This window comes from Plectropomus leopardus, chromosome 2 (genome assembly GCF_008729295.1).
Source record: "Plectropomus leopardus isolate mb chromosome 2, YSFRI_Pleo_2.0, whole genome shotgun sequence".
Taxonomy (NCBI): domain Eukaryota; kingdom Metazoa; phylum Chordata; class Actinopteri; order Perciformes; family Serranidae; genus Plectropomus; species Plectropomus leopardus.
In genome coordinates this window covers 11,391,926-11,464,014 of record NC_056464.1, presented here as the reverse complement: position 1 = coordinate 11,464,014, position 72,089 = coordinate 11,391,926, and the positions used below count along the sequence as shown (strand labels likewise).

The 72,089-nt window shown below is 39.4% G+C and overlaps 1 protein-coding gene across 1 annotated transcript; it reads right to left on the bottom strand.

Annotated features, from left to right (window-relative positions):
* Window positions 1–26,793: 26,793 nt before the first annotated feature.
* mdfi (MyoD family inhibitor) lies at window positions 26,794–59,007 on the bottom strand. Its single transcript, XM_042494595.1, has 5 exons — window positions 58,974–59,007; window positions 57,328–57,517; window positions 43,449–43,586; window positions 31,093–31,464; window positions 26,794–28,572 (listed from the first exon to the last, which is right to left on the bottom strand). The coding sequence occupies exons 2-5, from the start codon at window positions 57,464–57,466 to the stop codon at window positions 28,319–28,321; spliced, it is 903 nt and encodes a 300-aa protein (XP_042350529.1). The 5' UTR covers window positions 57,467–57,517; window positions 58,974–59,007; the 3' UTR covers window positions 26,794–28,318.
* Window positions 59,008–72,089: the final 13,082 nt, after the last annotated feature.

Here is a 72,089-nt window from a genome sequence, read left to right as displayed (position 1 = left end):
AAATCTGACATTTCAGACAAATTGTAAGTTTAGTTGGTACATGAGAAGGAGAAACAGCTGCAGCTGCAGCATCGTAAAGGCTGCAAGGAGATGTTGTAAAGCAACAACAGGGGGCAGTGTTGGGTCATACTAAACACCCAGCTCTCTGTCCACCACTCTCTCTCTCTCTCTCTCTCTCTCTCTCTCTCTCTTTCTCTCTCTGTCTCTCTTTCTCTCTCTGGCCAAAGTCCAGTCTAACCACCTCTCAGGATTAATTACACTTTTTCAATTAATGTTCTAATGAGAGCTGCTGGTGCAGAAGTCTGATAAGGCAGTTAGGGAGTGAATGAGACACACACACACACACACACACACACACACACACACACACAGACAAGACAGACAGAGATGTACCAACTGCAATGATTGATGGGACATAACAGAAGCTGATGGAGTTGATACAGTGTGGACAGTAGCAGGGATCAGCTTGACCCAAACTGCAGATGGACACACATGCATCAAACATGCAAAGCTCACAAATGGGATAGTATACAAAAACACACAAGCAGGGTATTGTGATGAGGATTACTGTCTTTGGTGACACAAACCCACACATGTGCAAACTGGGTTTCCATGGTAATGAGCTCAACTGGTGCAGAAGGGCACCTCACACACACACGAACTTTGCCGGCATGCACCAGGGGACCTGTCAAGTTTAAATTAGTGCCGTTGATGTGTCACAAGATGCCCCCGAAGGTCATTAATTGGTCAGTGATTGGAGGTTGGCATGTCATTTATATGAAGATAATTTGCATAAGGCAAAGTATCTTCCCCTCAAAAGCATTTTAAAGATTCTATATGTTGAAGCCCACACTTCTTCTTCTTCTTCTTCCTCTTCTCCTCCCTGTGAGACTGTCTGCGTCGAGCTTTGTATGAAGATGTGCATTCCTTTTCTTTATCTGCAGTCGATGTCATAAATATAATAAATTCAGTCGTTTTTATCTGAATGTATTGCTTCAAGGCCTCATACCAGCAATCCAATATAATGACTCATTGTTGAAAGTATTTTCATCCAAATGAAAACATCTACAACATTTTGAATATGCATGACTATCCTGTCAAATACAATACACTCATATTATCATTTTAAAATAAGTTGCGGGAAGAATAAGTACATGTTGAATGGATGGCAATAAAAATCAATGGAGATGTGATGAATCTTAAACGGGGGCCCCAATGTTTAAGAACTAGGACCAGACTGAAGGTCAAGGGGGGGGGGGGATCCCAGACTTTTTCGATGACATCCTTTTGAAAATGTGAAGGCTTGAATATTCTTAGAGGACAAAGGAGAAGATATGGCATGTGTGTGTGTAAGTGTGTGTGTTTGAGAGAGAGAAAGAGCGCAGAAATATAGTTTTTTAATTTAAAAAAACGCCGAATGTGATTCTTACCCTCACTAATCAGAGCAAACCATTACATTACATTTTACACTTTTAAAGATAATAAGAATTAATAGTGTCTTGTCTGTATATGCATTAGTCCATATGTGCATTAGTTAGGAGTTTGTTAAATTAGAACACCATTTTCTCTCATGTACTTACACAGTCTCCACCAAAGGAGAGTATGAAAGTACGAGTGTGAGAGATTGCTTTTACTCTGCGCTGCTGCTGCTCTCTCTCTCCAACACACACACACACACACACACTCACACTTATTCACTCACTTTCTTTCTCCCTCTGTTTCATTCTCTTTCTCTCTTCCACTCTCTCTCTCCGTCTCATTGCCCCATAACCACAGAGAGATGAGTTCAAGCCACCATTAAAGCGTTAAAAATTTAAATATAAAAAAAAAAATCTTAACTTAACGCTCTTTTTAATTAAAAAGGATCCTAATAATCCACATCATATTATACGTCGCAGATTCATCGGTCAATTTAATAACAGTGAGGCTTTTGGATCTTAATATCTCTGCTACCAGGTTTCCTTCATAACTGAGAGCCTGTGTTAATTACAGCAGAGCCTAATGGTGGGGAATATTCAGGGCCTCTCCATGTTTTGATAAATGGCTTTCCACTAAGATTTATTCCTAATTATCTCATTTGTCTTTCTCCATTACTTTTTATAGCTTAAATTTATGAAGTCATTAAGACGTTAGTGGGCCTGATAATGATTAGGAGAAGGAATTGTATGAAAGTGAATTATATGAAAATGATTATGGCTAAAGGAGTGTTTAAAATGAGGGCTGCGGAAGCCTGGACTTGTGTGTGTGTGTGTGTGTTTGAGGGTATGTGTGCATGAGGGCTTTGTTTGAAGGTGGTGCCCCCCACCCCCCACCCCACCCTGCCAACACCACCCTCCCTCCTGTCCTGCCCAGCTGATGCTACCACCTTACACCAGTGGAAATAAGCATGATGAAACATCTTTGTCACTCTCTTCATCCCTCTGTGTCTCTCCTCCCTGCTGGCCCCCATCAGCTCATATCTCTGCTCCATCTATCTGTCTGCTCTGACTCTGTTAACGCAGGGGCAATGTTCTCTCCGAGTAATGAGAGATGATCTTTCTCTCTCTGTCTCTGGCTCTCTAACACACTCCCACACCTACACACACACACACACACACACACACACACACACACACACAGATGAAGAAGTTTTTCTTCCACTGCATTTGGCTTTTGTTTAATTTCATTTGCCTTGGAAGATAATGAAACATATAAATACAGAGGCCCACGTGTGCATTTGCAGTTTTGAAGTTATGACCATTTTATGGTGCAAGAGCTCCCTGGCACTGTCACCGCAGTCTAATCTGTTTGATGAAAGCTTTTTTAGCCTCAGCAGTCCTCTCTGCCACCAAATTGCATGGTCTAAAATTGCTAAATGAATTTGTATCTATAACAGATGCCAAAATACACCTTAAATACACCTTTTTTTTTGGCAGATGTGCTGAGTTTCCCCTCTTGTCATCTCTCCTTGTCTCTCAGCAGTCTGCTCCCCACCCTCCTGCATCTTTTCTCCCCTCTTCTCCCCACCCTGGCAGGCTGTGTGCCAGAGATCATAAGAGGCAGTGCAAGCCCCTGCTTAATGAATTAATTATTTGATTATTTAATCACCCAGATGAAGAGCGTCTTTAACACTGGTGTTAATTAACCAACATCTGGGCCAGTCAGCGGGCCAGGCAGCCACACAGAAACACGGAGAAGAATAGCAACACACACTCTGACTCTTCAACGCTTTTTGGTGTCACGCTCTTCGTCTTTTTACCAATTACTCCTTTGTCAAAATAACCACTGTTAAAATAACTAAAAAAAAAAAGAAGATGAAAATTCACATTGCATTTGCCCCTTTGATTTAATTCTGTCATCAAACATGCTTAGCTTCCAAAATTAAAGTTCATTTCTTCCTCCCTGATATTCTCTCACCTTTACTTAACTCACCTAATGCAATGCTGCCTCTCGCCATTGGGAGGAGCAATGTCTTTTCTTTTGACCTCATAGGACACACTCTTTGACTCTGCTCTGAAACAGAGTTGCCACACAGCTGTCCACAGTATGATCCCTGATAATGCATGCAAGTGGTGTGCACTGTTTGTGACAACAACAACAATACAATTCTGCAGCTGATTAGAATGTACAAGTCATGTTTTGTATTCTGTATGGATTTCCATAATTGGAATTCATATGTAAAGCAAACCTGAAGATCACGCATGTCTGTCTTTCTCTTTCTTCTTTTCAATCTTCTGTGTGTGTTCAGGAAGACTGAGGCAAAAGAAGAAAAGGGCGGCGATGAATGAAGTGAAGGAGGGATACGATATTTGTGACTCTCTAGCCTGATTAAGACCACTCCAGTCTGGGTGGTGCTACTTCACACCAGCGGCAGTGGCCTTCAGTGCAAGAGGGGAGGACTGGAGAGGTGTGTGTGTGTGTGTGTGTGTGTGTGTGTGTGTGTGTGTGTGTGTGTGTGTGTGTGTGAAAGAGAGGGAGATTGTGTGTGTGCATGGAGAAGTGGAGGAGGGTAGAAGAAGGGATTCCCTTTAATTGCAATCATTCTGGCAGCACTGCAGGGATCTACATGCCATGCATACAATTAGAGGAGGAGAGGAAGAGGAAGAGGAAGAGGAGAGGAGAGGAGAGGAAAGGATGCTACTGGTCCTACTTTCCTCATATATACAGACAGAGTTGAAGATGTACATCTGAATGATGCTTATTGCAGTTCCTTCATGTGCAGTATTAGCTGGGACGCGTTATTTGATCTTGATTACATATGTGTACACTGTTGTATCAGTGCTGTGTTCACAGCAGCATCTCGATTTGTGTGTGTGTTTGTATACATGCTTTCCGTGTGCTGCTAGGTTAATTGAGACACACAGCTCATCTCTGCCCTGATGAGGGTCAGAGCACAGAGGCAGATCTGCATCACATTAATCTAACCCCAATTTATGCTGCCACACACTGTCAGTCCCAACCCTGCCCCCCAATCACACACACACGCACACACACACACACACACACACACACACACACTTGTATGCACTCACACACACCCATTAATTTAGCCCCAATTTGTGTTGTCTTCAGCTTCTGTGATGCATGGCACACACACTCTTTATTCAAAATGCATACAGCAACAACTCACACACCAAAAACAGACTCATAAAGACAGCTCATGCAGTGCTGATGTCATTTACTTTTGATTTCCTCTTCTGCGTGATCTCCTGGGTAAAGTGTACAATCAAATCAACTACAGGAGGCAGAAATCTCCAAAATCCTGATATCTGATATCTTCTCCCATGTAATTTCCTAGGTGAGTTGCAAAATCAAATCAACTATAGAAGGCAAAAATCTCCAAATATCTACCTTTCTGGTACACACTTTTCCTAGACACACACACACGCACACAATATCTCACATCTTTGTGGCCTCTATTATTCCTGCATAAGTTCCTCGCAGAATGCCGGCCTGACAGAAGCTAAACCCTGCAGCACCCAGAGAAGGAAAGGCAAATTAACCAGCTTCACTCTAACACTGAGGGACCATTAAAGTCGAAACGCCTGATCTCCCTGGCCGGTTTTTCCTCTCCATCCTCTCCCTCGTTCCTCTCTCGTTTCCTCACTCTCCAGCTGGAAAGGTTAACCGTGAGAGGCTCTCAGAGACACTCCAGCAGACACACAAGTGATCTTTCCTTTAATTGGCTTCTCCACTCCCCTTCTCCTCCTCTCTTTTCCCTAGCAGGTCAGCATCGTCAACTGTAGGGCCCAACAGAGGCAACACACACACTCCGACACTGAAGCAGTCAGGCTGAACTGAGGACTTGATGCATTGGGCAAGGACTGTGTGTGTGTGTGTGTGTATGTGTGTGTGTGTTTGTGTGCATGTCTGTGTCTGTGCACCTTTAAATATCTCCATCCGACCAGTCAATCTGTCGTTAGTAGTACAGGAGTAGCAGTGCTGTGTAATTGAGCTATCTGGCTCCACAACCTCCATGATGTCCTCATCCATGAAGCAGCTGACACCAAAGCTCGGCCCCTCACTGTCACACAGACAGGGCACACAGGAAATTCATAAGGAGAACACTGACAGGTGAAGAGCCATTATCAGCCAGCCATCATCAGCCTGTTTTTTTTTTTAAACAGCGGTGAAACCTAAAAAGCCTTGCTTTCTCCTTAAAGAGTATTTTACAAAATGAAAATGTTGCTTTTGGAGTTGAAAATCAAGGTATGCAATTGTCATATAGACATTAGGCTCTGTCAGAATGATAAAAGAGATGCACGTATTCTGGCTGAATAAATGCTTTTGTTTTAGAACTGGATTTGAGGCCAAGCCAAACTCTTGCCACTGAAAATCCAATCCTATAACTTCTCATCACATCTGGAAAAAATACTTAATTGTGTTCCTCTAAACTCTATCTGGCAGCTAGCAGATCTAGATAGGAGAAAGAGAATCACAGTGTGAAATGAGCTGCACGCTACGCTGACTTACCCGGGGTTGCCTAGAATCAGAGCAAGATGACTAGACAAGGCTGTTCACAGGTTTGCACCCTGGACTCGTCTACCCAGACCATTCTGCTTCATCTCGCTCTACCTTGCTGCAGCTATTATCCACAGCAACCAGTGTGTGAGAGGACATCATTACCAGCTGTCTGCAGGGCTGCCTCCTGCCCCTATCTCTGCAGACACCATCCTATCTAACGGTCCCTTCCGAGGAGAACCAAAACAGGGCCGGCAACTGAGAACAATTTCATTCCCACCTGCCACAGAAACAGATAGGACACAGAGATAGCTGCAGCCTGCTGGTGGCTTTCTAGCCTCCGTTAAGGTGATAATGGAGTGAGGCTCATGACTCATCAAGTCAGAAGTTCAGATGCTCAGTTCCCATCTCAGCTGCAAGACTTACTGAGATCCGTTTCATCTCAGCAGTGTGGTTTAAATAGGGCAGATCAGACAGTCTGAAGCCACTGGATGTTAGAGTGCATTTATGAGGATGGACATTTTCATCTAATTTCCTAAAAAACTTACTGACCGTTTCACACCTGGCATTAAAATGTGTGTTGGGTGATCAAATTGAAATCTCACAGTGCTTGACCAGATTAGAGTACTGCAAAAAGCACCCGAAACACAATGAGGGCAGTTTGTGATCCAATCAGCCAAACCACCAACACAACTGTACATGCAATTGTGTTTTCAGTCCACTAACAACAACTGTGTGGGCAGAAATACGTAATTCCACGTAGCTCATATAAACTAGCAAAGGTAGTAGCCATAGATAGTTAGTTAGCGAAACATATAGCAAGAAAGCAGAAAAAATGCTTAGGAATCTTGAAGACACTCATGGATGGAGTCAAGATGAGACCAAGCTTTCAGTGTGGTCCAACGAAAGTATACAAGCACAACTATGCAATTCCTACAGCAATCAAGCCACTTAAGAAGCAATGGCTAAGTAAATAGTTGAGAACCAAGGTGAATAATATTTGGTTGTTTGAGCTGGGGTGAGCGATCGCATCTCAGAATCAATCAGAATCAGAAATACTTTATTGATCCCCGAGGGGAAATTGCCTTTAGTTACAGATGCTCCCATTCTAAAGTCTTAAAAGAAGTAGGAAAGTGTAGAATATATCAATAAAATTTAAAAATAAGTACTAGTATAAAATAAATATATCTAAACACTAAAGTATGATATAAATGTACATTTTTTTCTTGTTACTACCGTGTAATAAATATAACAACAGATTAACATTTGAATATAGCATAATACACATGGATGTAGTTATTGCACTGGATTATTGCACATCAAAGTAGTTATTGCATATTATTAAGAGTCCACAGTAGACTAAATGAGTCAGAGTGTCTGACATTCAGACACTGGAGACACTGTGGTGGACACTGGAGATGCACATTAATACCAAGTGTAAATGTAATCAGGTTAAATCATATCTAGATATGAGATGCATTTTAATGCAAGGTGTAAAGGGGGACACCTTTTCACTTACTCCTTGCAATGGCTACCCATGCAGGTAGTTTTCTCCTTACAAATACTATTGAAAACATGTTGGCATGCTTACATTTGCCAATGAGTAAAAAGCATGTGAGGCTCTTTAGTTTTGTGTTATATTCAAGAAAAAAATCACCTTATGATGGTGCTAGATTAAAAGTTAAGGGATCACCAAAATGAATGCAGTTCATCCTGAGGGGAACATGGATGTGTAAACCAAATTTCACAGCAATCCATCCTAGAATTGTTAAGATGTTTTACTTAAAAGAACAATTGTGAATCTTGTGGTTGCTTGGAGGATCAAGTCAGAGGGATCTCCAATGTCATTGGGATAAGTCATCTAGGATGCATGAATGTATGTGCAGAATGTTATGCCCAGTGGTGTAGTGGAGAAAAAATGGGGTCTGCCCACCTCTTTCTCTGGCCAATTTCAGTAGTAAAAAAACAGTAGAATATATAGGTGAGTATACCCAATTCATCTTTGTTAACCTAACCATCTACTGAGTAGTAGCCTAAATCCACCTCTTCAATTATTTGTTGTGTCGGTCTTTTACCTTGAACTATTTCACAGGGTAAGTGGAAAGTTTGACTGGCTCGCCATGCTAAAGGAAACTTCAGAGTTTTCACCAAAGTCATTAGGGTTCATCCTAGTCATTAGGGTTCATCCGTACCGTGATAGCCTGTACCAAATGTCATGCCAATCCACCCAGTGGTTGTTGGGATATTTCAGTTTGGATGAAACTGGTGGAACTACAGGAAAACTAATCCCTAGAGCCATATCAGCCAGCTTCACTAGACACCACTAAACTGTTTTTTTGTGCTTGAGGTGAACTGATCCTTTAAGAGCCAGGGTTCTGTAAACATCAGTGACCTGTAAGTTATGAAGGCCGTTATATAAACTACATGTAGGAAACTGCAGCAGTAAAACGTTAACAGTAAACGATTTCAAGTTTATTTTTCTCATACGAATGAAAATGCATATGAGAGGTTTGTGATCTCGCCTTGGAAAACAGTGATTGTCACTGTGGTGCTTTTGATGGAGCGCTGTGATGTGCTGCAGTCTGACTGTGTTTGAAAGCCATCTTTTCTCCGGGGTGGACATGTGACAGCAGGTGGGCAACAACACAAGAGCAACAGGCTGCTAAAAGGAAATGGGCTTTGAGGTTGTCATGGTAATGACAGCGTTGTGACCCAAACAGTCTCTGGGCTATTACTCCAACCTATGCTGCTGCCCGTCCCCTGACCCCCCTCCTCCTCCTCCCTTCACACTCATCGTGGTGTGGGTGCTCGCATTGAGGTCAACTGGACCAGATCTTTTTTTGAATTTCTGCCATCGCACCCACCCACCACGCTGTAAGTGTGCCCTTTTTTCTTTTGATTCACACACACGCAGACACACACAGACAATAGTTCATTGCGCTCTGTCTGACACAGGACAGGAAATAAGTGTTTATGTGGACGAGGCGCCCCTTCCTGTGCGTTCCCGGAGGGCCACCACCCCCCTAATCCAGGCTCAATGCGCGCTTCTGGATTTCACCATACCTCAAAAACACTAACTCTGGATATAATTCTCTCTGAAAGCTTTCTTTCTCTTCACTTCATGCTTCTCTCACACTTGATTTTTCTCATTCTCTCTTTTAATCCTCCCTGTGTCACTCCCACCCTCCTCCTCTCTGCTTTTACTGGCTGCGGAAAACAATGGAGTTTTGTTGGTGGGTTTTACCTTTATTGGCACCTTCGCATCCATTTTTTCTCCAGATGACCCAATAAATGTGTTCACATTAGGCTTTTCAACTGGCAGCACAGGCCTCCATTTCTGCAGTAGGTCATTGGTAAAGTAGACAGAACTGTGTGTATCGAAGCCAAACAGAGACGCAGCAGAAATTGGAGAGGCTGTTTAGACCTGTGAGATGTTGACTTGTTACCGTTGCAGTTTGTGTGTGTGTGTGTGTGTGTGTGTGTGTGTGTGTGTGTGTGTGTGTATGTGTGAGGACAAGGCTCTGGTCTGTGCTCCCTGTTTGCTTAAGGTGGCATGAGTCAGCTTGACTCAAAAACAGGAGCCTGTTTTCGTGTGGCCTGCCAACTGCCTGTCTGACATTTAGCTAGCTTTCTCTCTCACACATTCACACACACACACAAACACACAGTTTCTCACACAGACACACTCACTTAGCCACAAGTCAACATTGCTCTGTGGAGCAAAACTGCCCCTTGGCTCTCTGTCGACCAAACGCTCATTTTCTGAGCTCATGTTTCCACCAAAAGTAATAACAAGTAAATAAATTCTGTTTAGATTCACATTTTTCGGATGGAATCAGGATTTTCAAGCATTAAAGTAGAGAGTATGGTCAGATTGAGACTTACCAAAGGTGTGAGGTGTAATCTAGGTGGCTGGATGCTGGGAATGGGTAAACAGTTGTGATGGTAAAACTTGTTGAAGGCACATTTGGTGGCTTAGGCAGGGTGGGAGAGAGCTGAAAGTTTAGCTGATGTGGGGGTCTGGGCTCAGGGAGGATATGTATGTGTTGGGGGGGAGAGTCTTCCCATCTGCTCCTCCCCAGTGCCCCTCCGAGCCACGTTGCTGCGGTTTGAGCAGCCAGAGGGGTTTGGCTGAAGGCCAGAAGTTGCATAAGCGTGCCCTTAAAGCAGTGGGGTGCCATGCCTTCTCCCCTCTCTGTCTCTTTCTTCTCTTTAGTTTTTATCACCTTGGCTTTTAATCTCTTCCTGTTGGTACATTTCTGGCTCTAGCCATTCCCTTTCATCTTTTCACTCTGTCCATGATAATCCAATTCATCCCTGTCAGATGGAGTGTCCATGCATCTCCATCAATTATTGTTCTAAGGGTTGACTGTTGGATTAAAGGTAATTTTAACCCATAATCACGGATTTTTGTCTTAAACATCATCCCTTCAACATGGCAGTTAGAGGAAAATAAATGAGAATTCTGAGGAAATAAAAGTTCTAAGTTCTCCAATTTTTTAACATAACATGTTAAATTCTACCGTAAAATCTGCAAAATAATGATGATAATAGTAATAATAATAATAATAATAATAATAATAATAATAATAATAATAATAAATTGATACAGATAAACCCAGTTGGCACCAGATGTAAATATGTCGAATATGATGTTGATTGAAATGAAAATTAACCCAATTATGTTTCGAATGTGTGGACATTACACTAGGATGTTTTGAAGTCACTGGATTTTGTTCACCATACCTTATGACTAAATTTTAATTTTGGTCACCTGACATCACAAGCTAAATTCAACCAAATATTAATGTCTAATGATGTTGGTGGCCAGCTGGGAACATGTTTTACTTATGAGCACATGTAGCAATTAAAGGGTAAGGTTTTTCTTTATTTTTCTCAGTGTTAACAAATCTTATCAATGAACCAAAACCAATAATAAACTGAGCCTAAGCATTATCTGTGTAGCCAAAGTCACAAACTTCCATTATTGCCTAAAATCTATTAAAACACACCAATAAGCAACATCACTGCACTGTGTGACATTTTCTTTGATTACAAAGAATATGGCCAAAGGTTTATTCTTAGTTGATTTTAACACACACCATCCTACTGCTGTAAATAATTGCAATTGCTAGTTTAAGTCTCTGACAAATGTGCTGTTCATTCCTGTTTGAATACAATTTGCTAAAATATCAGCTCTATTAATATGAAGTAGGTCTTGATTACTGGTATTAGTGGATCATTATTTATCTTCTGAAGATACAGTTGCTTTTTAGAGTTAAAAAAAAGAGACAAGATGACAAACTTTCACTTGACTCTCAAATCACCACCACCATACTCTCTGAATATGTTAACCCTGAAATGAGGGAAACTCTGTGTTATCCGTTCCAGAGAGAGAGTTAAGTCAAACTCAAACAAACTTTTCTAGAAGAAACACTGAGTTTCTACCTGCCTCCTTCCACCTGAAGCAAGCTGTAAGACACGGATTGTCCGTATTTTTGCAATCCGATCGATATCGTCGGGAGAGGATTGTTGTTTTATAATGTTTTTTTATAATAAGTATTTTATTGAATTTTCATATGCACAACTCCAAAATTTTAGTCTACAAATCCATGACTCCAGTGTGGATAAAATAAATAAAAATTAAACAGTAAAATATAAAATGAATAAATTAAAAACAATAAAATAAAAAAAACCTCCAATAATAAACTAAATTTAAAAAGCATCTAAAAAGCTAAAATACCACCATACAAGAAAAGACAGTAAACAAAATCAATAATCAAATATCAGTTAGCTAAATAAAAGTACCATCCCCACATTTGTATGCACCATAATCTAATACACAATCTTCATTGTAATTCTCAGTCCAATCAATAAAGTCAATATTGTGTTGATGGAGTGTGCTTTTTATCAGTATCAAATGTTAATTTTCTCAGCCGGATATTAGGCTAGAGGACATATATGCATTAAAACAGCATTCTGTTGGGGGTTTAAATGACTATATATTGAAATGGCCACTGAATGAATATTTACTGTGTTTAACATCAAATATGAATAAAACCAAAGTAGTTGGTCTACTGTTTTTATATTTCATTATCAGTGGTATCCAAGTGCATTTCCCCCCTGTGGGATTGCACCTTAATGAAAATCAGAATTTATTCAATCCACCACCTTTTCACTTTTCACCTGTATGCTGCGATTTTAATAAAGTGCGGTTAATGTTAAGTCAACAGACACGTGCATTCAAACTTGAGCACTGACACAAATGACAGGGGGAGCGATTTTCTCCCATGATGCTTTTCTCTCCTTAGCTGCTGCAGCGGTGTTACTTCTCTTTCTAAATATGGGCTCAAATTTGCCATATCTGTCTCTGTTTCTCAGCGGTTACCATGGTGAATCGAGGTATCGGAGCTCTATTGATGATGGCTTTTTATTGAGGTCATGCACGCGCTGAACTCGGGGTGACCATATTCAGAGTTGATTGAACTAATTCAGATCAGCTGTTCTGGAACCGAAAACTCAGAGTTTCCCATCTCGGAGTAAATCATCACAGAGTTCAGGGTTAGACCAGGGATGTATTATAGTGAAATCAGATTAGACTCAGTTTGTTGAAACTCCTCTCTGGAATACCCCCCAGGTGCATCCTGGGTCCACCTGGCATGCAAATTACTCGACGCTCGCGCATGAATGTGCTTGAGGTGGCTTCTACGTTCACGTCGGAGCTCTTATCTTCAGTGCGGTGTGTGAGGCCTCCCTGCTGCCTGTGACTGTTTATTCCTGCTGTCACAGTAGTCTTCCTCCTGCAGGTGTGAAATAACTTCAAGGAGCACCGAGTGGACTGATTTTATCTGAGAATGAACGAGCAGAAGTTGAACCTGGAGCTGAGTTTGGAGGACTTCATGGTGCTCAAGACTACCCAAACGACATTCAGACAGGTGAGTACAATGCCAGAGTCACTGTATAACCGTCGCGTTGCTTACAAACGTGTGTGGGCTCTAGGGCTGCAACTAACAGTTATTTTCATTGTCAATTAATCTTTAGATCGATTATATTCTTGATTAGTTGTGTAATATATAAAATGTCTGAAAATGCTGATTAGTGTTTCCTAAACAACAAGATAACCTTAAAATATCTTATTTTGGCCCAATATAATCAGTTTACTGTCATAAAGGAGTCAAGAAAACATAAAATATTAACATTTAAGAAGCTGGGATCAGAGAATTTTTACTTTTTTTCTTTAAAAAAATACTTATGAATTAATTTTAAAATTAGTTGACACAAATCGTTGCAGCTTCAGACTCTGCAGCCACTGTTAAATTTATGTTTTTTTTTTTTTTTTAATGTCTGAGTTGTCTGCTATGGCGATGTTTTATTTTACCACTGATTCTATAAGCAGTGACAGGGTATTTAGTTTGATCAGCGTAATAATACTAGTTACACGTACCATGATGTCTTTGTATTTATTATTGGACATTATTGTGTAACCCTCAGGGCCGGCTTTAATATTACTCACTCTCATATTGCTCTGTGCACAAAATACACTTTTCAAAGTCAAGCTTAAAAAATACTATACCTTAAACACTATTTAGTACTTTTATTAAGTTCATTTTTCAAATAACATCAGTCCTAATCATAAATATTAAATGTTCAATAATTTTCAGAATTTTAACCCTTTAAATGCCAGGTTTTTGTCATAAAGCCACTATGGTTTTAGATTAAAAAACAACACAATAATGAATTATTCTCAATAATACTACATGCAAAGATTTTTTTTTCTTTTTATTATTATCACAGCCTGGGATATGTCAATGGCTAGCAGCAACACTGATTGTGACAGTGCACCTAGTGGAAATAGCATGTGTTTTCTAATGCCAAATACAGTAAAAAAAATTATGTTATCAGGTGGAAAATAGTAAAAATGACAAATTCCAAGGCAAAAACCCAGAATGACACCTAGAAGTAACACAGTGCATGTTTTTAGGCTCTGATGGCTGTAGGATCAAAAATTGCAGTTTGAATGGGTTTCAGTGGCACATCTTCTGCACTTAACAGTATGAATATAGCAATTTTGTTTACACTGTATTTTAGACTTACTGTCGAAGCTGAACTGGAAATTCAAAGATTAAACAACAGTACTCAATCTTGCTAAAGTTTATGCCATATGCATGATCACAGCCAATATTATTAAAACATTATGAGTGAAAAGCGCATAAAATGTGCCAAACAGTCCGTAAGGGTTAATGTCTCTGTTTTTCCCTCTTTTGATTCTACTAAGGCTGTAAGTAAGACTGCAGATTCATCATTGATAATCAGTTTTATTGGCTGCTAATTGCCATCTGTAATGGAATTTGTTGTTGTTTTGGACATAAGGGCTCTCTGGATGATGTTGCTCTTTTAGTGTTCACATTGACATTTAATGCAATTTATTTTGTCGCCAAAAGATGTCCCCTCAATGATGTTTACTCTCTATAGAGTACAATTTAATGGACATACTTTTACAGTTGGGCCTAACTAAATACAGTTTTACACAAATACTTTTATTTGAAACTTGAGTAAAATATCATAGTAACAGCACCTTTTGTGACTTTTTAACTTTGATATGTTCTTAACCAACAAAGGTATTTGAACTATAGGCCTATATATATATATATCCTTGGCTCAATGCCACTGTGCCTTAAGTAAGTGCAGTGGCTTCCTGTTTTCCTGTAGTTAACAGTACTTTTATGTGAGTATGATATTCTAGTGCTCTGACTTTGTCTTCTTTAGGTTCTTCTCAGGTTACTATAGCATCTGACTCTGCCATACTTTCTTCCCTCAAGGACAGTAAGCCTATCATAGTTCTCAATGACTTCCTCTTGCCTCAGTATGTCACTCTGCCATTTGGCAGTGGACTATTACAAAGATTCTCAGCTGAATGTGAAAACAAGCTGAACAAATTAGCACTGATTAATTATCCATTATTAAAATAAATTATAATGTCAGTTTCATGAGTTTTACTGTTTTTACAAGGCCTTGGCTGAGTCATCGGGCCAAAAATACAAGACATAAAGCAGCAGCCAAACCGGAGGATTACTCCTGGCTAGCGTAGGGCCAACATTTAAGGCAGTGCTTTATTGTCGCAGTGCCAGCACTGGGTATCTGGCGTGTCCCACCCACACAGATGAAAGCCAACTCTTAAGTGGCAGTGTCTGCTCTGCATGCACCTCCCCTGTCTGACACAGGAGCTCTGCGCTAAGAGAGGGAGCGAGAGGATATCCAACATTGTGATGGGGCTGATTGGTGTATGTGTGCGTGTTTGCTAACATGGCATACATTCAGTTAGGAGTTATATCCCCCCATTTTTCACTGTCTTCCTTTTTTTATTGTTTGCCTTTTTCTCCCCTTATGTTGAATTCACAAGCAGCTGGGATGGATAAAGCATTTTAATGATCCCTAACTGATTTCTGCATTTGCTTAAAACTCGCCTTCAAGTTGAGGTGAGGGTAAAGTGTGGTTGAATTTCGCACGAGTGTTAGGGGCTGATGGAGTGGGAATACACCAAATCCTCCAATTCACGTATGTACATTGTGCACTCTGGAGTCTCTTTTTTTGTGTCATGGCCTGATAGCAGTGATAATGTTTGTAAACCAGTAGATATAGAGGTTTTACTTGCTACGCTCAAAAATCTCTCCTTTTGTTTGAGGGTATATATATTCTAATAGCACTCCTTATGAATGGTCCAGCTCCAATAATATAAAATCAATACCTGGTGGCAGACGTTTTAATCATGGCAGGCCGCCACAAATTAATCATTGGTTGGAAACCCTGTAGTTAACAATAGGCAACTCAAAAATCTCATTGTGTAGCCAAAATATTTTGTGAAAACATCAACAGTCAACCTTACAATTTCATCGCAATATCAGTATTGAGGCATTTGGTTAAAAATATTGTGACATTTAATTTTCTCCATTTCACCCAGCCTTAGTTTGAGACTCTTATACGGGCACAAATAAACCTCAGGTCTCAACTTCTGCAGGGAAACGACCCAAACTGACCCCAGATCAGTACCTCAGATTAACCAGGTGATGTCTGCTGCACTAAATGTATGCACAGCCATTAAATCAGATGACTTTGCTCTGTCATCAAGTGAGATCTTTCAGGCGATTCATCAGTGATTCATTATCTAACGGATGCTCTCATAGCAGAGGGATCTAGCTCAGTAGATTAATCTATCTGTCATCGTTGTATAAGGAAGATATATGGTCATTGTTCAACAGAGCTGGGATGAAGTGAGGGAGCGGGTTTGTATCAGGACTGGACGTACACATTGGTAATGAGAACATCACTCCAAGATCATATTAGGAGTCAGTGGCTACTGTGTTTCTGTCCTATATGGAGACATTTAGCACAAATCCTTTCTTTGCAAAGCAGCTCTCCTAGAGCTTAGCTCCAGCTGCTGTAGAGAGCTTTTCCTCGTCTCGTCTCTCTCACACATACTGACTTCAAATCGCATATCAGATGGTCTGGGATACATTTTAAGGCTCACACATGCAAATGGTCATCTATCCTCCGCCCAGGCTGTGTTCCGCCCACTCTCAGTGCTCGGGCCTACTGCTCGGCTGCTCCTGCTGCTTCCGTGAGACCGAAGCAGAAACAAATGTCTCGCTCCTGCCAACTCTTGTGTGTATGTGTGTTTGTATGAGCGTGCATGCATGTGAGTGTCTATTCCATGGAAGCCCACTGGGCTGTGGTTCCCTCAGTAGTCCTGCAGCGGCAGTAACTTGATACAGTACACACACATTTTTGCTGCTGATCCAATCTTGTCTGCTTGCCATGATTTTGGTTCAGTTCAACTTGTTGTAAAACACTGCTGTGCACTGTTAAAGAGGAGAACATGTAATCAGCATCTAATGAACACAGTGTGCCATGTTATGAACGATGGTTATATGCCCTTTAATGAACTTGATTTGTTACTGTGGATTTTAATTTGGCATTTTAATGGCTCCAAATCATATATCAATGCAGCATTTTTTTTTTTTTATCAGTCTTTCAGAAAAGTAGAGCTGCAAATATTATCTGAACATTAACTTATCTCTCCAGCTCTATTCCCAGAGTTCCAGTATATAGTACATGGTGTTGCCAAAGTAACTTTTGTAATAACGCCTTTCTTTCTTTCTGTGTCTCTGCCCCCCACCCTCTTCATCGCCTCTCATGTAGGAAGAAAAGATGTTTCTTTGTAAAGACTCACTGGCACTAGTTCCACTGACTCACACAGCTGCCCCAATAGAGCTCTCCTCCCTCTGATTTACAGCCAGCAGTGGTATTATAGGTTTCTAGTTGTTTTCCAGAGTTATTTACTGGCACTTTCAATCCATCCGTCTGTGTTTCTGTAATTTGCGCAGAGATGTTTATACTGTTTTAACTCAAGAGAAACACGATGTGACAGGATGTGATTTATGCAATTTTGAAAGTGATGGTGATAACTTATTTCAGCAGATGATGTTTAAAACAAGGAATAGCATCAGAATCCCATACAAAAACAGTTAAGTTGTTTTCACTGCAGTGTTGTTTGACTTTGATTTAAAAAAACATTCTTTAAGTTGATATCCAATACCTAGTAGGAGTTCTAGTTTACTTTTGTGTCTTTTAATGGCCAATTAAAGTATGACCCAATTTCTAACCAAAGTCTTATTGAAATAGCTGAGGTAAAGTCTCTGCACAATAACATGTAAGCCTAAATGCTGGTGGTGAATGCGAAGGTGTTGAGGTGTCAGTAATACACATGATCCCAGAATAAAGGGTGGAATGTGTTGATTTTCTAAATTGAAGCAGTATAAGTGACTCTAGATGTGTGTTTTGAAAGATAATGTGTTTATGTACGGTGCAGACCTGCAAAAACTATAGCTTTGCAACCTAGTGGCCAGAAGAAAATGTTGGCATTGTACGTTAATGCAAATCACAAATGTACTCCATTTATACATTTTATACATATCACATCAATGATTAAAAAAAGAAAACTATTTCTGATGATATGTGGGCTGACTTTGTCATAAGGAGGTGGAGTGGATGGTAAATGGCATGACACCCTGGCAAGCAATGTGGCTACGAAGCTGCAGACCACTGAAAAAAACTGAACATTTGATTTTTAGCAAGGCATTGGTGGCATTTTTAGCGAGACATCAGCAGCATTTCCAACGTTTATTGTGCCACCAAAACTGGGTGTTTTCTAGTAAAATGCGTGCACAGCTGCATATCCAGTGAGACAATGGCAGCATTTCCAGCAATGATTTTGACACCAAAAGCAGATCTTCTGTAGGAAGATTTTTTTTTTGTAAGACATTATCAGCATTTCATGACATCAACAGCATTCCCAGCAATGATTGTGCCACCAGATTTTATGGAGACATCAGCAATATCTCCAGCAAGAAATTGTGTGATTTCCAGCTGTGATTGTGCTACAAAAAGCAGAGGTTTGTTAATGAGACATTGGCAGCACTGCATGCAGCGATTCTGCCACCAAAGTAGCTGTTTTTTTTAATGAGACATCAGCTACATTTTCAGTGAGACATTGCCAGCTTTTCTAGTGGTAATTCTGCCACTCTCTAATGGACAAACTATTTTATTACATCACAGTTTCTAAATGACCTCAGATTTTACTTTTCTTTACCAGTATTCCCTGATTTTGTAAGTGTTTTTCCATTTCCAGCAGCAACTAAGCCACTTAAACTGTCTTTATTTTAGTGAGATATCAACAGCATTTCCAGCGATACACCGTTGACATTTCAAGCTTTATTTGTGCCACCACATTCAAGTATTTTAAGCGTAAACATGCACTTTTCCTATCCATAACCACGTGCCTGAACATTACCACATATTAACCATAGCACTGTTGCTTCATATAGTTGAAGCATATGACGTAGAGTTTCAACATATCAGCTACAAAATAGTTTACAAATAGCCGTGGTTTGCTTAAACACATAATGCCAACATTTATCCTGGGGGATAAGGTTGAACTTTGAACCTTTATATTTCAATCATAATTTCACCAACATTCAAAGAATTCTTTGTGCGTCACTGTGTGCAGGAGCATGAGCTACAGAAACAGATAATGGTCTCCTTGAGAGAAAAGATTTTGTGTGACTTAGGTTAGATTGAAAACAAAGCCCATTTTATGCTTCATTGCTTCTTATGAAAAGTTACAAACTGTACTCTTCAGAAAAATGTCCTCCCTCTCTGCAGATTTCTTCTGGTTGAGTGATTATAAAAGACTTAAACTGTATTTTACAAAGAGAACTTTCTGTGACAGAATTCATTTGTAGAGCTTAAGAGGTGACAAAGTGTTGAAATTGTGTAAAATAGAATAATTTCTTTTTGGTTTAGTGTTTCACCTTACCCCTTTGGTATGTGCCACTTTATGTGCATGACATAAAACACAAAATCAGTGTTTAAACTTTGAGACAAATATTTTATTTTCCCGAGTTTAATGTGTGCTTGAGCACTAATGGGTTTATCTGAAAGCCATTGTTTGAGAGCCGCTGGGTGAAAGAAAAAGGTAGAATTATATTCGAGTTTGCAGAATGTTGTCCTCTTTTCTCTGTTTCTGGTGATGTCACACTCTCACACGCCATCAGCTACTGAACAGTGCATTTGTACAATAATTGTCATTCAGAGTCATCCTGGATTACATTGGCCAAGCTTTGACATGAAAGGCACAGATTTGAATGGATCACAAAGGATGCAAAATAGTTGAAACTGTAATAGAGGTCCCTTGAGAACACTTAAACAATAACCTCTATAGATGTAGCCACACATGAAGGTTACATGGTTGTCGCCTCATACCAGAGTCACATCAGAAAAGTATCAGGCATATTGTATGAGTTCTGTGTGTGTTGTGGCTTTCCTTTTGACCCAAAATTAATAATAAATCGAGTGTTTCCTTCTCTAGGTGTCTTTGTGACTTCAGTGGAGGAGGGTAGAGCTGTGTTTGGTAGGAGCCAAGGGCGAGCGGCTTGTCATGTCAGGAGTATTAATTTATGATTTCCATCCCAGCTTCTGACCTCTTCACCTCCATTAGAATGCAGCCTTTGTAATTTCATGGTTAATATTCAATAGCCACTTGTCCCCTGCGCCCGCTTTGTGCATGTGAAATTTCTAGAGGGGGTGTGTATCATTTTTTTGATTTGTTGGGTTTGTGTGTTTGCGCATGTTTGCGTGCGTACATGGAAAAGGAAATTAGGGTCGACTACAGTGTGGCTTCCTGCAAAACAGTTGCAGATGTCCAGAGATGTCCTCTGTGTCTCTATTCCCTCTGAGGGGCTTGAATTGCCTCTCTGTCTAACCTGAGTCATTTGAATCGCCTCCCTCATGCACACACTTCTGTTTCTCTTTCATGCACACACATCTACAAGAATGCAGGCACACACACAATCGTACAGTAGCTGACCTCTTTTGCAGGCCTTTGCCTCAGAGCCAAATTCTGATCCTGGTATCAGTGAACTCTACACACAGTCTACAAGAGACAGAGGCCGGCAAACATTTCACACCCTGTGGAGAGCACACACGTGTACACACAAGTACCCAGGCACACAAACACACAGGAACAGAATTGTTTTCAAGAGACCTATTAACTGTTGGCCACTTGCAATAAGGAGAGGGAATAAAAAGGGAGGAAAGATGAAGGCAAAGGAAGAAAATCTCAAACAGTAAAAGTCCCCTGCATTTCTCCACACATTGATGTATTGGCCTGAGCACACATTCCTACTGAACAACTTTGGCAAGCCTTTAAAAAAACACATTAAAAGGCTCTGTTCTGCATGAGCCCAGTTGTTGCTCTGTTTTCTCCCTTTTTCCCCCTGTTTTCTCTCCACTCGCGTTCAGCTCAGAGACAGCTAATCTGCATGGGTTATGGGAAAATCTCCAGATGCTAAAAGATGATTGGGACAAAATATTAATGGAGAAATAATAAAACCCAGCAGGGAAAAGATGAGCAACAATGCTGTTAAAAATGGCAGAAAATTACCCTAATATAGATCCACTGCCTCCACCATATGGTTACTTCATTAAAACACTGCATGTGTTGGAGAAACACTCTAATGGCAGCTTTAGCAACATTTTATCCTAATTCTATGTTATTTAGTTTGCTTAATATCAGTGGTTTCGTGCCTAATTTATCTGACATCTACCCACAGCCCTAAAAGATGAGAACAAATATTTCATTGACAGACACCACCTCAATTCCAAATATAATTTTTCAATAGGATTATAGATGCTATTTAGCATCATTGGACAATTTATATTGGCATTCACAATCACAAAAGCTCATAACTAAGTAGTGGTAGGGGTGTGTACCTTTCATAACTTTCATCACAATACTTGCTGATATCACAAAGTCAATATGATTTTTATTTGATTTCAGAAGATAAATGTTTGGTTGTTTGAAGCAGACGTGACATCAGAATTTTAAGATAAAGGTGTATCCATAAGATGACGATATGTATCAATTATAGCTGTAAAAATAACGGGTTAATTTCGATTAATTAATCACAAAAAAAATGTGTTGAAAATATTAATGCTGAATAATCCTGTTCCCGGATCACTGGAGTTCAGGCAGCAATCACAGTTACCTCAGTCTTAACTGCATTCCCTAAAAATTATTCACTGATTCAGTGATTCACTCATCTGCCAAAATTCAGCTGAATTGAAATTTTTACTTATACAGCAAAAATTGATGTACACAATTAATATAGATAAATTAATCACAGAGCAGTGTAACTAATTAGATTATATTAATGTATTCATTTTTTAATCACTTGACAGCCTTAGTATCAATGTTTACACTTTGCATCGATGACTTTTAAAATACATGTAAAAAGATGTTAGTCTGACGGAAATTTTAAAATTTCTTAAGTTTCTTAAGTGCAAGACAGTAGTCATGTAGGGGGGTAAAGAAAGGATAAGTACAGAGAAGCCATGGCAAATATGTTTGAATGTGCAGCCAGAAAACATGGACAGTATCTGACTTGAGAAGAAAGTGATTATTACCAAGCACAGTCATTGACTATATAAAACTCATGGATGTAGCCACAGTGATGTCACTCACTGGTTTGTGGAGTCTTGTTTTGAAGCCTCGAGTATGGCATTTTGGCTGTTGTCATTTTTTTGGGGGGAGTCAGAAGTGAAGGGTGGATCTGACTTAGACTGTGATGCCTTGCAAGACAACCTGTCACCCAAAGCAGCCATGACCTTTAAAATACATACCTTTAAGTCTTAATAAAATGTAAACACTTAAGTTATATGAAATTCTACCCCTGTACAGTTGTCCAGAATGTTGAAATTAGCTATACCAGGCAGTAAACATGTTATTTCTGCTGTAAAGCTGGGCATTTCAACATAGTGGGTCTATGGTCATTGACTTGTCTCTAAAGCCAGCCTCAGGTGGCCATTAGAGGAACTGCAGGTTTTGGCACTTTCACATTGGTTTAGTTGACTTGGTTGTAGTGGATACATTTCTTACCTTCTTAATAGTTATGTAAGTGTGCCAAGCGGTGCAGGTAAGAAGGTCAAATGTTTAAATGTAGTTTTGACTGCATCTTGAATTTCGGTAATTCAACACTGTACAGGTGATGAATAAGCAATTTTTTGTTATTATTAGATTCATTTCATGGCATTGCTACATAGATGTTTCTAATAGGCTGGACTACAGTACAACAGGACTATTTATGTAACCATAATGTAATAAGACCTTAATGTAATAAGCTCGTAGTCTATGGAAAAATAAAGAAAGAATGACACATGTAGCCTGGAGTTCACATTGTTTATTCAGTATTAAACTAAGATATTTTAATGTGACTTCCAGGACAGCAATTCAAATTGACATAAAATGGGGGTAGTGTAAACAAAATGACATTATAGTGGACTACAGTCTAGTAACAATTCAGCTGGGCTAGGATAACTTTCAGAGTACTAGCAGAGGTGGCCAGCCCTTTAAATCAAAATCCAAATTACATCTCATAATAAGATAATAAGTCCATGAAAGTCAACAGTTAAAAATTTCTGTAGTCATGGTAATTCTAAGAGAAATACTGATAATACTGAGTATGGACAACATTGAAAGTAAACATGTTTTTTTTTTCAGTAATAGCTTGACTGAGAACAAATATTTCCAGTCTAGTACAGACACAACATCAAATCAATATCTCCAAACCATCTCTACAATTCAGATCTAGATCTAAATGTAAGACTGGTGTTCATCTGGGGACTTTCTATATCCAGACACTGTTCTCCATCTCCAGACCAAGCAAGCAGTGTTTTCTCTATCTCCAGACCGCCTCCATCCTCCGCAAATTGTAAAGCACTTCTCAGTATAGACATAAAGTTGTATTTAATGATCAAGTCATAAAATATTATTCCAACATCATGAAATAAAACTTAAATGATGTGTTCACTGTTTTTCAACCCAGACCTTATTAAAAGTGTTGTTTCACGTGATTTATGTTGCATAGCACATCCATAGCTGTGGTACTGACAGACTTACCGCACTGCTGCACCTTTCTTGCTGCACTTTACAGTCCATCAGGACCTCTTCAAAAACTCAGGTGAAGCTACTTTTGGAGACCTCACAGGAGGCTCAGACATTTTTAGATCATCTACTGCCAAAAAGAGAGTTGAAACAATATATAATATAATAATGTCTGTCACGGGTAGTTTTTTTCTGTTGACTTTATTCCTCCAGCTACATCTGTGCTGGAAACAGGAATTTGAAAATCAATTCAACATAATAGAAAGCAACATTTGAGACTACAGATAAGCCAGTCTGTGAGCTTCCCATTTATGAAAACTGGATTTATTTTGGTTATAAAGGCCTACAAATATTGCCCCTTTGGACTGAGTTCGTCCAGCAAGACGCTGCAGCAGATTGGTATGAGTCTTGAAACATGAGCTTGAGTGAGTGAGGTTGTGGTTATGCACAGTCATAAATGATAGGAAACAACATATTGTTTGGGTTGTGTAAAAAAACAGTGAACTATTGTTTTAGCTGTAAAATGAGAAAGATACACATGTTGATATTTATTCATATTCCTGCTCTTCTAAAAAGAACAGTTCAACCAATAAATTAGAAATGCATATCTTTCCTCTTACCTGTAGGGTGTTTTATTTAACTAGATGTAAGTTGCAAAATGTTGGAGACATCAGCTGTAGAGATGTTTGCCTTATCTAGAATATAATGGAACTGAATGGCACTTGGCTTGTGGTATACAGCGCAACAAACAAAGAAATACATTTATCAAAATTCAACAGCAATGTCTCTTCCCAGAAATCATGACCTACTCAAGATAATTCACAGACCTTGTTGTGAGCAGTTTTATGTTGGAATATGGTTTTCCGTTTTTACCGAACTACAAGTGCCACCTGTATCACCACACAGGAGGATCTATCTATAACCAGCTTATAGCATCACTGTTTGCCTGGTGTCCATAAGTATCTTCATGTGCAGTGATACGGTTGGTGGATGTAGTTCAGTAGAAAGAAAATAGTTACTACATGAAACTGCTCACAACAATCTGTGCATTATCTAAAGCAGCCAGGTCATGATTTCTGTAAAGAGATATTCCAATTGTTCTTTTTTTTTTTCTCCAAATGTATATTTTGGCACTTAAGTAGAGTGCCATCTAGTTCCATCAGAGAAGGCAGACATCTCTGCAGTGGATTTCTCCAAAACTCAGTAACTCATACCAAAAGATTGATAAATAGCACTACAGGTAAGAGAAAAAAAATGCATTTTAAAATTTTGGGGTGAACTGTCCTTTTAAAAAAAAAAAAGTAGTTTGATGAAAGTATACTATTGATTGCAACACTGGAGGCCAGTTATGCTAACATTAGCTTGTTAAGCTAACTAACATTTGTAAGCTCATTTTTTAATTTGTCATGAGAAAGGTTGGGTACCAATATCCAGTGCCAATATGACTCCGTTTCCTATACAACCAGTACCTCCTGGACTGAATCACAATGCAGATTTTGGTGCATCATTCCGGTGCCAGATTTTGTGTACAGTGAGTGTATGGTTGCAAGAGAGAGAGGGAGAGCACGCTCGTGTGTGACATGGTGCGTGACAGTGAGGCTGTGGTCACCAGAGCAGAGATTGTGTAGTTAAACGTGCCAGTACATTGTGTGAACAGTTTAGGCTTTTAGTCAGTGAATAAATGTTGCAGCTCCTCAAGACCCATGTTAGCCCTGAGGTTAGCGAGTGAAGTTAGCCTCCCATTGGAATCTGATTCCCTTGGGGTGGACTATTAAGATGGACTAGCTATTCTATTGAATTGCCAATTGAGCCCCTCCTACACAAGTAACAGAAAACTGTCTGGCTGCTCCCATTAGTTTCAGAGACATTTACCCCAACTCAACATTTATTTTGCTGTTATTACTACAGTAACTGTTATTAGGTTTGAAATTACTTCATGTTGGTTAGGTTTTATTTGTTATGTGAATTTGTTAGGTCTGCACCTTGAAAGTCAGAGATTTGGATCATCATTTGGAGACCCTCAGTTTACTGAAAATGCTTCAAGTCAGGCAAATGTTTTTTCTTCTGTGCAGTGTACTTCTGGGGAAATTTGGTCCCCAGATTTTACTATGGAGTGAGTGCTCTTGACTTTCAAGCTACTTTTTGGTACAGGGAGCTGTGGACATGCAGAAAGCTGCACGGAGGAGGATAGAGAGGAGACTTTCTGCTTAGAAGCGGGGAATATATAGCTCATGACAACGTAATACGACACAGTCTCTGGCTTTTGTTTGATATCTAATGTTGACAAAAAAATTATGCTGCCCATTAACGACCCAACGTTAGCACCGTTAACCGGTTTACTATAGGACATAAGTGATGAAATCACACTAAATGTCCTTTTCAAACTTTAAAGCTTTGTATGTATAACAAAAAGGAAGCTTAATATACGTATTGAACAGCCAAATCCGATTTGCATGATTCTGAGTCAGGCACAGCCCTAGAATTTGCCAATATTGTTTTAAATTTACTCATATTCATTTATTTTAAGTTAACTGTTAAAAGTTATTGTGTTGTTCAATTTCAGGTTCAAAGTTGCATTCGCAATCAAAAAAAGCTCTTCTTTGATGTCATTAACATCCTTTTGTGCTTTATTTTTTTGAAGTATTGGTTTGGGCACCATTAAGGCACCAGTATTATATTATCACCAGTATTGGAAAAAATACAAACAATACTTAAGAGTAGTCATTACTGACCTCTGTTGTTAACAAACCAGTGTTTTTATTTGGGTTTCAAACTCGTATGGGTTTGTTTTGCACAACCCTCAGATTTATGTCCACAGCTGCTACTCTTGTTTTTGTGACTAAGTTGGTCTGGTGACAGAGAACATGTCCCTTGAAGCAACATTGTCAGAATCTGCATGTGGGATATGTTCTAAACCCAAACAAATGACATTGTTATCACATCTATACACAACATTATATAATCCAGTTCTCCCTTCATAAATCTCTCTGCGCATTAAACAAATTGCATTCTTTTCCAGGGCTCTCCAGGATTTTGTCTCAGTTGACTTAGAACATATGTCTAAATTTGAAACATGTTCAATCTGATATAAACAGACATGAAGAGTCATTGTATCTTTTCAAGCTGATTTCCAAAAACTTGCATTTTCTGTTTCATTATCTGGTGGATTTACAGCCTTAGTGTATATTCATAATCAACAGTGTTTTGTTTCAGCCCTTAAAATAGGGTTTAACCAACCACAGCCACATTAGCATAGCAAAGACCCTTCAAAGTACAAGTAAGTGTAGAAACTAAGGTCCAGTAAGAGGAAAAGTCTTTGGTATTTCCAAGGGGAAAAAAGGATTGCACAAACAGTATTTTATCAGAGAGGAGGAGATTTGTATCAAGTCATTTTAAAATGCACAACAGATCAAGGTGACATCTCAAGAGGTATTGGGTTGGAGAAGGTATGCATCTGAGCAAAGGAGAGTGCAGGGCCCGTTATCAAAAGCGTACCATTCATACTACGAGCATATGGATCTAACTTAGCATAATGTCGTGAGATTTTCACTCAAGGAATTAAATTAGATGTTGAGCGATGTCTGCTGAACAGAGAGCCCGGCAAAACCCGATAACACAGAAATGTGATTTTCACATTAGAGGAGAAATGCAAATATCTTAACTAAAATCTACAAAACAAGGATTAATAGAGATTTGGTAAAGGCGAGGAATCTACTTGAAAATTCAGGCCTTAAGCTAAGCCAAGGCCATTTGTTGACATAGCAAGAACAAAAAAGAAAAAAGATTTTTTTTTTTTTGAAAGAGATGATGCCTTCCAATACTCTACCAGTCCTTTACCTGTTCTGATCATTCAGACAAGGAGGAATTCACTGAATGCAGCTGAAGCTCCTCCATACAAACTGTATGAGTTAACATGATGTGAGACATTAAACGAGGAGAGACTTTTTTATAAAGAACTCTCTCCCTTCACATGTTAGAGTCGAGAATATGTCCATGACCGATGCTATCACCCATTTGTTCTGATGTCCATCGCTTACAGTACTCATTTAATGGGACCCATCTTCAGGCTGATGCATGACATGCTCATGATTCTTCTCTGAATAAGTCCGTTAAGTGAGATGCATACTGTCGAAAGAAGTTTGTAATATTGCCACAAGCCACCATTAATGTTTTCTCTATTTTGTATATTGTAACAAGGACAAAGACAGGGGTGGATCCAACATCCTCTGCTAAGGGTGTGTGTGTGTGTGTGCGTGTGTGTGTGTGCGTGTGTCACAAAGGCCACTGTAAGCAATCAAACTGGAAGACTTTAACCTTGCCAAGGACAGGAGGACAGACTACATTTCTACTGAGATCTGAGCGTCCATTTTCCCATTATGCTGCTGCTCTTATCTACAGAAACACTAAAATCCGGTTAAATGGAGCCATTTTCTCATTTGCCTTTGGAGGTCATTTTTCATGCTTGGAGAACTCCAGTCATCCAGGCAGCACAAGGGGCTCCATTGTAATAATAGCTTGTTCTGTGAGGGTCCAGAGGCCCGGTCTGCACAGCCTTGTGGAACCACAGCTGGAACTCACTCTGCACTGTGTAGCAATGGGCCGACAGCAAAGACAAGGCAGGGAAGCTACTGTCCCATCGTTTGATCAATGAAGGAGGGAAGAATTCACCAGTGACTGCTCTCGGCAAACCTTGTAAGAAACATCAGGCATATTGTGAAGCCAACTAGGCCAGCCAATATTGTGTAAACCACAGAGCCCAGGCAACAAAGACCGCGTGGAGCACTTCTCGGCTCTGATAAGGCACTGGTTGAAGCTGTTCCCGGGCTCATGGGAGTGTGAAGCAGACATGTACTTTGCCCCCTGTGGTGGTGGCTGGGGCCCTCAGGAGGAGAAGCAAAGGCTGCAGCACTCCATGCAGATCTCCAGGCAGTCTGCAGACTCACAGCAGGCGTCGATGATGCCGCAGTCCATGTCGCAGGGCAGGTCACAGTCGCCACACTCCTCTGACGCACAGCAGCAGCAGAAACACGAGTCATCCCCGGCACAGGAGCCGCAGGTGGCGCAGTCCAGCACGATGTTACAAAGAGTTAGGAACTCACAAAAGAGGCAGGCCAGAATACAGTGAACACAGCAGTCTGGAGAGAAAGAGAGACAGACAGAGTGAGACAGTTTGTTAACTTTAACTATTCATAATTTTTTTGTGTTACTTTTGTATTCTTTCTCTCTTTTATCCAAATATTTCCCTTCTCTATGTGCTGTGGCAACATTACCTGTGCATTAGTCTTACGCCACCTTAAACTTGTTATTTTAGCAAGATTATAATAGTCATACATATTTATTTCGCAGTAGTCTCTTTACTAATCCAACCAAGACATACAGGAGATATGTATACAGTATTATAAAAAAAACACAAATATTTCAGAATAAAACAACTTCAACTGGCAGAGTTGTAAGTGTGACCTCCCTCTCTATTTAGTATGTCTTGAACTCAATTGGGGCGGACGGATAATATGAGATTTACAGTACAAATCTGCTGGTATACCAGAACATTATTTTATGAAACTTCAAGGTAGTCTGGCCAAGAGAGCTCAAGCGGTGCTACATGTAAAGTGAGGTCTAACTAAATATTGACTTTATTCTGAAAAAGCCATTTTGTTCTGACTTAAATAAAATATGCACAGTGCTGTATGTATCATGTCAATAAAGCTAATTGAGAAATTAAACTGAGTCAGAAACAGTGGCAATGCAGTCACTGTGATGGGTCAGAAATCATGAGACATGATGGAGTAATAAGTTAATAAGAAAATATTTTTCTTCAGAGACCAAGGACTGCCAATGTCCTGGTGGCGTTAGCACACTAACTTACCACATTTGCGCTTTTAAAGGGAGTAAAAAAAACGAATTTCTGGTTTTACCAAATCTCCCTTAGTAATAAGACTGTTCTCTTTACTTCTCCGCTCAACCACAAAATCGCTCTCCTTTCTGTTAAGCGCTCTTTGTCAGTATTAGTCACGTAGAAGACATAACAGTCTGTACTTTTAGTGTTAGTTTAAAAAAAAAAATCTGAGGCCTCTTTCACCATATAATAGTTACCTTCAGTTGAGAATAATAAATGCTTGAGCTGCACAATACTTTTATTTTTAAAATGTCATTGTGATGTCAACTTGCCACCAAAAAGATTGTGATGTTGACTTTGATTCTAGTAACATTGTATCAGATGCAATTGATCTTTAGGCACTACTTTGTCTGATCATCTGGGGATCTTCTGATTAGTCAGATTAATCTTTAGGTATGTCAGTGAGGTTTATAATATGAGTGCTGTTGTACTTCTCTGAAAGGTTGAAGCAGAAAAGCATGGCAAGATGAGTGCATAGCAGAGAACAACTGGTGCCTAAGAAAAAAAGAACACAGCAGCCATCTGGCAACATTCTCAATACAGGAGAGACAATTTGGCGCAAGCTCAGGTACTGTGCAAGTCTGAGTCAAGAACAAAGTGCACAGTAACATTCAGCCCGTTGTCACTCCATGCTCATCAAATACTGCCACTTTGTCAGTAATGTCGGTGTCAGGTTTAGGCTCCTTTGGTGGTGATATGATATGCTCTAGGTGGCATCAGTTTGTATAACTTTCATAATGTAAAGAGCTGGAGAGAGGGTGGGAGGTACAGTAGGTGTATGGGTCCAACAAACCATGGACTTTCACCCGAGAGCCCGCTGTTTACTTCCCGTGTGAATGTTAAGCCAAAGCATGTCTTTTTCTAAACCTAACCATGTACTTTTGCTGCCAAAACCTAATGACGTAAACCTAACAACAAAGTGTTTTACATTATTGTAAGAGTATTTTGAAAATGACTATACGCACTTAACAAGCAGAAACTGAATATTTCCTGTGGGAACAGAAGTGTGTATTGAAAACATAGATTGCATTATAACAAACCTAAATGGACATGTCATTTCTCAATGTCCAAAAAAGACGCATGAGGGTACCTAGTGGGTCATATTTAGATATTACTGTCCACTGACAAAGTGGCAGTGATGTCGCGTTGGGATGCGACTGTTGTAAATTTTGTTTATTTATTGCAAGTAATATCATTATCGTGATATCAAGTGACGTTAGATTAAATTTTGCTTATATCTTGGAGCTTTAATAAATACCACCATTTGTAGTTTGCCATGGATCTAGCCTGCTTACTTTTTAAGACCCAAAGGTTGACACAACCACTCAAGCCATGACAAGAGGTGATGAAACAAACCTGCATTTCAAAGCAGGGGTGGTTAAAGGAATGACACTATCAATACATTTAGACATTTTCCAACCCGATGAGTTTCCTCTTTGGGTTGTAATTAGCCATTAAGACTTTTAAATCCATTTAACATTGCACATTTTTGAGCTGGTATGAAATACATTCTTCAACTCACCTCTGGGCTGCTCCTTTTGTTGTATGTTATAAAGCACCGATGCTAAAATATGGCAAAACTGTACATATTCCAAAAAGCAGTGATTTCTATTACTGTTTTTTATTTTGGTCAGAAAAGATGTGCAAAGAATTTGGAGCCTCTACTCAAACCAGACATGTGGAATGAAACTTTTAACCTGGTTAGCCATCCCTCCCCCTCCTGCTGCCCTTAGCCCCTCCGTCAGTGTCTGTATCTCACCGTCCTGCGCCTCTGTGGGAATCTGGGAGCTGTTGCTCTTGGAGCTGCTCTTGCTCCTCTTGCTGCTCTGGGAGGTGATGGAAGGGTTGGACTGCAATTTCTTGGTGTGTTTGGGTCCTGCTGAAGAGGATGAGGAGGTGGATGAGCCGCCTCTTGGGAGGGAGCCAAGCTTAGGATGCTCATGTGGGCCCCCGTTCCTGACCCCGTTGGACTGGAGGGTGTGCGTGTGAGGTGTGTGCGTGTGATGCGGACAGTGCGTGTGAGGGGAGTGTGTGTGCGCATGGTGCTTGGCTCCGTTGCGTACTTGGCTGCTGGGCTGCGTCCGACATGGTTGGGTGTGGTGGATAGGCGTGGATCTTGCTGCTGGTTGAGCTGGGGAGGGACAAAAGTACATTTATTTACAAGTCAGCATTTTTAAAATTCAAATCTACTTAGTTCAGATCAGTTGTGTTGCTCGAGTTGTTCTGTTTACATCATATTAATGATAAAATGCTCTCTACCAGTTAAATCATACACATTGTGTTAACCCATCACATATTGTACGGTTGTTCCTGTTTTGATCCTGTGTGTCCCACACTGACCAACAGTGCTTTCACTGTCCATACGGGCATGTGATTTTAGAAAACATGGTCCTTAAACCATTTATATAAAACATATTATTGGGATTGAAATGTTTACATAATGTGTGTGCTGGCTCACCAAATGTGTGAACAATGCAACTGATGACTGATCAGCTCTGAGGCAGCGTCTGGGCCCCTCTCGGTGTGTGTGCATACTTGTGCTGATGCAGCGTCATGGAGAGGTAGGCTCTGGGAAACTGAGTCCAGTTACAAAGCCCACCCAAAAGGCAATGGCTCATGGGAGGAGCTCTTACAGAACTGGCCCCTGATGCTACTTGTCTAGACTCTTACACAACTATACAGAAAAACAGGAAAAAAATAGCCAGGATAAATGAAAACAGTGTGACAGAGGATGAGTGGCGTGTTTGTCTCTGAAAACAACACTAGGTCAAACCCTAGCATATGGTTGGAACTTGTATGAAATGCTACAGGGCTTTTAATTTGAAATGAATGCTTTTAATTTGAAACAGGAAGTTAGTTACTGTACTCATTCAGTGATAGACTTTTGCTCTTACAGCACTGGTCTTTTTGTTGCGATCCAGCCCAAACAGTCATATATACATCTTAAAATTAAGGACAATACACATAGACACCGTCATACTGGGAATGAACCTGCTTCCTCTGGAGCTCTACCCACCGATCAACTCCTTTTGCTTGATTCAACACTTCTCACCTCCTCAGCTCTGGTCGGGAATGATTGCTCCTGCATAAATGGTGGGGGCTGTGCAGCCATCATGCCACCATCTGAGCCAGCCAATTTTTCTCAGTGGCCACTGCAGCAAAAAAAAAATCCCCTGCAGCCCAAAAAGCTTTTTCCTTGTATATCATTAATGTAAAAGACATCTTTGTAAAACTATTGACAGGACACCTTGAACAGAAAACAAGGGCAATTATAAGTATTTCTATTCTGAATTTTTGATCCATGATAGTTTTATATAGGTAAAACTTTTCTCAAGGTAAGAAAAGGGATTTAAAAATCTGTGACAACATCACAATGTAAAATCTATGAGCTAAGCGTAAAATTGCCACTCAACATATTCCATGGGCCACATACCGCAGAAGCAAACCCAGACATCTGAAACTGAAAATCCAATTACTTTATTATTCTAGTAGGTTTATTATTCTTGATTTGTATTTGCTATATTATGAATTTATATGACACAAAATAAAACTGACTCTTGGCATCTTTTTATTGATATAATATTGCCAGTATAAATTTTTTTTCTTACCACAACCCTATACAACATTTGAAGTATGTAAAAACCACTTTAGAAGCATGCACATTCATTAATCTCGGCTCACTTTACCAACCGGTATATTTTACCTCCAAGTGCTATCAAGGACTAACTACTCAGAGAGCGAGATGGAGGCAGAAAAGCACACCCTCGCTGCCAAACCAAACACGCACCCTGAAAAGAAGAATGAAATGGAGGTCTGGTTTTTATATATTATGGTAGCATTTAATACCATCCTACCTAGGCCCTAAAAATTTTTGTGACCTGAAAGCATCTGGTGTGGAGAGGTGTGGTGAGAATTGACGGGATGGGTAGAGCACAACAGAGCCACAGAAAACCAAAGCCGTACCTCTCAGATGCACACAGTCGAACTGGGAGGCAAACAGAGTGTGGTCCTGAGCTGTAGCTATGAAACACGACGGGCAATAAAAGCGTCCGTTCGATAACCGCTCGGAGACAGATAACCCATCTAGGCCTGTTTTGATTGGCCGACGGCCGCGGTCAAACAACCAATCCAGTGTTATTAAAGATTCTTTCATTCAGCGTTTTCTAACTTTGCTCCAGATGTTTGGCAAGCTGCGGGGCCAGTGCGTGTCTGTGTGCATTAGTGTGTAGGCGTGCATACATGTGCAGGGCCAGTAAGAAGAAGCCATACTTTCTCCTCGAAAGTATGTCAAAAGTCAATACCTGCTGCTCTGCTGTGTTATGTCTCTCTCTCTTCCTCTTTTTCTTTCTTTCTGTCTCTCTTTCTTATTGCTCTCCTTTTGCACAATGCTGTATTTTAACACTCAGAGCTGGCCAGGATGTAGGTCGGTAAGAAAAGAGGGGGATTAGAGAGAGGGGAGGGAAGCTGTGTGCAATTTTTCTGTATTCCCTCTTGGTCTAAATTGTCCAGGGGATTGTGAGTTGTTGAGAAATTCATACTTCTTGTGAGTTTGGAGTGTGTGTGTGTGTGTGTGTGTGTGTGTGTGTGTGTGTGTGTGTGTGTGTGTGTGTGTGTGTGTGTGTGTGTGTGTGTGAGAGAGTGAGTGTATGAACACAGTACATAGGCGGATCTGGCAGGCAAACAGACAGACGGAGAGAGACGGGGAGTCAGGACTGTCTCCAAACAGAGCTTGAGGTTAGGCCTACACACACACTAACACACACACACACACACACATATATGCAAGCAAGAACACGTGCAGACACACACTTATGCACACAAACACACACACTTATGCACACACACACACACACACACACACAGAAAAAACACAAGGTCCCTTTGTCTGAGATGAAGAAAGTAAGGGAGAAAGATGGAGCGAGAAAGAGAGAAACAAAGTCGATGAAATGGGTTGCTGCTTGTGCATATTTGGACCAGGAAGATGCATGGGTGTGACTCATAAACACAATGATTCAGCAGTGGGAGCTAGTTAAAAATAACAGCAAATAAAGAGTCAAATGACTTACATGATGAGACTGGGAAACCGCAGAATGTGCGTATGCAGTGCTACCACAACAGCATGGAGCACTGGGGGTCTTGCAACCTATGTGATTTCTGTATGTACATGTAGGTCTGTGCAGATGTGTTGGACCGGTGAGCGAGCACGAGTGAGTCACCATCAGTTGCAGCAGTACACACACCCCCCATTCACACACCCTCCACCTCTTCCTTCTCTCCTGGCGTCTCTCAGCTACCCTGTACTTACACACCTCCCTCCCAAACCAGAGATCTGCTGTTCATCTCTCTCTCTACTTATCCTCTGTCGGAATGAGTCACCAGGATGACTATGAACTCTGTCTGTCTCTATTCCAGCTGCTTTATCCTGCCGTCTCCTCTGGTGCAGTTTTTCTGTCTATGTAGGTTAAAGTGTTGAAAGTGTTGAAATGTCTGAACTGTACACATGAAATTATGCAGAATAAATGCAGATATATGCAAGATATATTTTCACCGGACCAAATTTGCACTCCCAAATGCAAATATGTAAACAACACAGATATTCCAAATCATCAAATAGTGCTTCTTTGTCACTGAACCTACACGTCAAAATATGAGATGTTCGGTACCCTCCTGTATCACTTTTGGACATTCAGGGATGGCGTGTTAATTTACGCTTGCTACAAGCATTGTGTCTTTTCAAAAAAAAACTTACAATGTTGGTTAAAATGCTGCATTTAAACATTTTTTTCTCACTTTTCCAGATTTAGGTCAGTGGTTCCCAACTGGTGGGTTGTGGTCCAAAAGTAGGGCCATTCTGCAGAATCATTCCAAGTGACTTGTGAACACACTTTATTCTGAAGTACGGCCTACAGACTTTGTCAAGGCCCTCATTTATAACATCATCTTTTTTTTTTTCCAGTACAGCAACTATTCTGTTGCCCTGGTCTTGGTATTATTTGGCCTATAAACATGCTGTCCATTTGTCAGCTTTTTTATATCACTGGTCTTGAAGCAATAATATACACTTTTTGCTTTATATTTACTATGTTTCAACTAATTGCACTTAATTCTAACTTGTAAGCCCATATGTTTAAATATTTTGAAATACGTTGAATATGTGGGAATTTATTCTCTGTGTGGACCTTAAACCAATGACTAAAGAGAAATCTGGACTCTGTGGCTTGACCAGATGGGAGCCACTGGTTTAGGCAACAAAAGCATGTAGTTACACTGTAAAAAATAAACTATTTGTTTTAACTTAAGAAAGTCAGTATACGGGCTGCTTTACAATTTTATGGTGACAGAATTTATAGAGAGAAGTTGAATCAATACAAAATTACCCCAATCTGTATTCTTCTTTTTAAGTTTTAACAAACACTTTACTCTTATGGTTTAAGTTTATATGTCATGTGCCATACATCACTAGTGTAGCATGCTGCACTAACTACAAAATTAGGTGGTTGATAAGATTACTCCATTGACATTCTCCCAGGTGAAAGTCTGAGTTTGTTTGATCCATCCACCACCACTTCCTCGCTGCCTATATGGACTTTTGCACTCTTTATACAATGTAAGTTGCTGGTGGCATAAAAAACTGCCACTGCCCGGTGCGTATTATATCCACTGTGAAAGGTGTGCGTTGGTGTTACATGTCGACATCTACTGACGAAGCAGTGTCATTTGTTGCCTGGCAGCAACCCAACTTGGTGTGTATTATACTGCTGGAAAGGTACCTTTGTGCGTCGGTCTGTAGTGCCAAGAACACTGAGAGTTGGGGGTGAGAACAGGCTGATGATACACAAATGTACATAAATGCTTTTGTGCATTATTTAACACAACAGAGGCAAAGCATGTGGGTGTCCAACCAGATGTTTTATGCTCTCTTTAAACACTGAAGCAAATGTAGATCACTTGCAGTGTAATTGTTTGTCAATAAGGGCATATGCCATTAATGATAAAAATGAAGAATGTTGTGGGCTTGGCTTGATTGGCACAAAAGTAGTTAAGTTTCACAATGTTTGCACAACATTTCAAAATCCTCTAACCATTTTGAAGTGCCTGTAAAACATTCAGCCCAGAAACATCTTACCCACTGACTCCCTTCTGGGGTTTTCTTGCATAGCTGTTTTTACTTGCGGGCCAAAAGTGTCAACTACCAACGCTGTGAGAATGGGAAAATGATAAGTTGCCACTGCAGTTTTCAATGAAATTTTCCCACATTTTGGCTGCCACACAGAGCTTCAACCAATACTGCGGTGTTAATTAGGCTTGTTTAGTTGCACTCACTCACTACATTGAAAAAGTCATGTGAACACAGAGTTCAGTCAGATACACAAGACTGCTGCTTTAAATTTAGATGTGAGTAAGGCAAAGTTGTGACTCACTTTTGACTTGAATAAAAACTTCATTCTTGTAACTCTCAGTGAAAATCCATCCATTATCTAATTTACAATAAAAAAATGATTCATAATGTCATTTTTTGTGTGTTTCAAATTGCAATAAGGTGTCAGAGTGCATAAAATCAGAATAGTGCTTGTTTCAAGAAAAAAGGTGCCAGGATGATCTGTTGGACCCCTCTATAGAGGTCTGGGGCTTAGCTCCAAATGTCTTCAAATCCTAAAAGCGCCCCTGCGTACACATGACCTGTGCACGGCTGCTGCAACTGGATTTGTCTTGTTTTATTGATTTTTATCTAATAAATATTATTGTTTGTTTAATAAGTGGCCCCAGGCCTCCTGTCATTTTACAAAAGCAGCTCCCAGGCAAAGCAAGTTGAGCATCCATGATTTACATTAATCACTTTTAATATCTGACCATTCCAATTAAAACTGCAGAGTTTAACAAAGTGCCTTTGTTTAAAATCTTTCCTCAACATTTAAGTTATAAAGTTCCATTTGATCTTTTTTTTAATGGTAGTATTACTTATACACTTTTCTGTATAACTTATGTATCTGGCTCTGGATGAAACAGTAACTTTGGTAGATTGATGATGTCACTGGTGCTGCAACATTTATGGTGTGTTTTGCTATACTGTGTATGTGCTGCCAGGTTAAAGATACCAAAACCAACAAAAAGTCCCACACCTTGTCAGTATTTGAAGGCTAATGTGAAATATTTTCCTGGTGTGTATTTTATATGTAGAGCACATACAATATGATGTACATACAGCATCACAATTAGCAAACTTTACCTAACAGACAAAATTAAACACATCTTGGTACAGAAGGCAGGTCAGATTTCATTGTGAGTGTTACAGTGTTAAAAGCACATGTTTGAGTTAATTTTTTGGTTCAGTTGTTGGAGCTTGTTTTGGCCTCTGAGGGTGAATGAGAGAGCTGCTCTTCAAGAAAAGCAGAGTAAAAAAAATCTTTGTTAAGTACTTTAGGAAGTTTTGAACCCAATAAATCCTGATGATTGCAAACAATCACTGAAACTGAAAATCATCAGTTTCTGTTTTTAAATAGCAGGTAAATTCACTATGAAAAAAGTAAGTAACTTAAATTATAATTTTTGATATTGCCATGCAGACATTTCAGGCAGGACGCCTACTTCATTGTGCATCTGTCCTAAAATGTTTTTTTGTTGAAATATTTAAAAAAAAAGTAAGCTGAAGTAATGTCCTAGTCTTACTTAAAAAAAAAGAGGGAAAAAAAGCCTGAATTACCAATCCAGCACCCAGTCTTAAATGTGCAATAGTGAGTCCAGTATGTTGCCTATATTTTATATTAACTGCAAATTTCTGAGATTCTCTTTCACCTGTAAAGTCTTCATAGAATAGCTTAAATATAATCAAACTACCTCAGTACTCAAAGGATCGACTGATAGCAAGTTGACTGATGTGTTCAGGCCTGCACATGTTTGCGGAAGAGCCGTCTCAATACTAGGAAAAACACAGCTGTGCATGGGCATTAATCTTTAGTATACTGTTTAGAAATTTGCCAAAGTGCATTTCTTTGTTTTTGCATGAAAACATGAAACATGAAACGAACTGACGCAAAACAACAACTTGCCCAATACCCCAAAGTTCTGGGAAAAGTGTTCAATTTTTCTTGTGGTTTTCTGACAGTCAGAAACACTATTTATTCCCTTTGACCCAGCTGTTGGAAAAGCACTTCACTTTTTCTTTTGCAACATTTGACTCATTTGTGTGAATTTCACCTGACAAATGAATGGAAATAGTGTGCAAATATTTCTAGGAGAGGGTTCGGCCTGTGTTTTGAAGGAAAGAAGAAAAGGCAGCAGCCTTGCAGGAACATCATGACACACAGCAATACTAATCCCTGACCTGAAGCATCAGCCAACTACCTTGTCCACACTTGACCCCTGTGACATCACCACAACAGCCCGACTTTTTCAGCACTGTGTCACCCTTATCTTACTGACAACAAAGTCACGGTAAATTCAGAGGAAGTCGAGGTTGACTGAAAGAAAAGGAAAGAGAAAATTAGGGCAGGGGAACAGAGATGGAAAACAGTCTCAGCACAGTGACTGGTCTCTAATTAAAGGCAATGTTACAGTCCTGTTAGATTTCCCACCAACATCACACTGCACACTCCTCCCCTTTGATGACAAGATAATAACAAACAGCCCCACTCAGCATTTCCCTTACACTCCATGCCCTCATTCACACATGCATCCAAAAGTCTTCTATCTGGTTTATGTTATGACCTCATTTAGTGAAAACAATTCAAACTGATAAAATAAACAAAGTGGAATTGTCAAAAACGCTACCGTGATGAATTACACGTGTCAGTGCCGTAAGCTGTTAAACATCTGTGTACACGTGCATCCCGCTGCGGCCGTGACGTCAGAGACTGCAGCGTGTTTCATGACATCACTAACATGGATGTGTGTGCTTGTGTTCACACACTCACATATGTTAACAGCTCTCCCTGCATATTGTTCTCAGACAGCTTGTCACAGGCCCAGGGCCAGACGCATACTATAGCTCTGATGTCATCACTGCGAGACGGGGCACACGGGATGAGGGAGTTTTTCTGTTTTTGCTGCTTCTGTTTCCTCACCCTCTCACTCACAAACACTTTGGCACACACATTCACAGATGTCACACAGCCATGACCTCACCGCAGACCTGAGTCACAGCTATTTTGTAACGTCTTCATGCTCATTATGAAGCCGCGGAGGGAGGAAGAGATGATGATTGATTGGTTGCAGATGACACAGACAGGCTGATAAGCAGGCATTCGCTACAAAATTCACCTGGAAAACAGTGAAAGTTTTTGATCTTTTACTGTTAGGTTTAGGTTGTGGTTCAGGTCCCGTGAACACATGTGATTGTGTAAGTTGTGACGGAGGAAGCTATGGATGAAGGGAGGAGGCACATGAACGCAAATGGAAAGCCAGTTGGTGTTTATGGCGGTACATTTTGTCCAAGCCTACTGTAGTTGCATAACGTTTCCCGGCACAGCATATGGAGCTGGTGGGTTCCATAGATTTTATTGGGATGTAAAATAAAGCACAGAGAGGAGAGAAGGGGGCAGAAAGAAAACCAAATCCAAAACCTCTCAAGTCTTCCAGCCTGTGCTTGAAATAGACACACAGACAGGACAGGTAGAGTCACAAACATTGGCTGCAGACAGCAGACATTCACACACCTACTCAAAACACACTGTGTTCACCTACTTATCCACTTCCTGACTGAACTGCTGGTTATTCAGTTACCTCAAACTAGCTATTACCATGGGGCAGGTTTGTGTGTTTGTGCATGTCACCCCCGGCCAGCCCCGGATTCCAGGAAAGAAATGCTAGTTTTCTAGCACATTCTCAGATTTCAGCTTACTCAATCACACCCCATTCACTTACACCATCCCTCTTTTTCTTTGAATGACAGGAAAGACAGATTTAGACCGCTGTGGGGCATTTAAAATTTTTTACAGTGCTTTTAGGTTCGTGGCCGAGCATCCAGACAACTTAGAGTTTTGTGGGTGTTTATTATTGTGAAGCACGGTCTTCTAAGTGAATAAATGACATAGCAGATCTAGTTTGAGAATTAGGTTGAGATTCTTTTAAACGAGAGTGAAAGCAAGAAAAATATATGTGGCGGGGTAATGACATAGCCTACATGCGTAACCTTTGGCGTGGCTACAGAGAGCTGGAGCGACTGCACATCAAGGGGAGTGAAAGAGAGTCTCTCTGGCTGAAACATAACCGTGGGACCTGTAATATGAAGGAGGGGAATGGGTGTTGGCGATTGGTGATATGACTCTGGAAGGAGAACTTCCAGGTGTTGTGACGCTCTACAGTAAATTGAGGTGGAGAGGTGCTGATAGACCCAGTGGGGAGTGTAATGATTGGACAGCTGGAAATTTAGACTTGGACAGCTCGGAGTAAGTAAAACACACGATATGAGAGTCTTTAATCTCAGCTCCTGCAATTCTCTTACTTCAGTACAACAGCCAGCTACAGTAGCAATTTTCTGTTACAGCAGTAAGAGATGTTATTGGAGTGGATTGGTCGAAACAGTTTCACAGATTGCAGTGTGGAGAGCCCAACTTCTGGTTTCTGTTAGAGAAGTAAGAGGACCTCATTGAAAATCACACTGACATTTATGCAAATGACTAAAAATCCAGCCCTGGAACAAAACCATATTCAGCTGTACAATATGCTTTGTGGCTTAGTCTGTATGTCTAGACCGATGACTGCATGTAAAGATGGACAATGCGTCTCCACTTTCTCCCACTGTACAAAAGTGAAGCCAAAATATCCCATGCATGGATCTTGCACTGGTGACGTCGTTTGAAATCATATTCTGTGCTGTAGCGATCTCCGCGTTATCAATTCCCGCCATGCGACTGATCAAAAGCAGAGCCACTGAATGCAAGCACACCAAGTGGCAAACACAGCTGTCAGTCATTACATCACACCAGTTTTCTATAGCATCTTGAAGATACAGCGGTGTGAAGACATATTTGGAAAACATTTAATTCACTTGTTCTTTCAGGTTGGCCCATGCCCTATCCGCTAACACAAAGGGGGTGGGGTTTATGACCTTCAGTGCAGCCAGCCACCAGATGTTTTAGCCTCACTTTAGGGGAGTTGTCACATCATCCATCTTTATTATACAGTCTGTGGTTTAGACATGAATGGTAAGTTTTTTATATAAGTTGTTTATATCATATTTTAGTTTCAAGCTATTTTTAGCAAACGCCAAACATGTAAAGCTATACAGACAGTTAAGTGGTGAGCTGTGTGAATGGGCAGAGAGGGACATAGTGCATGGACATACTTTTCAGGCATTTTTGCCTATACATTTTTTAAAATGACCTTTTCCTTCAGTTTATTCATGGACAGTACAGAGGTGGTAGGAAATGAGGAGTGCGAGTGATGGATGATATTTAACAATGGTCCCTAACTGGACTCGAACCAAGGATGCTGTAATAACTTGAACTTGACTCTGGGTGGATATTATGGATAAATGGGGGTTGTGCTGGAGAAAATTGATGGGCCTTAGTTCTTATGAAAGCTAACAAATTAATGATTGTTTAAACAACAGCAAGTGCTGTAACCCTAGAAATACATTTGAGTGCACTTAGTTCCAGAAAAAAGTGGAGCCAGTTAGCCTGGATGTGACAGGGCATCAGCTCATTATTGATAAAATCAGATAGCCCTTCTCCTTACACGTTGCTTGGCTTGACTTGGTTTGACTTGTGTGGCAGAGATTTGCATCTCCATACAATGGGGCTACCTGCTTGAAGGTGTGATTTTGCTTGACATCTACCACTTGTTGCTTGAAAAAGGGTGATCGGATAACCAGGGTTGGGAACATAAATATACCTGTGCTGGTACTCTGAATTCAGTACTGGTACCCAGTGGTACCTTTTTAACGTAATTTTCTCTTTCTATCATAGAAAAATTGTAATATTTTAAATTTGTTTATCTCTCCTGCTCTGTTTGGATGCAACTGACAAATTTGTGATATACGAATTTAATTAAAAAAAAACCCCACACAATCGCAAAAAGCAGTGATACTAGGTTATCTCTAAATAAAATAGGAAAGAAAATGGACCAGATACACTGAAACTTTGGGCACTGCAGCAGTAATTTTTGGCTTGTTGGGAAACTGACGGAACTCCTTGGCTGGCTTCAGGGCATTTTGTGGCAATTCTGGCTCCTGTCTAAACCGGCAGCTCTGTGGAGTTACATTGTGTCCTCGGCGAAGCATCCCGAAGCCAGACACAGAATATTGCAGGGAGCTTCCTGGCTTGGGGGCGCTTTGCGGTGCCTTTTGCTCCTGTCTGGACCAGTGTTCTTACCCAAATGCTGTCTAAGGTACTGAAATTTGGCCTTTACACTGGTACTTTACATTTCATTAAAATTTAGTCAATTCCCTAAAAGTGCTGAGTTTGGTGCCTAAAGATGACCAGAGATGGCAAAAGGCTATTTAAGCATCACCTTATTGTCCCTGAATGATGATGAAGTCTATCTGATGTCCCACAACCTGCTTGAAGGCAGTTGGGCATGTTTTGACATGATTCCTGAGATGGTCCATCTCCGGTGCGACTCAACACAACTCCATGTGTTTTAAACCAGTAATGGAAACACAATTTGACTCGGTGCAGCCAAAGGGCCAAGAAAAAGCCCTAAGAGACTTTTGGGGGTATTTATTCCATTTTGACCAATACGGAGATGTCCAATAAACCTCTGGTAATTGAAGGAGACGGGTAAATGGAAGTAAATTCCAAAGTCCCAGTCACACCCTCACCTATTGTTGCCATGGTGATACCCTCACAATCCCAGTCTCAACAGCAAACACACAGAGGATAATATACAAAGAAGAAGAAGAAGGTGAGAAAGAGGAGGAAATGTGTTTCATTTCCAATATGGAGCTTTGGGTGCTTGTGTTCACAAATCCAAAACGTAACCTACTTAGCTGACAATGTAGATATTTCTGTCTGTGTGTATGATTACCTGACCTATTTCTTCAGGGTGTGCAAATGTATTTGTTAAAGGTCAGGACAATGTGACTCATCAGACCAGTGATCGGTAATGGAAACAAAACTCCCACCAGTCTCTTCAAGTGTGTGTGTCTGCGTGTGAATGTGTGCACTATTTACTCACATGTGACACTCTTGTTGGGTGTCGTAAGCTCTGTGTGTGAGAGGCCGCTGCTCCACTTGTCTCTATCATCTCCTTGCAACCTTTCTGGGGTGCCATTTAACCTCAATATGAGGGGCTCAGTATAGGTGTGGGCCACATCTAAAAAAAAACAAACAAACAAAAAAACACAATACACAATTAAAAACAGTTTTCAGCAGGACCACAAAGTTTTATGTTTATGTGAAGTTTATTTTGAGATTCAGGTTCCCAGTTTTCCACAGTGAGTAGCTGCTTTCCATGTGGATATTATCAGGTATCCGCAGCAAGCTGTTTTCCCACTTGTAGTAAACTTGTCTACTCCTATGTCATTTCCCATCCACTAGCACTTAATTAATTTAAACAGAGTAGTTCTGCTGACTTCAACAAAGCAGAAGATTTTGTCTGTATGTGTGTGCTCTGTCCTGAGCTTGCATCTGGAAGCAGTTAAATTCAACCCCTTGGGACTGTTTAGGGGTCTTTGTGCATGCTTGTGAAACCTGAAATCTGTGTGGGTCTATGTGTGTGCAAGGGATGACTGTTTGTGTCAGAGAGTGAATGTATGTGCATTTAAAATGAACACATAAGAGGCCGTACACATAATATACATATAGTAAATATACGTCTGGGTGTTTTATGTGTTCACCGGTATCATGCAGTGCTCTAATGAAGCTGTTGTTATGCACACACACACACACACACACACACACACACACACACACACACACCAACACCAACACACATGCATACATACACACTACACAGAGGCCTTCAAAGCAGGGCAGGCTTGGGCCTCTGAGAGGTGCAGACTCATTCCTGGGCAAATGGGAGCCAGCTGGGTTTGATAAACACACACACACACATACACACAAACCAAACCGCGTCCTGTGCGTGGACTCAACACTTCCCGGCTATGTTTATTTACTCTATGCACTCTTGCTCACTTCTCTATCTGTCCTCTCTTTCCTGTCCCCTGCCTCTGCGCTCTTCGTCTCAAGTTCACATTCCCTCCTCATTCTTACAAATAAATTCCTTCACATACTTGGCGTATCTCCATAGAATAATTCCCACTTTTACTGCCAAACATATATAATGTCAATGCAAATGTATTTCAGCTGTAGACAGAGCGCTTTGAGTGAAGTGAAAGAAAATATGTAAAAATAACAGAGGTGGTTTATTTCAACAACAAAGTAAAAACAAAAAAAGTGATTTCTTGGGACGAGAGGAGCAGTTGATAGAATCCAGTTATCTGGTTTTGATATTGTGTTTGTCAAAAAATAACTACTGTGCTGTTGCTTTATTTATTAACGCATGAGTAAATGGCACTTATGGAGGTATCAGGTTAGGCTCATCATTAGCTTATCTCACTCAGCGCCAAATAAAAATGCAAGAACTAATCAATTCACATGACAGAGCCGTCTTTTTAAATGAGGCTGAAATGCCAATATATGCATTTTACTCACAACTACAGTTTAGAGTAAACTTAGTGTAACTATTGATGCAAGGACCAGTTTTATTCCCAAGATATCATATATGACATCTTAGGGCAAGGCTATATTTCTATATTTTAAGTTATTATCTCTTCATACAATACTAAAAATACAAGATTTACATATTGAGATGCAGTATCTATATCAAAATTAATCTGTGAAATGTTTTTTAAGGTGTTGTAGAGCTGTAGCAATTAGTCAGTTAATCAATTAGTGGAACAGAAAATGAATCAGCAACTGTTTTGCTAATCAATTTCGGTTTATGGCTGTTGATAATGCCCCTTGGAAAGTGAAAACTGAGACTTTCAAAACCAACTAGTATTTGCGGTTTGTCCAGGCAATATCGGGCTACTGTTTTCAATCATTGTAAACTGAATCTCTTTTGACTTTGTAGTAATGGTCCAACAAATGGAGATATCTAAAGATGTAATTGACTCTGCAAAAATGACATAAATATTCAGTAGTATACCATACAATCAATCAGTAAATAAAAGTCATGTTAATCATTAAGGTAATCGGTAATTGCAGCTTGCAGTTAGTTCTTTTTTAGTTGCTCCAGTGTTGTTCTTAACACAGTGGCCTGTAATTGATGAAAATCTGTTATAATCATAACAATATTTTTCTCATGTTTTCTCATGTACTTGAAAGTGCCAAATAAATAATCACAAATAACATTACCGCAGTGAAATGGAGTGTTTTAGCAACTGATGACAGCTACATATTTTGTTAACTTATTGTAACAGTGACTAACTACCAGGAAGTCATGGCGTGGCCACATGTTTTTAGCAAATTCCTTTATACAATACGTGTTTGTGTGCTGTGTGTATTGTGTATCTGTTACTCACAGAGGGACAGAGACACCAATCCAAAAACTCTGGCCAACTGTGTTTAATTTAGAAAAATTAATTGATTATTGATTGCAATATGGCACTGATTCTATTTTGGCAAACAAGAGCTGCTGCTCCTTTTTCTGCAGTTACTTTGTGTAGCTCAACAGGATGAATATAGTATGAGAGAGTATTACCAACCTGCTGAGTTCTAAGCAGTGTGAGCCCGTCTGAAGGAACACTATCTTTATTTTCTGAGAAAACAAAGTATATCAAAGCCGCTGGTATGAATCACTCGGTTATGTAAGGTGGTCTAACCTTGATGAAGAGGAACAGTGTTTTAAGCATTAGAAGATTTTTGTTTGCCTTCGCTTTCATGAGTTTGTGTGTGTGTATGTGTGTGTGTGTATATGCGTATCTGCATTTTTGTGTGTAATGGGATCTTTGTGCGTGTGAAGTTGGAGGAGGTATAAACAGGACCTGAAGGGATGGGAAGTGCTTCCTGCTCTTCCGCTCTATTAGACGGTGGTACACAAACCCCACACACGTACCTGTACACACGCAAATACACACATAAAACACATATACTCATGCTCCAATGTTACCTTACTATCTCCATTAAAAACTCTCTCCACACACACACATATGCTTGTCTCTTGCATGTGGAAGCCATTTCTAAGGCCCATGTTGTATCCATTAGTCTCAATCAGCCGGCTTCAGATATGAAAGCCACTAGTGAGAACTGTTGCCCTCAACGCTGCCAAATGTCTATTTTCGAGATATGTGTGTATTATAGGCTGCATATGTCACTGGCAAGCAGTGTATGTCTAGTATCTATCATTACATCCATTCATCCGTCCATCTTTATTTTACTTTCTTGTAATAACTTCAGATACAACTCAGTGTTTTAAAGAAAATCAATACAAAATTACAATTATGTAACTCAGTCCCTATTGGTCCATAGGCCCTGCCAGTCATACATTTAGCCATATATTTTTGATGATCTGTTGAAACATCATGTTTAACATTCCTGTAATCAGTTATCAATTAGCTCATCAAAATCCATCAGTTACCTATAATCGTCCATTGTTCTGTGCAGCTGGTATTTATTTTATCAAAATACTGAGGAGGATAGATCATAAAAAAGCAATATTTCATCATGTGCTGGCGGGCAACAATTGACTTTAATGACTGTAGACAGTTGGCAGGTTTTTAGAAATATCAAGACCAGTAATATAATTCAAACAAAAAGCGCTTTAGGTGGCATTTATCAGTTATACTCATTTTTTCTCTCTCATGTTGTTTTGCTCTCATTCTGTGGAAGCTGCTTTTGGGGGCAATTATGTCATTATCAAAGCCACACGAGAGCCCAGTCGTAAGCAAACTACAGGATGGACAGGAGGGTTTTCTTCAGTGTAAGGTCTATGACTCCAAAACAAATCATTTTAAGAAAAATCTGCATCTAAGAAGTAGAGATTTAGTTTAAGTCGCAAGACAATGGTTGCGCAAACTCCTTGGACGTGTGACAAACGTCTGTATTGCTGCTCTTGTTGGAAGAATGAATCTTTAAGATATGCAATTAATACCAACACCAAGCATCTGAATATCTGTATTACACCTGCACATTCTTACTGAGTATGTGTTCAATCATCTGGCAGCTGAACCATTTCATACTTCAGTAGTCTGTTATGTATGCTAACTTAGACTCCCGCTGCCAATAGAGCACTATGGGTTAAAAGTGTGTAGGTCTTGTGACTCAGTCAAATCTTTCCCTCTGTAAACGCTCAAAACCACGATTGTTGGAGCAAAAACACATCCCCACCGAACCCCTAGTGCCATCCAAGCAGGCCTTCAACCAATTGTGTGTTGGCATCAGCATCAAACCACCAAACCGCTCGACCTCAGAGCCATTTCTGAGATCTGAGAAAGATGAGCCTCTAATTCAAATCAGACCAGAGCAATCAAGAGCCGCTGAGGAGATCTGGCTGTGTGTTTACACGTGTGGGTGAATATGTGTATTTGTTTGTGCATGCTTGACTTTGTGCTTGTGTGTGTGTGTGTGTGTGTGTGTGTGTGTGTGCGTGTGTGTGTCTGTCTGTGTTTGTGTGTTCTCGTGTGTTTATGTGTGTTTGTAATTTGGTGTATGTACACGTGTCAGTGGGCCTGGGGGCGATCCAGAGGAATTTCGGTCCCCTAGTAAACAAACAGTTAACCATTAAAACAAAAACATATGGATCACATAGGGCAATGGCTCTCATAAACACAACACACAGATAGATCTAGGCTATGTGAGCTGGCAAATGACGTGACATATTCTGGATCACCTTAAGGGGAGCACAACCTGCTGTTCCTCAGGGTATGATCTCTGAGGAAGAGCACAGAGCTGAGTTTACCTGCTGCCTTTAAACAACCCTTGTTTCTACAGTTTCAGTACTTCTTTAGAGGCACAGACTTCTAATGTGCGACAAGAAAGGAGGTCTCTTAGGTGTGTACATCCCTTTGGCAAAGACATACAGTACATATGCACCCCGCAAATAGGTATCCAAAATGCACCAGATGAGTTAATACACTGAAACTTTCATCATGTAGCACGAATGTTGAGCTGTAACTCTGTTTTAATACTGTAATGATGTCAGAATCTCTGTGCTGCGTTTGATCAAATACTAAAGTGGTGCAGAAACTGTCAATCAACTTAATTGACAATAATTTGGTAATCGATTAGTCATGAGTCATTTACCGGTTCTAGATACTGAAATGTAAGCTGCTCTGATTTGTTTTTTTACCTTTATAAATCATATATTTTTATGTTTTAGCTTGGGCCAAATGAACAATTTGAGGGATCAGGGAAATTGTGATGGTCATTTTATGTTAAGATAATATAATATTACGTATATGTATGAAAAATAAATACATTATAATATAATATAATACACAATGTTATATGTAACAATGTTCAGAATGTTTAAAATGTAAAATATACTTGGACTTCAGATTCGACAAAAATTTAATTTGGACTTAATTTGACAAGAATCAATAAAGACTTTGGCTTAAACACTAATGGCTCTTGAATTCACTTGGACTAAAGCCTTTTGACTTGTTAACACTTGATACCATTCCCCAAGCCAATCTGGAAAGGCATAGACATTTTTCCAAAATGAGTTGAGTAAAATCCAACAAGACAGGACAGAAAAGCACAAAATTCATTTAGCTGTGGTTAATAATGGTATATGCTTTAAAAGTATGTTGTCAGCACTACTTTTTTATGATTAAGTTCAGTCACACTTGTTTTGACAATTAAATACAAAATTTAACTTGTTTAGGACTTAAAACTCAAAGTTTAGGACTTAGGACTTGAGTGCAAAGACATGTGACTTACTTGTGACTTGCAAAACTATGACTTGACCCTACATTTGGTGTTCAGTAACAGACTGATACTGTGTATAGACAATAGAAAGCAAGACAATGCTATGATTATGTGTATAACCTAAAAATATACAAGCATAATCAACATATTATCAATTGTGTTGTTAAATATTTTTATATTATAATTGAATGCAAAATACAATCATTGATGTAACTAATTCACTTTTTTTTTACTCATCATTTAAAACAATTTTCTGATATTAAATAGACTAAATAATGACTCACTTAACTGTAAAAACAATTAGCAGATCAATCAATGATAAAAATGATTGTTTCAGTTGCAGCCTGACTTGAAAGCTCACTGTTCAGGCACACAGACATAAATGAGTGCAGAAATGCACACTCTGCTGACTCATCACTAAAAAATATAAAGACAGATAAGAGCTGAGAGAATTAGAAAGAGGATACAATGAGATGAGGTGAAGAGCAACCGAGCAGAATAATGTTCAGCAGAGCGGAGTTAGTGGAGACGACGCAGTAGCAGCTCTCTGGCCAGCAGTAATGACTGGAACTGATTGAAACCACACACAACCGCTGGGGTTCTGACCAGGACGAAGGAAAATACAAAGAAAAGAACACATAACTACAGAAACGCTTTTTATCTGTATCCCTCCACAAACACACACACACACCCATACATGCGCACACACAAAGAAAAGGAAAGAAGAGGCAATTGTTTAACTGCAATCTAGCCAAAGGCACACAGAAACACATACCCACAAAACACACACACATTGCACAGAGGGGCTTTGAGAGAGTAGCACTGGAATATGTCCAAAATCAGAGATTATAGCCGCTGAGAGAATGAAGCAGTGTAAGCTCATTAAAGACAAAAACTGTCTGCTGTTGAACAGGCTTAAGGGGAATTTAATTGTGTTACTTTGTCTCTGAGATTCCTCTGGTTCCTGGGAAAATGCAGCTGCTTTGCTAATGGAGTGCTATACAGCTGCATTTAACACAAGGACCCTAAAACAGGGACACCACTGTCTGATACATAAACACTGAACTGTGCAACATTGGGCTGGCAAAAATCATATATCACAATCTTTTTGACCAAATACATCAATAACAATGTTGCAGCAATATTGTATGGCTGCCTATAGTTGTTTTTATAAAGTATTTACACAGTGAGATTATTGATGATCACTGATGTTCATATAATAACTGAGTAAAAATAAGTGGGTACAAACAAATAATAAAAGTCACATCATTTAACTGTTTTGCAGCCTTTAAAACCAGGAAAAGACAACACTTAGGCCAGTCATGTTCATAGTCCAGCCCCGGGCCAATTGTGTTCCCCAAACCCATTTTAAATGGCCCTCGGCTTGTATGGTTAACAAAACACTGGTTAATCAAGCAAGATCAATTTGTGTTTATTTTTATTCATCTCATAATGGCAAAACAATCATACAGTTTGTAGACATACAGGTGATACGATATGATATGATACAATATGGTACACTTTATTGTCCCTGTAGGGGAAATTTGTCTTGGAATCAAGGTGATAATAATGTGTTTTCATAGATGGTAAAGAAGCTAACGAATGGTGAAAACAAGATGTTTCCTGCAATGTAGCCGACATAGCCATGATATAAACATAAAGTTGAGAGCTGCCGTTATATACTTTTTCACTAAAAGATGAAACAGTTGTGTTTGTGTCATTTGTACGTGATCTTTTTCTTTTTTTTAATTACTCGTGATGTGATAAGTGGCTGGCCCCCAGGTATTTTCAGATCATCTAACCTGTCCCCTATTTTAAAAAATTTGGCATCCCTGACTTAGGTCATATAATGACATCTAAAGTCTAAGACAGTATCTAGTTTTATATCTTGATATTGATATAATATCAATATATTGCCCAGCCCTAGTGCAACATATGAAAACTTTCGCCAAACAGTCTACGGGTCATAAACAGTAGAAGACAAACAGAATCTAGTGGGATTTCACATTCAGGAGGAGGGTCAATCTCAGTTGTAAATGCACTGTATATACCCTGCTCTAATGCAAACAATGGTGAGCCAATGTTATAGGCTGATAGTGAATTCTAACAGCTATGAATTTTAAAATATTGTTGTCTAATTTATATTATTCTAAGGGCTCTGACGCACCAAGCTAACAGTTGGTCGTTGGTCAATGTAGGGGCATTGGTGAGTGTCTGTTGCCCTAATTTTTGTTGTGTACTCCGCACTGTTGGCCCGTCAGCTTCTAGTTGATCGATTCAGTATGTTGAATCATGTTGGTGAATGAAATTACTCTGGTTGGCAGTTTAGGTCAAAAGACACAAAGAGAAATGGAAGTCAGGAAAACTAACAGCAAAAGTCAAAAGGGCCTGAGATCAAAACAAACCTGTTATACAAAGTAAACTAATTTGTTTTAGCCATTGAGCTCTTTAGCAGAATAGGTTTGTAACTGTTTGTGTTATTGTTTGCTGGAGCAGGATAAATATCATTTGCTTTGTAGAGTGTTCCTGATTGCTGCCTTTGGAAAGGAATTTCCCCTCAGACGAGCACACAACTTTTGGCCAAGACAAAGGTCGGCCTTCCTCGCCACTTGTTCTTTGATGTCATTTTGGTGTGTCTGGGCCTTAATGCATCAGTGTCAGTCAAAAAGCAGTATCCATTGGACTCTTCATAACACCTCTGACACAACTATGGACTTGAAACTTGAAAAGACAACAGCCTCACACTTGGAGGGGTGACCATCAAATCTGTCACTGTAGCAGTAACTGTACAGAAACAGGCCCCTGGCTCAAGTGTCTCAACAAGACAGATATTTTGCTAGATAGTTAGTATTATCACATCCTGCTGACACCAGCTGTCAACAGTATATGACATGGGTTATGAGGATTTGGAGACTGTACTCAAGTCAGGAGTTGGTGAGAGAGAGGAAGAGAGAGAGCAAGGGAGAGAGAGAATGAGTGAGTGCAGGCCACCAGAGCAGCAGCAGTTTCTCAAATGTTTGCGAGGTGGTAAAGGAAAAAAAAAACGTGTGCTCGTTTTTGTAGTTCAAATATGCTGTAAAAATGCCTCAAATTGCTCCTAGTTTATTTCAATCTCTGCAAGGAACCAAATTAGACACAAGCCTCAACAAACCTCAGGGACTAAAAAGGGACAAGTAGGCAAATAGCTGCGACTGCATGCTGGAGCAAAGAGAGATAAAATAAATGTAGTTTAGACTGTGATGAAGACATTAATTAAGAGACACCAGCAAGCATCTAGAAAAAAGTATCTAAAAGAATCTTTTCAGACCAATATTTTTTGGCCAGTTGAAGTTGTGATTTATGTTGTGATAACATTCTATTAAGTAAACTTCAGGCATATATTTGTGGCCTACATTTCATAAAAATTTAAAAACAGTATGATTTGTTTGAAAGTGATTTATACTTGATAACTAATGACAGCTTACAAGCTCCCTGGCTGACATAGACATGATGGAGTCAGCTATTATTAAACTGTTAATTTTAAGAAAGAAAGTTGACTTTATTGGTCTTTTTGAGCAGCAAAAGGAGTCAACATCAAATAATTTAGTGGCATTTTTCATGCACATTCGCCATTTATCTGATTGAGACAGAAAAGCATGGACGCCCCTGATTCATTCAAAACTTATGTTTCATGTTATTAATCGATCAAACAAGTCATCAAATAAAATTTAAAAACACTGCATCATTACCAGGCAACTAGGTGTGCACTGTAGGCTAATATTAGCAACCCGTGCTCATACTGTGCCAGTCTGTACTGATAATAGAGATTCATTAAAGAGTGCCGCAACTTCACTGGAGGACTTAAATTTCAGGTGTCATATGCCATAAAAGGTGGGAAATGGTACACTGGAATATGTCAACATGCAGGACTGTCATGAACAAACCAGTAAAAACTATGCAACTTTGGCTACCTTACCAGTTATCTACCAAGTCATTGGCATATTTCTTACTATGCTTGTTATAAAGAAAAGGGCCATATTACACTGTAATGACACCAAATTAAGAAATGATTATGGTTATCAGAATTTTTAAATCTTTATTTATGGTGAAAACACATTGTGAGTTCTTATGTAGCTTGTGCAGCCATCTTGCCAATGACTTCTTGAAACACTAATTTTGGCGTATGCCTCTGAAAAACCTCCATTTGGAGGGTCATGTAGCCCTTACACTTTGCCCCACTCCTCTATCCAAACAAAGGTCCGGTCATCCTTTCCCTAGATGTAAATGTGTAAAATAGAGGGGTAAGGGCTAACTGGTAGGGGCAAAGCTATAAGGAACAACCAACACCCAAAATCTTTATTTTTTTTGGCCAACTTGTGAAATTAAACATTAGCTACAGCTACCAGCATTTGCAATGGTTTTCTTATGTTGACATCAATAGCTCCAAATAAGACTTTAACCTCATATAGTTTATGGCACTGATAATAATGCAAGTCATAGTTGGACTCATAGCTCCAGGGATTTAAAAATCGCTGTCTGTCAAATTGCAATTGCAACATAAAAACACATTCTTGTTCTGCCCTACTACAGAGGGTGACAGGAAGAAAGATAAACAGAGACCAAAGCAGGGAAATGGGCGAGAGGAAGAGAAAAAATAGAGTGAGCGAGATGCCAGTGGTGAAAGAGAATGAGGGAATCAGCATGCGGTGGTACAGTAAGAGGCTCCTGTATAAACAGACAGCCTCATTGCATCTTCATGCCTGAGTGAGAGCAACACTCACAACAGCGAGAGGCACACATCTGTCAACACATACACACCACCGTTCAATGGCCTTGTAACGACTGAGCAGGGCTTTATTCACTTACAGCAGAAAAGAGTGCTGTCCACATATGGGTCGACAAGAGGGCTAAAACTCCCACCCAACTCATCTGGTGCATTGTGATTGGCTGGCTCACACACTGACGCTGTCGCGTCATTGTCATAATTAAACTAAGCACAGAAAGGAATCAACACCCTGAACTGAACAGAAATGTTCTCAAAGCCATTATATGCAGCAAAAAATTGTATTATATTGCACAGATGTTCAAAGTATTTTATCCAACCCTTTGTGACAGGCGAGCATCCACTAGGCACACAACACAATGTGGCAAAAAACATCAATTAAGAGAGCTGCTTTTGAAAGTTTCGACTGGACACCTCAAGTAATGTATTTTTGTAGTCTTGCGAACTTACACCATCCACATCCCAAAATTATAAGTGGGACAGATGCATCGCTTGCCACCGATTGTGTAGTGCAAAACAAAGCACCCCTCTTCCCAGCAACAACGTGACTAACTTGATGTCGGTCTGAATTAATGAAGTGAAAGGAAATGGCAATTCAGTCTGATTATCAGAAACATGAAAAGAGACACTGATGATCATTCGTCATGAACTGTACAACATAGGAGAAAACCAGGAAGAAAAAAACCTTCTCTGGCATATGTACTGGTAAAGAAACTAATTATACTAATGAGTAACATCTAGAGATACACCCTTTGGACTCTTTCAGTCCTGATACAGATGACTTGGGTTTTGACAAATGCCGAGTACCGATCAGGTGCCAGTGTTTAATTGATAAGCTGTATGTCTCACTGTGTGGAAACGACTGGGATCACTCTTTTATATGTAAAGCAACATCATTATTGACTTTAACATTGCTTCCCTAACTTTGCAAACAAAATGTAAAAACATGCAAAACAATGCAACTGCATAAAATGAGAACAAAATGTATTCTACCATTATGCTGCTGATGAACTACATAGTACACCAGGGCTTGACATTGAGCTTTTCTCTAACGTCAACATCACACTGTTTTGCTTTATTTCCTGTTTGCCTGGCACTTGGCCAATTTTACGTGGTTAGAGGATCATTTTAAGCCTAAAACAAGACAATCCCTTGTTATTCCATTGTGCAGTGCATTTGAGATCAGAGCTGATGCAGTTAGAAACCACTCTTTGATTGGCTGAAAGGCTCAACAAAGGCATTTTGGATGGGTAGTGGATGCTAAACAATAATAATTGTTTTCAACATGGAAAAATGTTGGATTTAACCTTGCAGATTTATTTAAGAAAGTCTCCAAAAAGACTGCAGTTCAATATTGAATTACAAAGCTTCTGATATGGATATTATCACCAGAGCCCTCTTCTGAGTAAAAACAAAACTAATGAATAATAATCGATAACAACATTATGTTGTATATATGTTGTGGTGAGGCAGACTCTTGCACACAGCTCAACTGGAAAAGCTCCACTTCAGTTAAACACTACACTGTTTCTTTTTCAGATAAAGTAATATTAGACATAACATTTATTTTTCACTTGCCCAATCAGACAACTTTATGAAGGCATTCCTCTTGCCTAAACACAGAGTTCAGTTGCCCCGGGCAGGTGATTATATAGAGCCCTGTCAAACACGCACGTGTTATCAGACGTAAACATTGAATCAAATAGACCCCACCCCATTGCCAGTAGTGTCCCTTATTGGAATCTGTTCTCCCTTTCTAATAATGGGCATGGGCAAAATGGGATTCACGCCTCAGTTTGATCTATATACTGCATGTGTCTGTTGTGATGTTCCCTGCTCTCTGCAGGCAGACTGTGGGTGGGGGATAGAGCAGAGCACTGAAAGCAGGGCCTTGTTGCCTTCATTGGTAGCCTGACCAATCTTCTCCTCCCCACCCTGGCTTACCTTTCTAACATCAGTATACACACACACACACACACACACACACAAATTAGGCGAGTCAGCCAGACAAGCAAGTGGGAGAGCCACAGTTATACTTTGTGTTGGCTTGCCGAGGAGCATGCTCAGGTAAAATCAGCACAACCACGAGAACATGTTCAGGCACAAACCTACAGTTTAATAACTCCAAAAGTCTTTGCAGAGGTATTATCATTAAATCTGATGCTGTACTTACACTCATCATGGTGAACCGCAATGCAGCGGAGAAAAGAGATGTGCGTGTTTAGATTCTATGCTTTTGCACATTCAATACAGCAATCAAAATAATGGGGGTTGGGACTTGTCTTTAGAAAACAAAGTTAAAAAAAAGAACCCTTCATCTAACATTGGAGGTTTTTGTGGCAAGTTCCCATGGCAACAAGCCACTTAAATCTCTGCACACTTCCTTAACTGTTTACCACACCTACCCCAATTACCCCATAGGACCTGCACTTTGATCTAAAGTCCATGCTGTTGCTTTCTCACTGAAGCTTGAGGGAACTTGAATCATTTTGGCTGATCCTGGATGAGTCATTCAGGCGCAACACTGCCCTGTCTCAGTCCATGTTCCCTTGCTCCCGCCCCGGTGTCAGTCAACCTGTACCATGGCCAATCGCACAAAGGGGAAGGGTCATGGGTTCACTTTCCAATCCCCAGGAGCCCCATTGCGGCCTTCAAGTGTTCCACAGTGCTGAATTGGTCCTGACCCTTCAGATCATCCAAGTTAGCACGTCCCCCCAAACACACCGATCACTTCAGTGCGTAACTGTTTTTATCTGTCATTGAGAAGGCCTCTGACCTAATGAATCACCATGACATCTTCCAAAAACATGCAGTGATTTTTAGGAGTGGGAGTCACTAGATCTCAGCTCCTGAGTCTACTATTAGCAATTACTAATTACCAGTATAAGAAAAACATAACAGTGACTCAAGACTATTCCACTCTGGAAAACTACCATCAACCTTTATACGCACTTTCACAAAGGTGAACAAATTAGTCTGTTGTTGTTTTTGGGGTGAGACAGTCTCCTATAGCTTGTAAAGAAAGGGGAAAGTGTTGCATACAGCTATATATTCACTAACATACTGGCCAACCTTCCACCATAATGACGTTTACATGCATTTAAGAGCATAGCGAGGTCTCCTCCCAGCACAAATCCACTAGCTCCTCTTTTTCATAATAAAGACTTAATGTCTTTATAACTAGTTTCTGACTCACTTCACCAAAAAACAACAAAGGGGGCTTAATGGAACTTTGTGGCAGTAGTTATACACATAAGGCTGTTCAAGGCTTGTTCAGACCCATCACATAACTGTTCTGTCTCTTGTTCTTTCTGTAACATGTACAGGTACGCACCAAAAAAACACACTTGAGTTAGAAAAGCTGTTTGTGTCTGGGTTCTTTTTTTTAAATTTTTTTTTTTTACCGCAACCACCTCCTTACCTGGACTAGGACAGGGCTTTGGGTCCGTTCTCTCTGCGGTCGAGGTTGTCTGTGAACCGAGCGGTGGAGCTGGTAGACTGGGGTCCCCATCATCAGGTGGTTCTGGGGAGATTGCAGGGGCACTCCTCTCCTCATCCATGGGCGTAGGCCTGGCTCTTATGGGAGGAGGTGGAGGGGCCAAAGAGCGAGCCTGAAGCAAAGAGGAGAGATATTATTAAAGAGGTGATGGGTCACATGAAAGATTTTTCATTGTCTTTTTAAATAGAGCAACAAGCCAGCAGATCGTGCTTTAGAGAAAAAGGTGTAATCAGGCACAACTTGAACCAGCATGAATCGCTTACAGCTATAAAATAACTAAGGAAAGAGGCCTGCGTGCTGCTTTCATGAAACAGTGGCAACACAACGGATGTGCCTAATCATAGCCTACTTTTAAAAAATAGTATTTAAACTCTTTAAATATCTGTTGTGCAGATAATAAGGGTTGTATTATTTATATACAACATTTTAAATGGAAGAGGAGTCATTTCAACACAAAACGAGATGAAAAGACAACAGCAACAAAATAAGCGTGGAAAAAAAGGTCAAACAAAAGGTAATAATTTAAAAGGAACATGACAAATTTACCTTGACTTTTCCTCTCAGATACAGTCAACTTAAAATTTTAAGGCAGCCTGGATAGTAACTTTTATAAGTTGAAACAAACACTGATTTTTTTTTCCAGCGATAGCAAATAGTGTGTGTCATGCTGATGCAAGGAAGTGTGCATACATTCATCTGAATTTTGGATTTCAATATTTCAGTCAATCTTAGTGAGTGAAATTGACCCATTAAATCCTCTACAACAAGCAGATATAGAGTAAAGTGTGTTAAAACTTATCTTTTAGTAACTTTAAAACTATGTATAACATATTCATAGTTATTACTGAACATCAGGTAATTTGGGACACTTTTTTGGTAGATTACCAAGAAAACCAGCTAAAATTCTGAAGAGATCTTGAATGTTACTTTCAGAGCTTGAAATGTATCTCAGCTATATTTCTATAAAGAAAAAATGATACTGAGTAAAATACTTTAGAAACTTTGGACCTTCAAACAAGTTACAAACCCCTACCTAACTAATTCATCAGTTAATTCTTCAAATCATTAATGTACCTAATTGTTCATTAAAATCAAACAATCATCCAACTTTTTTGCAATGCTTTCCCTGTTCTTTGGCTGCCGGTTTCCTTAGTGTCATATTGTCTACGATGGACATGTGTAATATGTAACAATTATGGCTTGTTTTGAAATATTGTGTCTGACATGGACTTGTGCATCATGTATATTTTTAAGTGACAAAAATACAAAAAAAAACTATAATATGACAATGTGGACTATAAACATTTTGTTTTCACTTTTTTTTTTTTTTTTTTAAAAAAGAGAAATTTACATTTGTTCTTAATCTTTTTCCCCATTTTACCTAAATGCACGGAGTACTCACTCAGAACGCATTTCCCCTCAAAAAACGTATTGTAAAAATGTTATTGATTTAAAGTTAGAGTTAATGAAATGCAACATTTTTTTACCATTTGTTTTTATAGTCTACCCTTAATAGCTGCAGCACTATCACTACCCAAAAGACCAAATCAACATGCCACATGGCTTACCTTGGAAGTTCCGGGACCAGTTAGCCTAGTAAATGCTTACCTTCATACTTGCTTAATTACCTGTCATGTGGTGTGTTTTAGGCTAGCCGATGTTTTGAGTCAAGCGGGCACTCAGAACCGAGCACCGGGAACCTTCCTAAACTCATCAAGAGTCACTAAGTGAGTATATGTGTCACGTGCCAACGTGTGTTTGGCGCGCGCCTCCCCTGCCAAAGTAGCTCAGCTGGACAGCTGTTTGCGCGCTCCCGTGGTTCTGCTCCGCACTCGCTGCCCCCAAAACTTTTGACAACCTCTGGCTAAGTTTTTGCCAAAGCGATGATGAGGCGAAGTTTACCGAGTTCACAACAATGTTTTCCCCCTTAAATAACTTCAGTTGGCTTTGATTTATACGTTTGAAGCGATAAAAAGTGTAAAGAAGTTTCGGGAAAAGAAAAAAAAAAGACATCGCACCACACATTTAGAAACTGTGCCAAACTTTGAATAGGTAGTCTACGCGTAGCTTACTCGGGTTTTATAAATTGTAAAATCTACCTTTGGAGAGAAATTTACACTCAAGTTGAAAGCAGCATCGTAGTAAATTTACTGCTCGCTAATAACGGGCGTATTCTGTTTACCTTTATTGCACGTCTGCGACCTGCTTTCCCTAAACGAGTCCCTGCATGCTCAGACCGAGCTCAGCTGCCGTGCGTTGATCTACTTCTCTGTCTGCATTCATATTCCTGCACAATAACTCGCTTTGATCTGCAACAACAACACAAGCAAAAAACAACTTCATACCTTTTCTCTGGCTGGGACGCGCTGCAGCCAAACACTTGGGCTAATTCATTCTCTGTCCGCTCCAGGTGGACTTCTCGCCCTCTAAGACCTTTCCCGTCCTCTTTCCCTCCACTCTCGTCACTTTAAACGACCACCGATTCTCTTTTCGGCTCATGTAGGTGCCCACCAAACTCCCAGATTCAATGCATTTTTCTCCAGCGAAGATACTTTTCTCTCCGCCTCCAAAGTTTCTCTCTCCGGCTCGCCCCGTCCTCCAGCGGACCAGATGTTGGGAGGTTTGTGTGTCTCTGCAGGCAGCTCGCTGTGTGCTCTTTGTCTGCACTGCAGGGTTTCTTCACTTTCTGTTTCCGCAAAAGTCCACCACCGTCCCAAACTTGTTTCAACTCTCAGTATGAGTAGTATCCGTCCTGTGCAGCCTACTACTCGGTCTCTCCTCTCTCTTTACTCCCACTATACTTGGCCTCAGACTTGTGTGCTGCAGCTATTGGACAGGAAACTCCAGTCAGCAGTGATTGTGCTTCCTCCAGGCTACAAACTAGTTGGGCTGAACTATACTGTCATATAATTACCCCCTTAACCCGAACCAGACACAGCACTAACACAGGGTAGCTTTCATCAGGAATTATGGGTCCAGGAGCCATATGTTTTGTCATTAATAATAGAGTAACACTCGGGGAATATAACTTTTTATGTACAGTGTAACAAATGTATATACTTACCCCAAATCACTTAAATGCACCATATATGTGGTGCTCATTTATGGTCACTGTTTAAGCTATATTAACCATTTGGAAACTGGTGTGATATCAGTTTTCTTGTGCTGCTTTTGGTTGGTGAAATTTCTGTCAAAACCTGGGAAAAAGGCAACAAGCAACTTGTCAAGAAATGTTCCGCAAATTGCAAGAAATAAGTAGATTTAGGATTTAAAAAAAAAAAAAAAAGCTTGGGAAAAACGTCTAGATAGAAAAATATAAAACGCTAAATACAAAACTATATTTGGATTTATCATAATAACAGCACTCATTTTTTAAGCCCTTTTTTTCAGGTCATCTCGTTGTTGTTTTTCTTTTTGTTTAAATTTGTTATTTTAAATACTAATTTTCAGGTAATTTTCATGTGCTTTTTACTAATTCCTTGCTATTATTTTGTCATTTCTTCTTTTGTTGCTCATTGCCTCCCTTCCCTGTTTTCGAAAGAAACCAAGCCATTTTTTCATGCTACATAATATTTCATGTGTTATTTGCTGAATATTCTGTGGAATCATTGCTGCAATTTGTATTCTTTTATTTTATTAAAATCAATTGTCCACTGTAGTTGAATGCAAGGAAAAATGGAATTCTGGCTACTTTTTGTCAGTTCTCCTTTTTTTTTCCAACTTTGAAGAAACACTTAAAACATAAAAAGAACCGTTTGTAATTTTATGGAATGGTCATTCAGTAAAATTTTGAATTCTTAAAATCAGTGGCCTTATTGTAAAAAATATGCCAAGTACACTTACTGTTCTTCAGGTGCAGCTGGGTTGCTGTTTTCAGTTTACATGCTGTTGTGACTCACTCTGTGAACACTTACCCTGATTGTGCACGAGACTTTTTAAAGATGCCCCAGTACAAGACTAAACTAGGTCACGGCTCATGATTCATCCCAGTGATAGTAATTGTACACTCAACAGCAATTACATGAAACCCTGTAAAGCAAATCCCCACCTTATTCCTTTTTTTTTTTTTTTTTTTTTTTTTACCAAAGATCAGCTGGTTATTTTCAGATGTTTGAAAAATAGTAACTTTTATGTCGAAAGCAGAAGGGTTGAAACTAAACACGCCCTGCATCTTTCACTGACAACTTTATTGTTCATAATAACCGTCACCATGTTTTTCTGTTTGTTTTTTTTTAAGTGCGCAACCACATGAACAAATGTCACAATTATTGCATTGTAAAAATGTACTGAATCTTTAGTGATTTTCACTAAAGATTCACAATGTGTGTCATCAGTCATCACAATGTGTGTTGGTTAATCAAAATACAAATGGACCAGAGAGGCTAAATAATAAAGTTTACTGTATGTATTTTACATGTACGGTCTCACAAATATGGATATACAAGATGAATGGCTCCATACTGGAAAACTCCTATCTTTGCAAATCTCCTAATAGTTGTCAAATGTGTTCATAGCACCACATACATGGTGAATACATTGATTTAAGACAGTCCTAATTTAATAACATCACCAAGCAGTTTTACCCCTTTTCAAACTTGGGTTCTCAGATTTCCATGAAATGAGTTCCTAAACAGATGTGTTTATTTTGAAAAATAATGGCAATGTGGTTATCAAAGGACTGAATATGTGTTTTTTAAGACTTCTGATAACACTGATTACACAGTGATGGCAGATGTTTAAAAAAATAAACCAGATATATCAAACATAAAAAACAATCCATGTTATGTATTTTATTTTGTGGTCAGATAAATTAGTGTAGGTTGATAGGCAGCAGTAATGACCCTGATGAGCCCATTTTGTCTACCAACTGCTTTAACAGATAAACTTACTCTTACATCGAAATTTTTTGAGCGATTGGTCTGAAAATCTTATTAGCTCTGCCAAAGCGGTGATGTTTTCTGTTCATTTTGTTTCTCAGCAGGATTACAAAAAAAATAAATACCGGTCTGATTTCCACAAAACATTTTGGAAGGATGTAGTATGAGCCGAGGAAAAAGCCATTCAGTTTTGGAGCAGATACACAAGTTATTTTTCACTTTTGTGAACATTTCCAGATAGAGCATTTGGTCTTTTCTGAGATCTTTTCCCTGAATTCTGCTGAAGTTAACATAACAAAGAATAAAGAAGTTGGGATAAAACAAACGACTAAAATATAAGAATCAGTTGTGTTTCATGTGTCACACATGACACAAAGAAAAACAGCCCATGACAGACATGCTTTGTCTGCTCGGGTCATGTTGACACCTGGACGTTATGACTAATGAGTGTTTTCTGTGATTGATGTTGGAGGCGTGGCAGGGGAGCGAGGTAATTCACAGCAGCAAATCTTCGGAGACTTTTCTGAGACAGGCATCATTTTTACTAACAACTTACTAACCTCCTGTTCAATTTTGTGTACAGCCAGTCATTTGAGACAGTCGGGCTTTGACACAGAACTATTTGTAAGATTTTTGTGCTCTGTGGGAGCTCAGTGTCTGTCTGGGCACGAGGGTCAGAGTCTGTGTGGGCAGTGGTAGCGTCAGAGACATCTAGTTCCAGTAGGATTATTTTGGCTGTTTGTTATTTTGGGGGTTTGTGAAAATAAACGGGACATCCTGTATTTTACATACGATTGCTGTTTTTGTTGTACATAATCTTTGGAGATATGGAATTAAGACTATTTAGAGAGGCAGTCCTGGTATAACTGTGTCACCAATGTTAGGATTTTAACAAAACCTACCACTGAAAAAAATAAATAAATCAATAAAAAAATAGCAGTAAGTCTTTTGAGCTAATTCATATCAACACATTTCTAATTGTTGCCCTCCCTGCAGCTTTACATGCATAATTTACCAATTTTCATCTACTGCAGGGTTTTTTTTTAACAAGATGGGACAAGAGCAATCCCAAATTGTATCAAATTAAAATTCACCCTCGTTTCCAATAATTCACAGGACCACAATGTGTTAAATGTGTTAATGAGGAAATTTTCGTCTTTTATCTGATATTGTCAACCAAAAATGATACAGTACAATAGTGTTGTAATAAAAACAGACATCCCGCATAAATAAACCAAATTGGGGCTTCAAAAGCCCCTGAAGACTGTTGATATTACACTGTGGCCACATTAAAGTCTTGTGTGTTTGTACAAGACTCAGTCCCCCCACCTATTCCAGCACTGAACAATGAGGGAGGAGAAATTTTCTTGTCATCAGCTTCCTGAAAAGCTTATGCTCTCTATCCTCTTACTTCCGTTCGTGACTCACACACCGACTCTCCATTCACCGCACCCACAAGGCTCTCCACAGTACAGTACGGTCCGATTGCTTACATTTCTATTGCTTACTTTGTATTTACATAATTACTTAAATGATTCACCCAAAGGCTATTTAATCAAAACGTATTGAATGGTTATTTGATGATTTTAAACACATTTGTCACGGACTAGATTTGCTGGTAGTCTTAGTTCTGGTTTCGCAGTAATTGGCAGCTTCCTGTGGAGGTTAACGGGGGCTCTTTGGACCATCTAGGGTCTAGTGCACCAAGCAGATGAATATGGCAGCGTCCTTCCACATTCCTCACCTCCAGCAGTGCCATCAAATCAGCTTCCAATTATGAAACAGGAGCAGATGTTGACGCACACACAGGCACATTCACATAAGTATTTTATTATGTGCAGAGGGACAGAAATAACTGCAACAGTAGATTAGATTTTGTCCCTGATCCTGAATTCTAATAACATCTTATTTATTTGTACAAAAACTGAAGTGGAAATATTATAATTCAGTGTTGTATGTAGGGTTATGTACCAGACCATTTCTTGGCCAGGACCAGTTGCCAGGCAACCAACTGAAAAAAAAATTTGACATAGCCACCGTGGTGCATCCCATTGGTTTGTAGACTACCATATTGAAGCCTAGAGTTTGGCATTTTGGCCGTGGCCCTGTTGGATATTTTGAAGTCAGGCCATTATATTTGGACGAAAGGTTTGAGCTGTGAGGCAGCGAAGGGTGAATCTGACTAAAAGACTGTGGTGGTGCCTGTCACTCAAAGCAGCCCCACCCCGAAATATGCACAACTTTAAGCGTTAAAGTCCCAATGAAACAGAAATTATAGCGTCCTAAGCTTCTTAGGGATTTGATCGGACCGCTAAAATTGGGTGGTCTCAGAGTTTAATGGGGCTGCAGCGGACAGCTAGCACATGGGAGAATTTTCCTTTTTTGTCTCCCAGAGACCTCTTTCTAATAGAAATGTTTTTGAAAATTAAAACAAAGGTGATATTGTTTAAAAGTAGGCGTGTCCTAACGGTGAGGTTCCAACGGTGTAATGTCAATGGGATAGTGGTATTGGTCGGGAGGAGAGAGAGAGGCCCTTTGTATGCTCCATGTAATATAAATTGCTGAAGCAGTCCACTGTAAAATACCTTTCACAGATATAAATTTCCTCATGGACTAATTCAAGCTGGCTGCCCTTAAACACGGTATGTTGGGTAAATGAAGACTGACTTAGGAATGCTCTTGCTAGCTAGCTAACTAGCTCTGGTTGCTTGATTGATGGGTAGATAATGTGATATTATTGATTGAAATTGATTCGTACTAACCTACATATGCACACGTCATATTTTGTAGGAAGAAAAGATGATCGGATTTTGATAAAAGAATATGAAGACAATGGAATTTTTGTTATTTTTTGGCATTTATTACTGAGTATGTGTCCAGGGACGTGATCTAAAAGGATTCAAAAAGGTATTTTTGTTCTTCTTGACACTAATAAAATAGAAACTGGTGAATTATATAAAAATCATGCCCCTGTACAGTTTTCGTGAATGCTGAAAATGGCTATAGAGACAAAAACCTTTTTTTTTCGCACCAGGCTGTAAACATGTTGTTTTCTGCTGTAAAGTCGGGGATTTTAACATGGTTGTCTTTTGGGATGGATTATCTTTTGGAGGCAGACTCAGTCTTTTTGCTCTTCTGCATTGGCTTAATTTTTCAGCCCTGAATGGTGTCCGTGCTGGAAGTCACATTTTGTTACCTTTTGACAGAACCAAGCCATCTGTTTTCTCCTGCCTCCTTTATGTGAAGCTAAGATAATCAACTGCTTCCAAAGTATTGCATGAGTTACTACATTGATTTGATTTGTTTTCATTAAAACTCTCAGTAAGAAAGCTAAAAATGTGTTGTAGTAATATTGCTTGAAGTGAATATGAGAGAGGGCTAACATATTTAAAAAATTGAAAAATAAACATACGCTTCTAATACTCACTGCACCAGCTGCAAATATTGCGCAAGTATCACCACCCTGTATCACTAAAGAGCACTTCTTTCTTTTCTGCTTTGTTTGAAATTTTTACAGCAACTGAGCCACAACTGTAGGTGAAAGGCCAAGTTTAAGTACCAAAGCATAAAGGAAAGTTAAAAGTTCTGCTACAAACTGTACCAAGAGCAACATGTCCTTCCAAAGGCAATCATGTCATGCTTCACTATAGTGAGAGCAATTCTACCTTTCTCACAGCACGTAGTTGTTCTTTGTTTGGCTTAGGCCTCTAAAGGCTTTGGAGGCTTTCCAGTCTGCTGAGATCCAGCAGAGAAAGAGCAGGTTGCCTTCTCGAGCTCACCAGCACTCGAGGACTGAGGTGAGAGCTGCTCCACTGCTCCACGACTTCTGACCAGACTGCATGAGATGCCACATACAGACCCCTGCACGCAGCATCAGATCAGCAGACAGGCAGGGTGGGAGGGACAGAGAGCGGAAATGTAGAGATTGTGAGAGGGAGTCCAGACAGAGGCAGAGAGGGAGAGAGTGTGTGTGAGTACAGTGTATGTGTAGGTGTGTTCACAGAGGAGTGAAACTGGAGCCACACGCACACAGAGAGTATCTGCTTAGACCGTCCACGAGTATTATTCTAAACTTTTGACGTTGATTGTTTTAGTGGTTTTGAACAGTCTGGTGTTACTGGGAGACTGAACAAGAGATGAAGAGTAAGAGGGAGAGAGAGAGAGAGAGAGAGAGAGAGAGAGAGAGGGGGGTAAAAATGTGGTTCCAATCATTCACAAAGATGCTTTTGTCCTGTAGCTGGTCCCTCTCTCTCTCTCTCTCTCTCTCTCTCTCTCTCTCTCTCTCTCGCTCTCTCTCTCTCTCTCTCTCTCTCTCTCTCTGTCTCTCTCTTTCTCTCTGCCACACATGGAGTCCTCTAGTTTCATTCACTTTCTCATCAGATGTCTCTGAGGAGGGTTCTTGGGAAGAGAGGGCATAACTAAGAGACACTAACAACTAGAGGCTGTTTATTTAAAGGAGCTGTATGTGACATTCAGAACATTAATATAGCAGTTAATAACTATTTGATATACTATAAGATATAGTGGAGTCTTGAGCAGAGAATAAAGTCACGCTCCCTCTGTGGGCGTTGTAATTTGAGCTTCTCCGTTCTTTGTTCGTCACTGAATATATTTGAATTTTTGAATATTTTTTTAAAAAAATTGCCTGGATAAAAATACCATGGGATGGGCATTTTAAAGGCATTTTTAAGCATAAATAATAGCCCTAATGATTAGTTTGAGGACCAGATAACTTCCTTAAAATTTTTCAGTGTTTTATCACATTGGTTTTTCATCACTTTTCCTATTTTTATAAGAATCACTTGTAAACATGATTTTGAACAGATGGCATGATGTAGAAATCCACTACATAATATGACACATTATTCTGCTCTGTTAGACTCCGGAGAAGTCTTAAAGCACCAAAACCTTTCTAACATCACTATTAAAAATAATGCAACGTATCATTCCTTTTTTTTGTGGCAGTGAAAAATAATATATATTTGTTCATGCATACCCCATATAACATTTAAAACAAGAAATTTGCTTAGTTGATATTGTTTCAATGTTTCTTGGTAATTCCCGTGTCACCTTAAACAAGCATGTAGCCCAGATTGTGCCAAAAAGAAGAGTAACTACTCTGATATGTTTCTACGTATTTGATAATAAGAAGGTCAAAGGATTTTGCAGTTGAGATTATTATTGATAATATCTGTACACATGCAGTGGTGGAGTCCCAAGAAATTAGGAAGTAAAGCCAATTTTAACAACGCACGAGGTTGTATTTGCAAGCGCTTTGAATTTTATAGAAAATTTCGATAACTATTAAAATTATGCAGACACAAAAGATGGTCTCAATTCATTAGACTGAATAATCAGGTCCATGTGGATGCACGCAGCAGCAGATACACAGAATGTTGTGTTGTTTGGAGTGAGTCAATATACTGTTTGGGGGACAGCCCACTCCTTCAGCCACAGACACGGAGGGAAAGAAGGGCGAGAGAGGATGACAGAGTGAGTGAACGGGGAAGAGACAGAGAGAGATGTTAGCATGGCTCTCAGTGAATTTATTTTGTGACTCACAGGGTCTGCCTGGACCTCAGTGCTCTCCATGCTGCTGGGACTAGCAGGCCCCCACACCCTCTCACACTCCCAATCACACACACATACACACACACACACACACACAAACACACACACACGCACTCACACACATGCATTTTGATCTAGCATTGCAAGTCTATGCCCATGCAAAGACAAGCAGATACATGATATGTACACAACTCCAGGTTTGTAAATGTACACTACACACACTGATGTGCACACACCTCCTCCTCACTCTGTCCAGATGAACATTGAGAAATATATTCAGCGCTTTACGCCAAACACTACTGTGCCACGCCAAGAATAACCTCTTTGTGTGTTGCTCTGCACCCTGGCTCACCTTGTACAAGTCTATCGTACTAAGTTTCTGCTTAGTATTCATGCTGTGTGCACACCAGTTAGTGTGTGTTTTTGTGTGCGTGTGCCTGTGTGCATGTGTGCCTGTATTAGGCTTAAGATGGGGTCTCTCCCAAAACCAAATGTCACAGGGATTTAAGCGTCAAGAGTGAGTTTCCTCCCAGCTGACTAACAGAGAAGTTCACTAAAAGCACAAGATTAAACAAAGTTTCAACTTTCCAAAAAAACATCCAGCCAGTTTCCATTTTTTCTCCCTGTGGCAACACATCCACCATGCAGCGCTAAGGTTTAAAGAGAAGCTGTAGGGCATGATGCGCCAAACCTGCGAGGTAGAGAGACACAGGTTGGGGAGAAGAGTAAAGATAGAGAAGATGAGCGAATTTTATAAAAAGTGCAGAAACTAGTTTCTATGTATTCAGCATCTATTCTGTAATCTCAAAAGACTTTAGCCACCTGCATCATGATAGTCACTCCATCACATGAACTACAGGTCAGAGTCTCTTGTGCACTCTCTGGCCCACCCTGTTGGTCGAACCATGTCAGTGGACCACAGTGCTGTTTGTTGCTGGGTTTGTGTTTGTGAGATGCTGCTTGTGTTGTCCGGTTTGTTTACTCCTCCTGGTGGCCACTCTCTGTATCACAGCACATGCTGACCTTGGTGGAGGCCTTGCATGGCTGACAGAGACTGAAGTTGTGACGGGAGGAAATGTTTGAGCAGAAGGCTTATTAGTTTTACATACTGTATCAGGTAGGACTAAATAATAAATTCTTTATTAGAAGTAACCTCTTGAGATGTAACATCTCACTTTCAAGGGTGTCCTCAACAAAGATAATGCACTATAACTACAATTGGACAAAACATTTAACAAGAAACAAAAACACACACAATCAGGACAATGCAATGCAAGTTATACTGCGATGGCACCATACATATAATTGGATACATTATTTAAAAGCTACACATTTTGTGTAATGCTTTTCTATTTGAAGATTATTACCTAAAAGAAGTGTGTTTTCTCTATAGATATCTTTATAAAACTGCAAATTGGCAACTGTCCTGGACACAATTCTATTTATAATGAACCCTCCACCAGCAAACACAGTGGGATAGCGAGCGTTACTGTAAAAGGGAGATGGCAAATTTTTGGATCATCATACAGAGTTCTTAGAAGAAAAATGAGACAAAATATTATTGATACATACTGATTCTGAGTATTTGAAATGCTTTCAATACAGATTTTCCGCAGTATCAACACACAGGGACCAGTTACACTTTTTCACTCTCTCATATTGTTAACATATATTACAGTAATAATGCTGTTCTCTGCTACTAACCAAGACAGGAGAAGTCATCTTTGTCACGTTTAGCTTTGAAATATTTAGCTTTTAGTATAAATTCTAATTTGTACTCCCTCAATTTCTGTTTTCTGCAGGTTTTGACAATGGTATTGATTATTAGAAATGTTACACGTTAGAAAATCCAATATAGTGACAATACTAGTTGTGGCATCATTCTCTCTGTGAAACTGAATTATTTGATAATAGTTTTACCTGTGCAGGATGCTAAAAGAAAATTTGCTCAAAACATTCAGCCAACCTTCTCCGTTGCCTTGATTTATCTTCCTTAATTACAGTAGTTAGAGACTGAAGTGACATGAATTGTAGTTTGGCAGTTGTCAGTCAGAGTTACAATTGAAGTAGCTGCATTTAATACTGTATTTTTCTTGTGGGCTGCACTCCATTAAAGAAAATTGATTGGTAACTATTTTTATCAATGAAAAATCATTACTGAATTTTCTAAGCAAAAAAGCAAAACAATTGTTGGTTTCATGCTTTTTGAAGCTTTATTTGTCATACAAGATGATAAACTGAATAGCTTTCGGTGGTGTAATGTATTGAAGTAATAATTCTTCGTTGCAATAGAATTTTTGGGGAGTATCTGTGCTTTACTTGAGTTTTTATATTTCTGTCAACTTTCGCTTTTACTCCAATACATGTTTTAAATAAAATGTACTTTTACTTGTACTTTTACTCTTTTCCCTTAAGCATCTTAGTTAAATACTACAAAATAAAGAAGGAAAGGAAGAGGGAATGAGGAAGGAGGAGACTGACACACAAATGGGAGAGAAGGAAAAACTTAAGTTTGATCTTTTGATTCTTCAAGCTTGGGAAAAAAATACCTTGTTTTTCTTAAATTGTGATGTACGCTTAATTTTTTAAGGTAGTGTACATGTTGAGAAAAAATTAACGTCATGACTCAAAATTTTTATTGCTTGGTTTTTCATTAATGTATTCACTTTTATCTTTACTTTTACTTTAAATACCTAAATATATTTAAAATGTAAAATAGCTTTTGATACCAAAGTACTAATGTCTGTTACTTTAAGACTTTAATTTAAGTAATATTCTTATAGTTGACTTTAACTACTTCTTAAGTAATTTTCTGGTAAGATATCTCTACTTTTACTCAAGTATGTCTTTCAGGTACCCCTTCCATCGTCACATTTTGGTCTGTTGGCTGGATAAAACTTAATATTTGAAGACCCTACCTTTGAGTTCTTGGAAATTAGTTTGAAATTAGTTACCTTTAAATATCTGATCTGGCAAGTGTTTGTTTTGTTGATGGCCCCCTCTAAAAAACATGATTCATCTTCAGGGGATAATGCTAATATAATAAACTTCTATATATAATTGACAGATGAATCGATTATTAAAATATTAGTTTTTTGGCACATTATTTTTTTTGTATATTTAGTGTATCATGTCAGAGTTTGTGTGTAATAACTCCTCTCATCTTGTTGCAAGGCAGGGGACTTCATTTTTAGGTACTGTACATTATGTGTACTTGAGTACACTCAAGAATGGATTTCAGGAACTTCATCCAACACAGTAAAAAGGTTATAGAAGGGTATGTCATACAAAATGGCATGAAAAAGTCACTGTATAATATTTCATCCAAAATACATTTTAAAAAGTCAAAGAATATAATGTCATCCAAAGCAACGTAAAAAAATTATACTACAGTATGTCATTAAAAATAGAACAAGTTGCCCACAGTAGCATTAAAAAGTCATAGTGTAGTATGTCATCCAAATTGCACAAAAATGTCATAGTATAACTTGTTGTCCAAAATCGCACCAAAAACATCATAGTATAGTATGTTGTCCAAAATCGCATAAAAAAACTCAGTATAGTATGTCGTTCAAAATTGCATAAAAAAATCATAGTATGTCGTTCAAAATCGCACAAAATATGTTATAGTATAGTATGTCACCCAAAATAGAATGAAAACTTCATAGTATAGTATGTTGTCCAAAATAGCTGAAAAAATGTCATAGTGAAGTATGTCATCCAAAATAGCATAAAACATCATAGTATAGTATGTCAGTCAAAATGGCACAAAAAACAAAGTATAAAGTATGTCATCCAAAATCGCACACAAACGTCATAGTATACTATGTCGTACAAAATAGCACTAAAAACGTCATTGTATAGTATGTCATCCAAAATTGCACAAAAAACATCATTATATAACACGTCATAGCATAGGTTGTTGCAAAAACTGCACAAAGCACCATAATATGGCATGTCGAAAAAAAGACAAAAAAATGCTATACTAATAGTATGGTGAAAAAATGTAAAAATGTGACATGTCAAAGATCCTAAAACTACATAAAACCACACAAAATAACATGCAGACACACACTGGCATAGGAAGGTGCAAAAACGGGTAAAAACATCATAATATAGCATGTTGAAAAAATGACCAAAAATGCCATAATAAATGGCGTTAAATGTCAAAATATGACATGTCCAAAAAACTGCTGAAAACCACAATAAACCACATGAAATAGTAGCCCAGACATG

What these genes read in the sequence shown, in the direction of transcription:
- mdfi (XM_042494595.1), bottom strand. Translation starts at nt 57,466, where the DNA reads ATGGATGAGGAGAGGAGTGCCCCTGCAATCTCCCCAGAACCACCTGAT. An exon ending in ACCCAACAAGAGTGTCACAT is followed by an intron (nt 31,465 to 43,448) that starts GTGAGTAAATAG and finishes GTCCCTCCCCAG; the next exon opens with CTCAACCAGCAGCAAGATCC. An exon ending in TCCCACAGAGGCGCAGGACG is followed by an intron (nt 28,573 to 31,092) that starts GTGAGATACAGA and finishes CTTTCTCTCCAG; the next exon opens with ACTGCTGTGTTCACTGTATT.